The 72,089-nt window shown below is 43.5% G+C and overlaps 1 protein-coding gene across 1 annotated transcript; it reads left to right on the top strand.

The window, feature by feature from the left end:
- The first annotated feature begins 57,159 nt into the window (after positions 1–57,159).
- On the top strand, positions 57,160–64,134 carry LOC136543753 (4-hydroxyphenylpyruvate dioxygenase-like). The gene is made up of 4 exons (XM_066536119.1): positions 57,160–57,581; positions 60,097–60,147; positions 61,388–62,440; positions 63,957–64,134. The coding sequence occupies exons 1-4, from the start codon at positions 57,160–57,162 to the stop codon at positions 64,132–64,134; spliced, it is 1,704 nt and encodes a 567-aa protein (XP_066392216.1).
- The last annotated feature ends 7,955 nt before the right edge of the window (positions 64,135–72,089 follow it).

Raw genomic sequence — 72,089 nt, 5'->3', positions numbered from 1 at the left:
TAGGGTATCACTGAGTTGGATCTGGCCAGAGCACCTATGGAGCCATCCCCTGCAAGGTACATCAACCTTGGGGTAATCCATCTACGTATAGCCATAGCTGATTCAGTTACTCTATTATATGTAGAACAATCTTTATTGGGGTCATAACCCCAGGTTATCTCAAGGCACTGAGTAGTTAGTAGGCCACATGGCCCGCAATACACCAGCTGGCAAAGGCCCAAATGATTGAGGCCTAGCTAGGCCAAGCAAACTAGGCTAGATGCTAAGGCTGCGTCAATCGAAACCCCTTCCCCACTCTTTAGCCGCATGACGCTCGAAGGGCACATGACCTCCCCCTCATCATGACCCCTAGAAGGAACAGGGAGAGGATGAGCCCTGCCAAGAATGCTCATTTAGACAAGGACAAACATGCCACACTAACCTCACAAGGGCCGATGGGACGGCAGTCACCTCAGTCTAGTCAGACACCAAACCTACACCACATAGTTTGGACAAGACAATATTGCACTAGGGCAGTGACGATAGGCATGATGACCATCAGCTAGATATGGCCTGACAAGATGCATGTACAACCCCACCCACTATAGGATGGGATCCACGACAAAGGCTTTGACTTGAAGGCCATTTAGATCAATGGGGAACCACAACCCCAGCGATCAGGATCGTGGCCCTTAGCACCTTAAGACAATCAGGCGATTGATGACCTAGGGGTGGCTACCAACTCTCTTACAATGCCCTAGGAAACCAGGAGACAATGACGAAGACCATGGCGGAGATCATTTTGCATAGGACGGCTGGCGAACCACCACCGTGCCTATAGTGCTGCCATGGCCAGCATAGTAAGCACCATGCCACACCACACCATGATGTGGCCATAGGACCATGATGACAACCATGCCCGGATGTGCACATCAACATGGCATAGCTTGCATGCCAAGTTAGCTAGGCCCTCACTCAGGATCTCGACCCTTCGGTCGAGAGAACATCTTGCTTTGTATGATCCCTAGCCCCGAACTCTATATAAGGGCAGCTAGGGCACCCTTTCTAGACATTCTGAGTCCCCTACTCATTCACTCACTCTCCATTGTAGCAGGGCTCCTAAAGCTTCCCTTCGGGCTTCTCATCTCCTAGCTCTAGCCCTTCTTCATTTTCCACCATTCTTGCACCCCCATTGTAAGAACTTGAGATCATTCAAGCGAGGAACCTACACTTGATCATCTCTGAGATAAGACATGGGGCTCCAACCTAAACCAGTATAAATCCTCATGTCTTTTGGATGCTACCATCGTCTTCCTAGAGCAGCGCAGCAATCATATAAGTTTACTAGTCCAATTTATGAAACACCGATAGTTGGCGCACCAGGTAGGGGACAGTCGCGCACTCTCATTGTTGAAAAGGAAGCAATGGCTCCCTGCACTTATGTTAGACTTGCTATTGGCATGGGCCCTAGTGGCTGCATCCACTTTGAAAGCCTTGAGTTCACCGACATCGACAGGCTAGCTCCTGTTAATGGTCTTCTCCCTAGCCAAGCCCTACACTTTAGGGACCTAGACTTCATGGCTGACCGCCTATGTTAGCTGTGGCTCAGTGAAGAGAACATGGCTCCACCACACATCTCAACACCTGATCATAGATTGGCCCGAGATGGTCCCATGATCGTCAACTCTGATGCACTAGCATGCAGGATAAATGCCTATCTCGGGGTGAATCCTGAGCCAAAGCTAAGCTAATGTGTTTTGTACATGTTGGTGAACGCTTTCACCCAACTCACCGAAAGTGGGCCCCTACTACCAGAGGCTGAATTCTAGAATCCCAGCATTGCACTGCCCTTCGAAATGAGGGATGCGGTCACACTCCTTGAGCAGGAGCTCATCGGGCATAATGGCCATTCGATGTCACCAAAATCCTTTGGGTTTATGGGGATGATGGAGTGGGATCCAGAGTCCCTCTATGACCTCCTACTGGCAACCCCTAAGAACATGGACTCTGAGTTTAATTCCGAAGGGAGCTACCATCCACTAAGAGAATGCAACATGTTGCACCTCTTGAAGGATGGCGCAACACCAGTGGAGGATGCAGAAGATGACGCCTATCCGATTCCATGCACCCCCGGGGAATAGGCTAAGTACGACCAGTAGTGCCTAGAACGAGCTAGGGCCCATGAAGCTGATCAAGTCGACGAACACCATGACAATGGATGCCCTAGCCCACAACACCTTGGTGCTGAAGGGTCATAGGCGTGGGCACACCGTGTGTACGATCAAATCCAAAAGGGCTAGAGGGAGACACCCGTCTTCCCTCGAGCCAGCCAAAACATCACAGCGGTCACCAAGATCATGCGAACGGCCCCTGAACCCTTGATAGATGAGGGAAAGCACGTCCATTAGGAGCTACAAAACTTGCTGGAAACTACGGCGGTGCAGCAGGCTCAATGCTCCATGGAGAGGCAGCATCCCAAAGCTACCTTCATACACATCTCCTTGGCACGTGGTGCCCTCGAGGGGAACCATGCACCAAGCACACTCTGGCCAGGCGGTGGTGGCATGGCACATGGGCAGGAACCCTCCCTAGCATGCAACTGCTATGTCGAAAACCACAATGCCTAGCCAGCTCAAGGCACCAGGTGCCCTGGGCCAAACTAGGTGGCCAAAGATCAACTACACTATGGTGACAGCAATATAGACAGCCATGGCCAGCATCCTAGGGTTTGGGACACTCGACGTAGCCCTAGCCTAGATGCCTGTGGCCAGTAGGCGTTCACAAAAAGGATCTAGCAGACTCCATTCTCGGTGCGCTTCTGTGCACCACCGAACATCATCAAGTACTCTGGGGACACCAACCCTATTGTGTGGTTGGAACACTTCCACCTCACCTGTCGAGTAGGTGGGGTGGACAATGATCTCTTTATCATCCAATACTTGCTGCTCTACCTTACTAAAAGCACCTGAGTGTGGCTCGAGCATCTCCCTGCTAACAGCATCCACTCATGGGCAGACTTCAAGTGCATCTTGATGGGGAACTTTCAGGGCACATACGTGCGCCCTAGAAATTTCTGGGATCTTAAGGCCTGCAAACATAAAGTGGGAGAGACTCTACGTGAGTACATCTGTCACTTTTCCAAGTAGTGCAATGAGCTTCCCGATATCGTGGATGTAGACATGATGAGAGCCTTCATCTTTGGCATGACCAATGAAGCACTCATCCATGAGCTCAAACGCTACAAATCATGGACGACGTGGGAGTGGCTCGACCTCACAACAAGCCACGCATCCAGCAAGGAGGCCATCCATGCAATCTTTTGCAAATACAATGGTAAGACTCAAGCTGAACCCATGGATGAGGCCAAGGACTATAGTTGATTAGTAAAGGGCAAGAATGACTGCTAGAGGCGCCATGACAGCAAGTTCATCATGGTGGTCAACCGGGTCCACATGCAGAAGACTGGCAAGCTCAACTATGTCAGCTTCGACAAGATAGTCATGATGCCATGCCGCAACCACAACTACCTAGTCAAGCACACCCTCGAGGAATGCAACCTCATCAAGCACTACTTCAGTGGAAGCTACAAAACAACCAGCACGGACATGCCACTCGGGCCACCAACAACGAAGAGAATGGGGATGCGTATCCCATCCTAAGAGGGTGCCTTATGATCTTTGGCAGACCGATGGTGTATGAGTCCAAACGTCAGTAAAAGCTCAAAGCTAAGGAGGTCAATGTTGCCACCCTAAGCTAAGTCATCTCGGTCTTCCTAAAAGGGTCAGAAACCATGATCACTTTTGATAGAAAGGATTACCCCAACCACATTCTACAATTGGGGCGCTTCCCCCTCATCGTTGACCCAATCATCGACAACATCCACCTGTCTTGAGTCCTCATGGACGGTGAGAGAAGCCTCAGCCTTCTCTTTGCCAGGTGTCAATGTTTCAAGTAAACACCAATGACTAAATTTGTATTATTGAGCGTTTGCCTAGGATGGTGTGCTAAAAAGATACAAGGTTTATACTAGTTTGGGCAGAATGTCCCTATGTCTAGTTCATGGCTGTTGCTCATGTTATTAGCACTAAAAACTTCATTGTAGGGTTTACAAAGGGGCAAGAGAGGGATAGGTCCCAAGTCTCTAATGGAAAGATCAAATGGGTGTCGAGAGCTCGGTCACTTCTTAGCTATGTGCTCGAGGTTCGATGCTAGTGGTTCTGCTGTGATGCGGTGTGATGTGCGATGCCATGAATCGATGCCCCTTAGTGGGGTGCCCTACTTTCCCTTTTATAGGCCAAGGGAGAGCATGGGTTACAGATGGGAGAAAAAAATGAGAGGCCAAGGAAGTCCTTTAGGGTCGCCGGGTCTTCCTTTTCTTCCATGCGGGACCCGCTGACATGGCAGGCGGTGATAGGGATAGCCCCACACCGAGTGCCTGTCTGCTAACCATGACAGGGCCATGCCGGTCGCCTGTCCACTGACAATGCCATGCCCTGGCATTGTCAGTGGGTCGTCACATCCCAGTCCTACCCGGCGAGCGGTGCGGTGAACCAGCGTGTAGATCAGCGGCCATATAGAGAGTACGCAGCATAGTGACCACACGTCTGTCACTATTGGTGATGTGAGTTCACTAGAATGACATGTCATGGGGATGGGCCGTGCTAAGATGTGACCACTCCCTACATGATTCTAGAAGTTTGACCTTGGATCACACCTTCTAGACCCTAGTGGTTGTGAGCTAGCCCTCGGACATCGGGTGAGGTAGAGCCAGCCCTCAGGAGTTGGCCCAAGTGGAGCTAGCCCTCAGACGTTGGGTGAGGCAAAGCCATCCCTCAGGCATCGGGCGAGGTGGAGCCATCCCTCAAAAGTTGGGTGAGGCAGAACCAACCCTTAGGAGTCAGCCGATGCAGAGCCAACCCTCAGGGGTTGGGCGAGGTGGAGCCCATGGCTACAGCGCCCATCGAGGTGGAGCCAACCTTTGAGGGTCAGACAAGGTAGGGCCCATGGCCTTGGTTGCCGAATGAGGTGGAGCCTAGCAAGAGGCGTAGTCACGCTTGTGATCGCATGGACAAATCAATGTTGATGGTCATTAGCTCTCTCTCTTTGGGTACCCTAGTATTGGTCCCCAACAGTAGCCCCTGAGCCCCCAGGCAATTCGAGTAGAATCACCTAGGGGATTATTCGACTTCCTAGCGAGTGCGCGTGAGCGCACCTGGTGGGTGTTGCCCTCGAGCCTATGGAGGAGTAGAATATTCCTTTGGAGGTTTTTTTGAAAGAGAGGACTCTAAGGGCCCTGTCCTTCTATCATTGCCCATGGCGTGTCCTGAAGATAGTGATTCCTTCTTGTCGAGGTCGGACCCTTCGCGGGTATGGTTGTGAGATTTGGTGGTTTGTTAGCTGGATAGTTTGATTAGGGTCTTGGCATCCCATTCATGGGGATCTAGCCAGGGTTAGCATGGCTGAGACTCAATCATGGGTTGAGATGCCCATGGTGCTCGTGCGCCTGGGTACTAGCCGCTTGCGGGGCCCATCCTTTATTGTAGGGGTGCTTGGAGCAGCTGTCGGACCCATTGATGGGCCAACCATCAAACTCCTAGGCCCAAACAGGCCATAGAGATATTTTTTGATCCGTATTCCTCTTACTCATAATGAGTCCTGGTCCACCCAGGGAGGCGAAATATCCAGCAAGTCTTCCAAAGGAAAGGATAGGGATTGCATGCGCATATCCTATGGTGTGACATTGTGGCAGATCATGGTAGGCGTGGAGATCTAGGTGGATGGTTGGTTTCCTCACATCCATCGTTCATATAAAACCAAAGGGTTTGCCCTAGGGTTTCATACTTTGCCTCCTTGCCTTCGCATCTGCAAACCTCCATCGCCAACCGCCTAGGCTTCCCACGTCTATGTCCTAGCCGCCATCGAGCTCGCATCGTCCCACCCCCATCTTCTAATGGATCTGTGGTGCTGCTCTGACATCACCTTCCAGCGCTTGGAGCGACTTGTCTGCCGTGGACTTCTCTGTGCGTGGACTGATGAGTCCATGGCTTGTTGAGTTATTCAATTTGGCTCATTTTCTATTGATCCAAAACAAATCAAGATGACACACGAAAGAGAGTTGGATTCTACTCTTGCATTGTCAAGTAGAATATTTGTTGGAAATAATTTGGTCAAGTATTGGAAGGCAAGGAAGGCGACAAATATATCTGTGCAAATTGTCTCTATGCGTGAGGGGCCAACTTGATTTGCATTGTGGCCGGAGAATATTTTACTATATATTTGGATATTTGCCGGCATTAGTATTAATTAGCTATATTTTAATTCATAGGTTGGGCTGAGTCATGTACGTGTTAGGCACTGGTTGCGTTGTGGTCTGAGTCCAAGTTGCATCATGTGCCTGCGTGCACTTATATGGCCTAGGCTGGCCGTGTAAAGGACATACTAGATTTTATTTGTGGTGTTATTCCTCGTCGAGCCACCGCTCAGAAAACCCTAGATGGTGTTCCCATCAGGTTCTTCGTCTTGAAGATTATCTTCCAGATTCTTGTGGATCTGCTAGAGTGCATGATCAAGCTGCTACAGCTTGAGTGCGTCGCTTGGATTTCTGTGGAATCCCCCTCTCTAGATCATGCCCTAATTGGTTTTAGAGCATGGGTTGGAGAACTTCTACTGCTTGGAATGCATCTACGTTGAGTACTTGTAAGCCGAGTATATTATCCTTCAATTGATTTTGTTTATCTGCACGACTTGGATTTTCTTGTACAGATTGGTTGGAACCTATGATCAGTTTGTCTACGTGATATTTATTCAAGCTATCCAATACTTTATTTTGAATATTGCCTTGCGTGAGGATTATATGTTGTGCTATCCTGCTGTTGCCTCACGTATATTGAGTTTGGTTCAAATATTATTGCCGTCAGTTTCACCCAATCAAGTTACTACTTCTACTGTGTTGGGCCGCTTAAATTAATCAGAGCTATTTTTAGTTGATCGAGTGAAGTCATTATTGTTTGGATTTTTTAGTGCCAAATTATCTGATAATTATTGCCGTTGTTTTGGTTGATTTGTACCATGAAAGATTGGGAAAAATTTTGGACATCGTAGGCGTGTCTTCATCAGTTGGTATCAGCTTCTGGGTTGCTCATGGTGCATTTGGATATTTTTTTTTCAATGGCTGATTTGAAATTGCTCAAGAAAGTTCATCTTTTGCCAAAGTTATCTCTAGCAACACGTCTCAAGGAGTACTATGATTGGGAAGAACACATGAAAGATTTCTTCTGGGGTCGTGGACTTGCATCGGCCCTAAAGATGTATTATGCAGAAGAGACAATGGCTATAGATATTTCACATTGGTGGGATTACTAGGACAAAAAAATTCCTTGTTGGACGTGGAGCGATATGAAAGCTGTGCTTCGGCGCCGATTTCATTCTCTTGAGTCCAAGAAGGTAGCTACTGCACGTGCACAAAATCCCCAAGGCACTACGACAACTGAACCTAAAGAGGAGTTAATTGTGCAAGAGAGAGATGTAAGCGTGAGTGCTGAATTTTTTTCCACACCAGAACAGCAAGCTATGGACTCTTCCTTTTATTCTCCTATAGAGCCATCCATTGATATTGTTGATGATGCAGCAAGTGGCTTGTCTATGCTGGCTCAAGAAGTCAAGCAGGATGGTACTGCTAGTAATGTGAAGGGGCAACGCTCAAATATATTTCAGTCAGAATGCACAATCCATGATAAGGTATGCAAGCTAATTATTGATGGTGCTAGTTTCATAAATGCTATTAGTTCAGATCTTGTGCATGCTTTGTCTCTATCAACGCGGAGGCTTCCAATGCCATGTTATATCCAATAGATGAACCAAAGTGGTACACTCAAAATTACTGACAAGGTGCGAGTTAAATTTTCTATTAGAAATTATGTGGATACAGTTGACTATGATGTTGTAAAGATGAGTGTTTGTCATTTATTATTAGGTCGGCCATGGCAGTTTGATCTTGATGCTACTCATACCGGTCGTTCTAATAATTATTCATTTGTGCACAAGAGAGTTTGTCATGTTCTCAAACCAATGCTTGAGAGTGCTATTAAGGCTAAGGTTTTTCTCAAGGTGCAAGTGAAGAAAAGGGCTGCTGAAATTACCCCAAAGCCGAGGACGGCTTTGCTTCAAGAGGGAGAGAATGATGTGAATATTCCTACTCTTATTGCTGCTAGTGATGCTGCTAGTGAGTCTGTAATTAACTGCCCAGAGCCAATTAAACTAGCAATTCCGTTTGGTTCTCTCTCTGACAATATTGAGAAGAATGTTGCAGGTAGTAATCCTGACATCCCTGTTGCTGGAGATGATATTATGGTGATGGTTAATTATTTGAGTAATAAAGGTTGTTAAAGTTACCACAATGAGTCAAATAATTCTTCTGAAATTATAATAAAGCCGATGGTGGTTTTAGCTCTGGAGGGAGAAAATGATATAGTTTCTGAAGCAACTTGCAACGGGTCTGAAATTGCAAAGGCATCTCTAAATAAATCTTCTACGCAGTTTATGGAGCATGATGTGGTTGTTGCTTCAACTAATAATGAATCATTCCAAGAAATCTCAAGGTCAGGAACTATTTTATTTGATGGTTCTAATGATGTGACTACTGTTGCTTTAGTAGCTACTAGTAATGGCAGTCAAGATGTTTCAGTTATGACTCCTGATGTTTGTGAAATTAAGTGCAAGATGCAGGAATCACTTGAGGATACACCAAAGCCAAGGGCAGCTTTGTTTCAAGAAGGGAACAATGATGAACCCATGGCTTCTCAAAATGTATTTGATGCACAAGATACACATAAGAATATATCAAAGACGAGGACAGCTTTGTTTCAAGGGAGGGAGGATGATGAGTCCATGGCTTGTTGAGTTATTCAATTTGGCTCATTTTCTATTGATCCAAAACAAATCAATATGACACACGAAAGAGAGTTGGATTCTACTCTTGCACTGTCAAGTAGAATATTTGTTGGAAATAATTTGGTCAAGAAGTATTGGAAGGCAAGGAAGGCGACAAATATATCTATGCAGATTGTCTCTATGTGTGAGGGGACAACTTGATTTGCATTGTGGCCGGAGAATATTTTACTATATATTTGGATATTTGCCGGCATTAGTATTAATTAGCTATATTTTAATTCATAGGTTGGGCTGAGTCACGTACGTGTTAGGCACTGGTTGCGTCGTGGTCTGAGTCCAAGTTTCATCATGTGCCTGCGTGCACTTATATGGCCTAGGCTGGCCGTGTAAAGGACATACTGGATTTTATTTGTGGTGTTATTCCTCGTCGAGCCACCGCTCGGAAAACCCTAGATGGTGTTCCCATCAGGTTCTTCGTCTTGAAGATTATCTTCCAGATTCTTGTGAATCTGCTGGAGTACATGATCAAGCTGCTATGGCTTGAGTGCGTCGCTTGGATTTCTATGGAATCCCCCTCTCTAGATCGTGCCCTAATTGGTTTTAGAGCACGGGTTGGAGAACTTCTACTGCTTGGATTGCATCTACGTTGAGTACTTGTAAGCCGAGTATATTATCCTTCAATTGATTTTGTTTATCTGCACGACTTGAATTTGCTTGTATGGATTGGTTGGAACCTACGATCAGTTTGTCTATGTGATATTTATTCAAGCTATCCAATACTTTATTCTGAATATTGCCTGGGTGAGGATTATCTGTTGTGCTATCCTGCTATTGCCTCACGTATATTGAGTTTGGTTCAAATATTATTGCCATCAGTTTCACCCAATCCAGTTACTACTTCTACTGTGCTGGTCCGCTTAAATTAATCATAGCTATTTTTAGTTGACCGAGTGAAGTCATTATTGTTTGGATTTTTAGTGCCAAATTATCTGATAATTATTGCCGTTGTTTTGGTTTATTTGTACCATGAAAGATTGGGAAAAATTTTGGACATCGTAGGCGTGTCTTCATCATAGACCATGGCCAAGGAGTGGCTGCTGCTTGGTGAGGAGGACATGCCATCACCGTCCGATGGCTATGTTGTCTCGTTCGTGCACTTCCATGAGCAGGGGTTTTCTACCCCTGCTCACATATTTCTTCGGGGGCTGCTACAGTACTACCATATCGAGTTGTAGCACCTCAATCCCAATGGAATCTAGCAGGTGGTGGCATTCATCACCCTGTGTGAGGGATTCCTAGGGATTAGTCCCCACTTTGATCTATGGTGGAACTTCTTCGCCATCACCCTCCAGAAGAAGAGGGAGAAAAAGCAGGAGCTAAACACGCCGATGGGATGCGTTGGCATCCACCTCCAGAACAACTAGGTCGGCGAGTACCTATCGATGCGTCTGTCGACCTCCAACAAGGGGTGGCATTCACATTGGGTTTATCTCAAGAACGACATCGCCTCCCCCTTGCTAGAGTTCACCGGGCGCCTAATCGAAGAGGCCCTAGATTCATGGAGGAAGTGGGTGTCCTAGAGAAGGAGAAGAAGAAAATCCTAGACCACCTCGCCGCCATCCGCATCCTAAAGGAGAAGAGCCTAAAGGGGTTGGGCATCATCAGCGCCTACCACATGAGGAGGGTGGCGCTACTGATGAAGCGCGCGCTTCCCCTATACGCGATGGCGCCCGGGGCATCATTCTATGGGACGACACTTGTTGAGGGGGCGCTCTCCCCCTCTGAAGTCCCACAACGCATTAAGGTGGCGGTGGAGCTTTTTTGGGACGACGTGGGCTCCCCCTTGATTTTGTGTACCTGGTGCTAGGGCATCCCCTCATGCAGCTGGAATCGGGATACATCGTCTTTGTAAGTTTTCCCTTCCTCATGCCTCTTCTTCAATTGAATTCCTGACCCCTTGATACTGACATTCAGATTGCGGGACTAGCTAAGGGACCTCGTCCTCATGGATCACCCGGCTCCATTGCTGAGGGATCCATCCATGAGGGTGGTGAATCACACCAAGGTCGAGTGGTAGACGAAGGCGAAGGAGGACGAAAGGAAGAAGAGGCAGTAGAAATTGCGGGCGTGGGAGCGAGGGGAGTACACTGACGGCGATGACGACGACGATGAGGAAGATGATGACGAGGTAGTCGATGACACCGAGCATAATGACCTAGATAGCAAGGATGTGCTGATAGTTATCTGCTCATCCTTGTAGGGGTTGGGGCCCTTCCCGTTCCATGGAGGGGAGGGCATGTCCGAAAGGCCGGTGGAGATGGGCTACACCGTCGGCCTACCCCAAGGGCCAACATGGGCGATCAGGCCTGCCACCATGCCCGAGGTGCCAGTGGAGGAGGGTGGCTCTGTTGTCACGCCCTAAGATGCAAGGGGGCGAGCCCCTCTGACTGGGAGTAGGGGGCGGTCTTGAAACGGCCCCGCCCCAATGAGGTGGAGCAAGGATCTAGGGGTTCGCCCAACAAACGTATCTGCCATCCAACAGTGCCAATGTAAGTCACCAACTCCTCTATTTTTCTCTATTTTCTCTAGTTTCATCGTGACTCATGCTTTTCTTTCTCGCAGCATCTTGAGGTGGCATAATCTTTTGGCGCTAGTGCCAAAGAAGAGCATCACCCTCTGATAGGGGCGGCAACCATCAGTTGGCATTGCACCCGTTTTAGGCGAGAGCGACGCCAGTGCAACTGCCTCGCCGGCCGGTCATGCACCACCCATGGTGGTGCCTGTGCGCTCAGTAGGACAAGCAGGTGCTAGGGCTCGAGGGATGTTCTCAGAGGTCACTGAGTAGCTAGCAATGTAGGTGATACCGCTGCCAACGATGGGGCGGACGAAGCTGCCAGCCGCGCTTATGGCACCGACCGTGGCGGGCACGATGCCACCAATCGAGGCCCCACTGATGTAGGTGGAGGTGGCAGCAGCTATGATAGGTGGGACATAGTTGGATGCAGCCATGGTGGTGCTTGAGGTAGCGGCGTGACCCATGCCACCGACGGCACAAGTGATGGCACCCGACATGAACCGGATGGAGGGGGATGTGGCAATGATAGAGAGGACCGGTGGGGAGTCGTCCCTAGCCCTGATGTCGGGGGTAGCCACTTGCTCGCACAGGATGAGCCCGTCTCCAATGGATGAATCCATAGGACCCAACGTCGACACTCTTCACCCTCAATGATGCCGCTGAGAACATGGAGCAGGAGAGTCTCGATGAGGGGATTGCAGCCATGCTGGAACCATTGAACCATGCCAGGGGCGCCCTATGCAAAGTCGTCGTTCCCATGAGCTGGGTATTCACTAGATCTTGCCTCTTGCCATCTTCTTTCTTCATGTATTTTTGTGTTCTGACGATCATGTTTTTTCAGTCTCTTATCGCTCGTGACCAGGAGAATTCTGGTTCCTTCATGAGTAGAAGGAGAATTAGGACCACCTCATCGAAGAGGCGTGGCTGCATGGGGATGAGACCGCCTAGCTTGTTGCCACCTAGTAGAGGGTGGCCGAGCTGACTCCCCTTGCCGAGGAGGTAGACAATCTTTGACCATGGGAGACCGAGGCCCTGTCAGTGAGGTTGCAGCAGGATGATGAGGAGGCTGCCAAAGTCAGAAGGGAGTGGGATGAGCTGCTCCAGAAGGACACCAAGACTCACCGGTGGATCCTCGACCTTTTGGCTGAGGCTGAGAGGGAGCAGGAGCTAAGGCTAGGAGCTAAGGAGAAGCTCATGGCCCTTGAGCAGAGGGTGAGTTAGGATGCCAAGGCGGTCGCCCGACTGCGCAAGGAGCAGGATGAGCTGCTCCAAACTATGGAGGGGCTCTGTTCAGAGCGTGGCATGGCCCACAAGGAGCATGACTAGGACATCCGAGAGCACAACAATGCACAGCAAAAGATTGGCTCCCTCCAGGCCGAGCTTGGAATCATAACAACCCAGAGGCTGGAGGCCGAGGGTGTCTCTGTAGGGCTAGCCATGGAGCTTGCCGAGGCGACGAGGAACCTTCAGGCGGAGAGCGACGAGCTCGGTATCCTAAGCGCTGCCCTCTAAGTGGTGTACGATGACCTAGTGGTGGTGCGATCGGAGGGGACCAGTTCGCTCATGGCCCATACCATTGAGATCATGGCATGGGTGTGCCAGCTTGAAAGGAATGCCCTTCACGCTAGGGTCAACCAAGCCTTTGCAATTGCTCATTCTCATTACATGGAGAACATTAACTTGGAGATGATGAGCCTTGTCTTTGCTCCTAGATACGAAGCCCATGAGCTGGATGAGATAGAGATGGTGGTGGCTCCTCTTACGTGGGACCTAGCGGACAAAATCGAAGACATAGTTCTCCCCCAGAGGGGCTAGTTATTCAAATAGGTCGGATGATTATTATTGTAATTAGTGGACAAGTGCCGACCCTTATGTATCACAAAAAACAAACTTGTTATTTCATTTTGTTTGATTGAACTTGTTTTCTTCCCTTTTTGTATGCGAAAAAGGGGCTCACGTATTCTGACCCTTCTATTTGTTAAGACCATAGGGCCCGAGGTGTAGGAGGGAAACTCTGTTTACACTGGTGAGCAAAGATACCATAGCCACCGAGGCGTAGATTTTTTGTAGTCTGACCAAGCCTGTTTAGTTATTTGTTTCCACAATCCTTGCCACTAGGTTTAACGTGAGGAAGAGGCTGGGCGCAGTGACTATTTCAAAAAAGGTTGTATTTATACCCTTATCAGCCCCCGAGTGAGATCTAACCCCTTGCCATTGCTAGGGTCAGATGTCACTAAAGATCGAGGAGAGGATAGCGACACTAGTAGGAGAAAGCATCTCTTGTATTCGCGTGTACCCCCTCCCCAGGATTTGAGCTATTGTTCTGCAACTGTGCATTCAGTCTCATTGTGAGTCCAACTTTCCTTGACCCCCCACACATAGCAAGGGTTTGGTCGAGGGTTAGCTTGTCTTTGTGATTGTCGCCCCATCCGTGGTTTACGCAACTAGAGGGGTTGAGTTAATCATCACTCGTCTTGATGGCTCGAGAGACGCGCTCAGTGAGCTCGGTAATGGACATGTTGGTGATGGGGTTAGGAAAGCCCTTGTGTGTCATTCCACTGCTACTTAACCTGCCTTCCAATAGATGCCCCCTCAATGGGATTCTATGGGCTCAACTAGAGGCTAGGATCAAACGAGAAGGTTGAGATGAGGCCATAGGGGCTCATCTGCATTTTCTCCCCTAGCTCTTGTTTGACGTGAGGTAGCCTTGGGCCCTCCGTGGGCTAGCCTTTGAACCTTGATCTCCTGATGTAGGGTCGGGTGGCTTGAGCCCCCGAGCCCAGTGGGTCTTGGTAGGGGTCGGCCCTGTTTCATGCATCACCCAATCCTCGATTTCCACAACTAGAGGGCCTAAGCTAATGACCCTTGCCTCGATGGCTCAAGTGTCGTGCTCAGTGAGCTAGCTAACGGGCATGTTCGAGTGGAATCTGGGTCCATCATCTGCTAACAGGTTCGGTAGAGCCCTCATGTGGCTTTCCAATAGTTCTTAACCCACCTCCTAGCTGATGCATGGCCTTGGTGCCGGACGAGGTGGAGCTCAGCAAGAGGCGTAGTCACATTCTTTATCGCATGGATGAATCAATGTTGATGGTCATTAGCTCCCCCTCTTTGGGTACCCTAGTATTGGTCTCCAACACCAAGACTTACGATGCCATGGGGCTCTTGTGGGCAGTGATATGACCATCTGGTGCCCCATTCCATGGAGTCATACCTGAGCTTTAGGCCATGAACTTAACCATGACGTTCAGAGGTCAAACCAATTTCCGCATGCAAACACTCACCTTCAAAATAGCAAATTTTCTCGGTGCCTGCCACACCATCCTAGGCCGACCATGCTACGCCAAGTTCATGGCCATCCCGAACTACACCTACCTAAAGCTTAAGATGCCCAGCCCTCATGGGATCATCACTATAGGAGGTGCCTCTAGCAGGCCCACCTATGTGAATAGGAGAAATACAACATCGAGATAGCCACGTGCCAGCCTCTAGGAGCTAAACCCGAACATGACTTCCTTACGTGGTAGGGGAGCACATGGAGGTAACACTCTATGACCTCAGGTGCGGCAGTGATGAGGCAGGCGACGACATGGTGCGAGGATGATGCGATCGACGAGCACTAGGGCTCATGACACAGAGCATTCCTCGATTTGATGAGCCATGTGCTCTAGGCCTCGCCGCATCAAGCATTGCGGATGATGAAAGCCACGACTAGTGGCACAAACACTTAGCATTTGCATTAATGCTATTCTAAGCCAACTAAGGAAACTTGTACATAATGACCAAGGAATCCTTCCTATGCCTAGAATCGCAACACGCCTCAATGAGTGCATGATGAAGTGCATGATGAAGTGACACTTTGACGATGCATGCAACCCCAAGCAACCCATGTCAGTTGGCATGTGCTGGTCGACATGGCTCACTCGCGGGGGCTACAACGCAGCATACTGCTCACCGATGCTCATTAGAAGAAAGATTGTCACAACCTAAAAGAGAGAGGACGTTAAAAGGTGTGCTACCGCCAAATCTATCCTACAACACTCTAGTCACAAAAATGGAGTTGCACTAAACTAAGCTCCATGGTTCAATCCCCAGGCAAGGTCACACGACTATGACATTCAAACGATCAGGTCATTGGCAAGCACACAAGAGTAAAAGAGGCGTGAGATACAAACTAAGAAAATTTCATTTATAAAAAGACCCTAGGTACAACCTAAGGTCCTTGGCCACCACTACAGAGGATGTCCTCCATGTTTATGGCATCCATGACAGCGGCTGCGGCCGTAGCAAAGCCACCAACTAGCTCCGCTCGCTCCACCTACCGAGCATGGTCTAGGAACCCAGGCTCCACCTAATGGAAGTCCTGGCTAGTGCGGAGCTGTAGGGCAGAGAGGGCGACGCTAGCTCCTCGCCGAATCCTGGCCACCACCACATGTTCATGGTCCTCCATCAGGAGAACCTCCCAGAGGTGAGCCTCCTTTGTCTCATGGTGGGAAGCCGCTAGCTGCTCCTCCAACGCTGACGATAAGAAAATAGGAGATTTAGGAATGGCAAACAACAAATAGGATGACAATGCGAAGAAGCACCCTCACCCATGATGTGGACCTAGGCGTCATAGGGCGCTACCAATGCGGCAATAGTCTCCATCTCTGAGGCCTCAAGGGCCACCCTGACAGCTTCAAGATAACGCTCCAACCGGCTCACTTCGCAGGTGGCATCGGAGTAGAGCAGGCGGGCCTCGTCCACCCCATGGAGAACCTCACGAAACTTGCGCCAATCATTCAAGGAGGACGATGATGAGCTCGGCCCTCCTATAGGTGGGGTCAAGGCACGAGCGCCAGCAGCAGCTCCTTCGAGCATAGCATTGCAAACACGCGTAGTCAACATAGGTTGAAACCTCCAAACTTAAACATCATCCAAATGAACTTACCCCTGATCGCGTAGGCAAGGACGAAGAGGTGGCAGCACCCTACCACTACCCAGCGGCTCCTCCAATGGCTGCTTACCATGGTCCATCCTAGCCAGTGAGGAAGGAACTTCGGCTGCTCAAAAGCAAAGACGGGGAAGTAGTGGAACAGATGACCCAAAGCGAATGCCACCCCGACGTACCACTCCAGGAATATTTATAGCTACTAAGGGCACTTGAGGTAAATGTGTGTTCATTCACATTTACTAACTGCTTGGAGAACCCTATAGAGTAGGTGAAGCGATCAAAGGGAAGGAGGAACAAAGGTTGCCCATGCGGTGGTGCGAGACAAGTAAGCTGCACACACGCACCCACTCTTTTTATATCATCTCAATTTGTGCACCCACATTCCATGGTGCATGACTGCTCATGAGTGGGCACCATTATGTGATTGGGGAGGCCAACCGCCCCTCGAGATCATGCGCAAAGCGACCCGCCATGAACATGACACCACATCGAGCTTAGGAAACCCACTCTTTGGCTAGTCCTTAGAAGGGCTCGAGGCCACAAAAGGGATAGGGGCTGGGAGGAGACGGGCCCATGTTGCTCTAATTAGTGGTATAGAGCCACACGACCATCTCTCTCTGTGTCCAAGTCATCTTCTTTGAAGTCTCTCGGGTTAACCCCCTCTAGGGGGAGGCATCTTGGCCCCTGGCCGCTGTGGAGGCAGTTGGGGACCAATGGGATTGACAGTCGATGATTTATGGGACATCTCTCAATAAGGCACAGCCGAACTCCACGTCGATTGGGGAGGATATCAGGTCCTACTCAGATTACCCATCGACCCCAATAAGGCGCACCACTCCGACCGTGTGGTTACGATGGACATGCATCTCCCTGCGTGGGGCAAAAACAAACCTGCTTGTAACAGGGCATCACAACCTCTCAGGGTTAGCAGGAGCACTAGGAAGATAGGAGTCAAGTCTATGTGAGCCCATAAAAGGGTTGAAACCAAGAACGAGACCCCTCCTGGCACCTCTAGGTCTAAAGACCATGGGCTAGCTTTCAATACTCACAAACCGTCAGAGGTCCACAACCTCTCTGAGAGGGGTCGGTGAAGCATACGGCCCAGGCAATGCAGCAGTGACTTCCATATGAAGCGATGCGGAACCCAAAACATGATCATAGCTCAGTCACATGGTAAAAGAAAAAAGTCCAAGACCTACGAGCTAATGCACGATCACAGAAAACCTTGCGACCGTGCAAATAGAGGTCGAGGAGACACATCCTCACATCGCTAAGGCACGAAATGCCTCTAGGTGACCCTAAAACGAAGGCGCTGTTGACGGTCATTAATGTCAATTATAAACCATCAACATTAACCTACTTATACACTCAATTCCATCACCAAACTTAGGTCTAGGGTTTAAATAGATAAATTCTATGAGTTTTGGTGAATCTGTGTTTCTAGCAGGGTTTGATCAGAAAATCATCAAGGAGGACCTATTCATCAAAGCCAATCATACTTATCTACGATGAAACCAGCACTAGAAGACTCTAAAAAACTCCAAAGGATGAACCACCAAAGATGGGGCCCACCTATCACTAAGACATGCCAGCTGGCCCCACCTATAGACCTCCTAGATTGCATCTACACTGTCCTTTTGAGTTAGTTTGATTTGAGTGTCCAAAATTGATGCTACCCCTATATATAGAGCCTTGTACCCCCTCCAATAGAGCCATCCTAAAACCCTAATTCATATCCTCGTCATTAGGATCAAAGCCAACTATTAAGAGAAGATTAGTTCTCCATAGGATCTAGTCTTATAAATAGAAATAGTGAGATAGAGAGTGAGGGAAGAGTTTGGAGGAGGTGATGGCCTATCGGTGCTCTCTATACGGCATGTACCTTGGTGGATCCAAGTTCTATCTGAGCTTGTCTCTGAGATTTCTCTGGTAATCAACTTTTGATTCAAGTAAACATCTTGTTTATATTGTTCATTAGGTTCACAACTTGTTTGAGTGCTTTATTCTTTATCCGAGAAGAGTAAAGTAGTAATTGTAGTGTAAGCGTGGTGCTTAGACTCTGGTTACTTGGGGATGCACCCTACATTCCAGATCATTAGTAGATCGCGATGGTGACTATATAGCTCATTGAGTCCTTTGTAGTCCATGTCCCATTTGTAGGCCAAGTAGGACCTGGTTACTACGGAAAGCATCCTCTGCTGGTGTCTTTCCCTAAGTAATATTCATAGTTGAATAGTAGAAGACATAGCTTACCAAAGCAAGAATAAGAGAACCTTAGTTATCCTCTCTACGCTCCTGTTTATCCTAACCTTGTTGCTACCCTTAGTTAAGTTAGACTGTAGTTAATCTCACACGTTTCCCTGTGGATATGATACTTGGAATACTTCTAGGTGAAAGCTATAGTGGTATCTGTGCGTTTGCGGATTTATCTATGTGCGTTAAATATACCAACAAGCTTTCTGGCGCCATTACTAGGGAAACGGTTGCTGAATTAACTATGAGCCTAGCTTAACCTTTTATCTTTTATTCTTTCTTTAGTTTTAATATTCCTTTTAGCATGGATAACACACCCATATATCAATATGCTAAACCTACGAGCGCAAGCCTAAAGCCACCAAAATTTTTAGAGCCTATCCTAACCCCTGGCTATGAGTTGCACCCATGTTTAATAAAATTAATTCAGGAACAATCCTTCTTGGAAGAAGGCAACAAAAACCCATAGTCACACCTATGGGGGTTTTGGTAGACCTGTGCATGCTTGCATATCGCTGGCATGTCTAATGAGACTGTAAGATAGAAGTTGTTTCCATTCTCTTTGACAGGAAGAGCTAAACAATGGTATAGTCAAACTAGACACCTCGTCTAATTTAATTTAGGAAAACAATTTAAACTAAGCAACATGCCTAATTTAAAAGGTGTATGAAAATACTTCAAAACCTATGCATACTATAGTAGACAAAGGTAGCATGAAAGTATTGTAGAGATTTATTTAGATAGAGATGAAAGAGCATGATTGTTGTTTAGCAAACTGAGCATGGCTAGATGGTAGAGACAACCAAAATTATTAGCAACATGGCATAAGATTTTTTAGAGAAGTCCATCCCCCATACTTGAATTTTGCAAACGCAAAAACAAGTTTGGATGGATGTGATTAAATGTTGCTTGATAATTGGTTGGACATACCTTGCATCGTCATCCTTCATCCTTTTACGAACAAGAAGAAGAAGTTTTGATAGCCAAATCACAACCACTCCAATCCCAAGATTTACCTATCAATCCCGAACCATCAATACTCCAAGGGAAGAAGAAATTCCACCTTTGGAAATCCCTGTTACAATTAAGAATGATCTTTTTTATGCTAATTTTGGGGAAAGCTTAAACTTCTAGTTCTACAATAGACCTTCGAGCGAATATAATTCAAATCCTCTCAAGAAGGGATCTCTTAAAAAGCATCCTTATTCCCATGTAGGACATTGGGAAGAATTCAAGGATGGCATGTCTAGTGAACCCATAGAAGGAGAGCTAAGCCACCTAGAAGTTATTCCTATCCTCTCCCCTCCTATGCCCACATTAGATGTCTCATTCAAACCCATCCTTGACCCCGATGATTCCCCTTATGTTCTCTCTCTAGAAACTCATGATGATCCTAGAAATCCACCAAGACACCTAAAGCATAGGAGTCATGAAGACCACAAGGATGACCAAGAAGAGCAACGACAATGGCTAGAGAATATAAAGAACTCATATGTCGTTGAATGGATGGATGATGCCGAATCCCTAAGGATAGAACCCAGACCTAATCCAAACGGTGAGCTTAAGTTGATCTCCTTAATAAACATGACTCATCCAAGTTTGGAGGAGGCCTTAGACAAGATCAACCCAAAAGTCACCAATCCAAGGGAAATCCTGGTCAATAAAACATCCAATGAATGTCATAAGCATGGAATGATGGAGTCAAAGTTTTCGCCTATGGACATTCAAGAAGGATCACCCTTGGAACTTGAAATGGAAGATGACATAGATCAATTGGTCTCTCCAACTTTGCCACACACAAGATCTTCAACCCCCTCATACTCCTTGTTCATAAAGACTTTGAAAGGGTGGTTGTAGATGCATATGTTTATCATAAATATTGCAAATCTTGTTGGCAAGAATCTTGAGATAGGCACCCAAAGGTTGGTGTTGGAGGGGAAACCACTTCACCAATTAGAAACATAATTCAAAGGTTTCCCAAGGACGAGCTTCTATCCTAAAAGCACTTTTGGGAAATAATATGAGTTTTCACCTTTTGCTAAAATGCCCTTGTGAAATGAGAATAGAAATATAACTGTGAAAATATTCCTTTGGGTATTTTTGTCACTAACCATTCTAGGTTTGAAGCAAAAAGGATGAAGGATGACGACGCAAGGTATGTCCAACCAATTATCAAGCAACATTTAATCACATCCATCCAAACTTGTTTTTGCGTTTGCAAAATTCAAGTATGGGGGATGGACTTCTCTAAAAAATCTTATGCCATGTTGCTAATAATTTTGGTTGTCTCTACCATCTAGCCATGCTCAGTTTGCTAAACAACAATCATGCTCTTTCATCTCTATCTAAATAAATCTCTACAATACTTTCATGCTACCTTTGTCTACTATAGTATGCATAGGTTTTGAAGTATTTTCATACACCTTTTAAATTAGGCATGGTGCTTAGTTTAAATTGTTTTCCTAAATTAAATTAGATGAGGTGTCTAGTTTGTTTCTTGAACCAAAAGGTGTGCTAATTTTACTTCCAAAGGCTTTTAAAGTAAGCGTGGTGCTTAGGTTAAAATGCCTTCCTAAATCAAATTAGATATGGTGTCTAGGTTGTTTTTTGAGCTAATAGTCTACTTTAGTAGACCCTGAATATTTTGTTGGACTAACCCCTATAGGAAACTCTCAATTCAATTTGGGTAAGTCACAAGATGAATTCAAATTAGAGATGAAGCAAGGCACATGATGAACTCCAATAACATTACACAAAAAAGGCAGATGAAAGCACTACATGAACAATGAGTGAAGCAAAAGATCTAACAAAGTGTCAAAGATCGAAGAGCAAAAAGATGGCATGACAAAAGGATGAGAAAGAAAGGGTGCAATCTAGGAGACAAGAAGCTAATGAATAGTTCAAACTGCGAGGCAAGTTGAACAAGGAAAATTTCAAGCAAAAGGGAAGGACTATCATGAGTCATTTACCCTTCGTCATATGGTGTCATCACACTCCAATGAGAAAGGTAACATCCTAAGGTAAATGGTCATTATTTAGAAAAAAAAGAGAAGAGAGTTTTTCCTTAGCTCTAGTAGGCACATAAATAAGAAATAAACATGTTTGAGTTACAACTTACTTGATCTAACCTGATTAACTCAATATATTTAGTTCTTTAAGCTTGTTCCTAGCACCACTTTTGTGATCTCATAGTCTTAACCAAATGAGCTAAAAGGCGCACATCTTATCTCTGGAAGATGATAGTCACAATCATGTAAAGTTTGATACATTATGTAAAGATAGACAATCCTTCCATGGGTTAAGCAATTCAATCCTTTTGGCAAAATATCTTAAAATGCTACATTCATGCTTAATCTTCTGATCTTATCACCCATGTTATAAATGAACAAACCACATAAACATCCAGTTCATCCTATTCAATGTGCCTAATGATAGAGAAGAATAAATAATGTTTTGGTTATGTTGGCGTTTCCCCACCAATAGAGCCCATGCAATTGATCTCTACCTTTGTCTTATGAGCAGGACACACTTCAAGCAAAGTGTGGGGAAAATCAAATCCCTAATTTCTATAAGTGAAAGTTCTAAACCTATCAAACCAAAAATCCAAACTCAAAACCAAGATGAGATTGGTGGAAGCAGGTAACATCACCATTAGAGGCGTCATCACAAGAATCCTCATCTTCAGAGCAAACTGAGGTATTTGATCAATGAACTTCACAAGGAGATGATCGTTTTGAAGGACTTATAACACCGAACCCTCATCGAAAGAGCTAGCTTGGGGAGAAATACTCCCATGTATCCAGTAAGTATTCTTTCCCCTTTTTGTTTTTGTTTTAGTTTCTTTTAATTAGTTAACAAATGATGAATCAAAAACAAAATAAAAAATTATTTTTGCTTTAGTCATAATGTGTGATCTAGTAAAATTGAAAATAAAATAAAAAGGTGTCTAGTTTGCTTTAATTTGTTTTTAAGAGATGAATAAAATAAAGGGGACTCGGAATAATCTCTTAAATAGAAATGATGAATAGTTGCTCTGTTGTAATTCCTTTCAACTACCTAGTTTTTAGCCTTGAATTCTCTTGAGTTTTGGATAAAATTGTTTTGATATAAGGATTTACTCTGAACTTGAAACTCATGGGTAGCATATGCTTGATCTAAGTCTAGGTAATTGATGGATATGATATGAAAAGGTCTAAGCTACTGTTTATCTTGTTCCAAGTGATACTAAAGTTTTGGAGATTTATCTTTTGAAAAACACAAAAATGCTACATGATGAGTTCCTGTATGACAAAGCTTGAATTCCCATCAGAGCCATACATGTTATTTAGAGTAGGAAAACTTCCACTTATATGCTGCTTGTAATCGCATTGAGTTATAGAGCCAAATTTATCCTGAAATTCCTTACTTTGGCTTTAACCCAACCTTATCAGATCCAAACTTAGCTTACTTGGCTATATTGCTTGTGAGACAGAGGGATTCTACCACCTACGGCCTAATATAATAATAAATTGAATAATTTGACCAAGATATTTGGATGTGGCTCGCACTAATCTTATCTGAGACAAAGGCTTAAATAAATAAACTCCTAAAACTGGACTAAAAGAGTTAATTGGTGCTCTACAAGATAGGGTTTTTTTGAAAGCTAGAACGAAAGTAACTTACAAATGTTGTTAAATGCAGTCACGGTGGAATAAAAAATGTCATGGTTTGTTATGATAAGCTCATAGCTTTATGTGTCATTTCGTGGTAAGTAGAGTAGGTAAAGTAGTAATATAGGCTATCTAACTATGGAAAGTGCAGTCACAAGGGCTTGGGCAAGTAGCCAAGGTAGGCATAATATGCGTGATCAGTAAATTATTATGGGTGATTGATAAAATGATTCTTTAACAATTACATGATTTTTGTGGGACATCGATTGAATATATACTAAGTTTGATAAATCATATGTATGATATCTCGAAATGGGAGTAGAGCAGGTTTGAAAAAGGATCTTAGAGTGTCTAGGGTAGTCTAATTCCTGGCCCGCATTGTCAACTTTGATTCTCGTAGCCCTTTTTCCAGATTGGATCCTCACTTTACTTTGGTCATAGATAAAGAAGAGAAGGAAATCAAGTTAAGAATTGATAGCGATTCTCATAATAAAGCCTTCGTCAGCAGAGATGAGAGTAGGGATGGATGTCTGTGCAGTTGAAAGAGTCGGCCTTGAAAACTGACGGATGGCCTGGGTCACTCATGATGTTGGTAGTTCAAGTGAATTGTCGTAGTGTAAGGAAATTGATTGATTTTTAGATTGCTACTTGGCTGGCATAAGAAAGAAGGCGCACCGGCAGGAATTCTGTAAGCTTGACTTGCACACAGGCTACCACTAGATACGAATGGAAGCTCACTACTAGTTCTGGGTCTAGGTGCTGTCTAGTGAAATATTTCCTTATTGCTCAGTCAACTGGGAAAGTGGGTGGAAAAACCCTTCGGGCAAGATAAGAGTTGATTCTCAATTTCTCACCCCAAGATTTTTTCGGAAGAAAATAAAGTGAATTCAATTATAAGGGGTGTCCCTTCCGTCAACTTTAGAATCATGTCCGATCTTGTTTCTTGATTGAGTAGAAAAGGGATATATGAAGTTCGTGCTCTTCCTCTATGCATCTCCCTTATGGGTAAATCCCCATAATAAAGGGACAACTTTCGTGTACTTTGTGATTTGATGTTACTATTTAGATTTTCTCTCTGAGAAAGATTTCTTTTAATGGATCTCCTCTTGTTCCTCAATCTTCAGAGAATGTGGCATTGGATTAGAGAAAGTTCTTTGTTCCAAACATTTCCTGGGGCATTTCTATCAAATGAGTCAACATCATGCTTATCCTAAACAACCAAGCTCCCCCTTGCCCCTACTTAAAATTAGGCTCTTCCTGACTCCTTTGCAGATTGGACAAAGGCTTTGCGGAATTGTTCTTGTCTTGCCTTGAGCTCACGACTAATAGATGTATAAGCCTAGTCATTGCTAGACTTTCTCTTTCTCCATCTATAGATGCCTCATCTTGGTACAAAATTTTTGTCTTCTTAAGTCTGAATGCTGATAGGTGGTTTTACCTAATTCTCTCTTTTTCTATCTTTGATGGACCAAGCGAGTCTTGTTCTAGAACGAAAGGAATACTCCTACTGCTAGTAGGTGGAAAACAACAAAAGTGAACTACATATGGTCTGAGACTTTCTTCCTAGAAGCGAGGAAGGGGGAAGTACACCCTACCGACCGCATGCCAAAAATGCATTTATCCTTTGAATTACTCATTGAATGGAATTTCGTAGGGAAGAGTCAAGGAATCCATCCTCATAACCACCTAGTCCGTAGAAGGAAGGCTTTCTTTGAGGAAGTAGTCGGGAATTGGTCGGATCTAATCTAAGGAACTGCGGGTACTATGGATCCTCTAACTTCCAATCGGGTTACCTTCCCGGGTGTCGTCGGTGTTGCCTGTAGGTCATGATGTGCCTTGAGATGGCTGTGTCAAGCTTTGTTGACCCTTATGAGAGGTTTGTCATGCTCTTAAAATCAAGATCACATACACACCACCCAAATATGCGCTACTCCTACACTAGGGGTAGGTGCAAAAACATGCCTTCCATCTAGATCCACCCAAAAATGTTCTACTCCTACACTGGAGTAAACACAAAAAATGCTTGATAGGATTTCCATCCACCAAATAAATGCTCCAAGTTCTTGTTGTTATCTCTCAAAAGTTTTGTTGTAGAAAAGAGACATGGGGCTATGCAAAAGTTATTCATAAAAAAGAGAAGAACAAAAAAAGGGGAAAAATGGACACAAAAGTGTTCGAGATATTCAAAATAATGGGTACAAAGATGCCCACCTAAAAAAAGAGAAGCGATGAATAAGATAGCCCCTACTCTCCAGCAAAGGTTTACAAAGTTTCAAATGAGAGATATGTTTTCAAGGAGCATAGTAGAATTAGGTTAGCCACAATATATCCACCATATACATCCACACACATGCACATCTTGATTTGATTATATGACTCAACTCTCTTTGGATCCATTGTTTGACTTTACAATATATGCATTGCAAGTATGCTCTAGCTTTCTCCCTACCTATGAACTCCACATAAAGCCTTAAGTGGTAGGAAGAAAAAGGCATAACATCTTTATTGCCTTGGTGAGGATCCACAAATACCACATATATTGAGAGACTTGAGAGTGTTGTACAATGGAATCTCTGAGTTTTATTTTGAAAATTTATAAAAACTCTAGAATAAAGGTGGGACAAAGAACTTGAGACATAGTGCTTGACTTGATCGTTCTATCTTTCAATTGGTCAAGACCTAATTGAAGGCCAAGAAGCCCCATGGTTGAAGGTAATATGGGTAAGTTTGGAAGTCAGATTAGTTTATTTTAATCCGGAGGACAATTCTTGATTGAACGCCTATGTACTTTTGAGGCGTGAAAGCATAATAGCAACTCCTAATCCATTACTGAGTTTAGCTTTGCTCATGGACCGGCAAAGGTTAAGCTTGGTGGAGCTTGTTGATGGTCGTTAATGTTAATTATAAACCATCAACATAACCTGCTTATATACTTAATTCCATCACCAAACTTAGGTCTAGGGGTTTAAACTGACAAATTCCATGGGTTTTGGAGAATTTGTGTTTTCAGCAAGGTTTAATCAAAAAACTGTCAAGAAGGACCTATTCATCAAAGCAAATCATACTTATCCATGACAAAACCTGCACTAGAAGACTCTAGAAGACTCTAGAGGGCAAACTGCCAAAGATGGGGCCCACCTATCACTAAGACTAGCTAGTTGGCCCCACCTATAGGTCGGTCGGCCTATGGGGCCCACCAGTCAGCCTCCACTTCGAATGTCGGTTTTCCACCGCCTCCTAGATTGCATCTACGTCATCCTTTTGAGTCAGTTTGATCCGATGGTCTAGAATTGATGTTACCCCCTATATATATAGCCCTGTACCCCCTCTAGTAGAGCCATCCTAAAACCCTAATTCATATCCTCCTCATTAGGATCAGAGCCAGCTATCAAGAGAAGATTCATCCTCCATAGGATCTAGTCTCATAAATTGAAATAGTGAGATAGAGAGTGAGGGAAGTGTTTGAAGGAGGTGCTGGCTTGTTGGTGCTCTCTCTACGGCTTGTACCTTGGTGGATCAAAGTTCTATCTAAGCTTGCCTCTGAGATTTCTCTGGTAATCAACTTCTGATTCAAGTAAGCATCTTGTTTATATTGTTCATCAGGTTCACAACTTGTTTGAGTGCTTTATTCTTTATCAGGGAAGAGTAAAGTAGTAATTGTAGTGTAAGCATGGTGCTTAGACTCTTGTTACTTGTGGATGCACCCTACATTCTAGATCGTTGGTAGATCGCGATGGTGACTATATAGCTCATTGAGTCCATTGTAGCCCACCTCCTGTTTGTAGGCCAAGTAGGACTTGGTTACTATGGAAAGCATCCTCTGCAGGTGTCTTTCCCTAAGTAATGTTCCCAGTTGAATAGTAGAAGACATAGCTTACCAAAGTCAGAATAAGAGAACCTTAGTTATCCTCTCTATGCTCCTGTTTATCCTAACCTTGTTGCTACCCTTAGTTAAGTTAGAATGTAGTTAATCTCACATGTTTCCCTATGGATACGATACTTAGAATACTTCCGCGTGAAAGCTATAGCGGTATCCATGTGCTTGCGGATTTATCTATGTGCATTAAATATACCAACACGCGTGACCCCGACCAAACGGCTCGTTGGCTCGTTAGGGGAACCAAAAACACATAGAAAAGAACACTTTTTCACCCAACTCCGAGCAGTACAAGAGCAGTCGAGCTGCTTGAAACGTGCTGAACCATGATGCTGCTGCCTAAGCAACATCATTGGGGACCTCGAAGGCGCCTGCTACAAGTGCGGGTGGGAAGAGGCGAGAAATCACCTCCCATTCCTCCTCATAGCACCCTAGCCTCACAGGTAGGGGCATTTAGGGAAGGAACAATGAGGCAGGGTCAAGCCCACAGGCCACCACCATCATGCTCCAAGAGGCATGAAGGGAACACCACGGGACGGCAACGCCTCCCCTAAACCTAAGGTACCTTTCCAAAGCCATCTACAAGTATGGGGAGAAACTAGAAGTTGTCCTTGGTGCTCGTGCTTCAATAACCTAAAGCCTATGGGTTCGGGGAAGCGCTTGAATCATGAGACCCTATGGTTGGCCTGAACATCACCCCAATCCTTCCCTACTCGCAAAATCCCTTCTAGGACTAGCTGTTGGAAGGAGTGAAGCCGGCTCCCTGCCACCGTAGATGACTCCTAGCAAGTTGCATGATCACGACCACATCCTCCTCTCTTCCTCCTTCAAAGTTTAGTCTCTTGAAGAGGGGCTAGGAAGGTCGCTAACAACAACATGGCTGCAAGCAGTTCAAATGGGAGGAGGGCCTTTATAGGCCTAGGGGTGGACCAAATAGCCTAGGGCCCCATGCGCCACATGGCAAACCAAGGAAGATCACAATGAATGTTAGGTGCCCACGTGAGGTTGAGGAAATAGAGACCCTCCAAATGGCAAGGCCAGTATAGCATCGACGAGACTGCTCGGCCCTGCCTAGGTCGCAAACCCTGATAAATAGCATATAGACATGGCAGGGCTCAGCAGTCATGTACCACATCGTAAGGGCGACCTAATAGGACAAAAGCACAATGGCCACCCACCATAATAAACACGCTAGGCCACAAGGGATTGAGCAACAAAGCTCAGATGGGCTAAGGCCACAAGGGATTGAGCAACAAAGCTCAGATGGGCTAAGATTATGAACCCACACTCAACACACATGCATCTTACTGCTTTCATGACCACTTCGTGATGTAAAAATGAACAGAGGCTACTCCCAGGGTCATAACCCCGGGGTGTCTCAAGGCACCGATTAGTTAGCAGGCCATACGGCCCGCAATACGCTAGCTAGCAAAGGCTCAAACAATCAAGGCCTAGCAAAGCTGAGCAAACTAGGCCAAATGCTAAGGCCAGGGTCAGCCGCAACCCTTTCCTCATGCTTTAGCCGCACGGCGCTCGAAGGGTGCACGACCTCCCCCTCATCATGACCCTAGAAGGAACAAGGAGAGGTCGAGCCCCATCAAGTATGCCCATTCAGACAAGGATAGGCATGTTGCAGTGACCTCGCAAGGGTCAAGGGGATGACAGTCACCTTGGTCTAGTCAGACACCAACCGTGCACAACATAGTTTAGACAAGACAATACTGCCCCAAGGCGGTGATGACAAGCACAATGACCACCGGCCAGATACGGCCTAATAAGACACATGTATGACCCCACCCACTATGGGTTGGGATCCATGATGAAGGCTTTAACTTGAAGACCATCTAGATCATCGGGGAACCACGACCCTAGCGATTAGGATCGTGGCCCTCGGTTCCTCAAGATAATTAGGCGATCAATGACCTGGGGGCGGCTACCAACTCTTGTATGACGCCCTAGGAAACTAGGAGACGATGACGAAGACCACAACGGAGATCTTATTGCATAGGATGGCTGGCGAACCACCACTGTTCCTACAGTGATGCCATGGCCGACATAGTAAGCACCATGCCACGACATGGTGTGGCAGAACCTCCTAAATTATAGGATCCACATGCACTTGTCACTATCCAACGACCTTTGACAACTATGCATATGTTCCTGGTAACTTAAGAAGTCTATCGGGTGTCCTTAGGGAACCCCAAATCATCCGCGATTTCCGAGCAAGATCACATTACAGAGTCATTGCAGTATTACAACATTTATTCAAATATATACATCAGGGTAAAATAGCAGAAGTCTTACGATAAATTAGTTTACAAACCAGTTGTTTCAAACCTTACAAACTAAGTTTGATAATTATTACAAACCATAGTAGTAGTGGAGTGGCATAATTAATATAAACATAACACACAAAATAAGCATCCTGCCCAAGGATCACACATTCACTTATCGTCATCGACAGGAACAACATTCATGCAGCAAGGTCCAAAATAGACCTGCTCATGAGGCTCACCTACAACAAGGGTCAACGAACCCTGAGTACAAAAGTACTCAACAAGACTTAACCAAAATGAAAACTGAGAAGACTCAGGAATGTAGGCTCAGGGGTTCAAGGTATGGCTTTAGCAATACTCAAAGTTCTTTTGTGTAAAAGCTCTTTACAAAATTTTAGTATTTCAACATTTAAACTTCATAAGAACCTTATATGAATCTGCCATGATCTGTAATGAGATCATGAACTTCATATCAAACTCTTTCTCAAACCTTACTCAAGTTTTAGTTATTAACTACGATGATGAACAGTGAGTTGAGTCTCCATAACCAAGGAGCAACGACGATTCGAACTGATTATTAACCTAGCTGGGGATTCCAGACCACACGACATATGCAGGTCCCTGACTTACATATATCAACCTACCCTTGGATCTTCTAAAATAAGAATGGGTCCGCGCCACTCGAGAATATAGTACTCCACCAATCTAGCCCATTGCCACATGGGTACATGCTATTCCCACTATCTCTCCACTCCTAGTGCATGAGTAGCCATTCTCGTAATAGAATAGCCGAGTTAAGGCTTACCAGAGTATGTGGTTAGTACTACAAAGTCTCATCTCTTGCAATTCAACAACGGACGGACCTTAATCGACATAGGCGGAAAGAAGCCGCTCACAAGACCTCCATGTCTTGTGGCTCTCACACCAAGTCCGCCCAGTCTAGATTTATTACTTCCCATGCTCATATCTCATGATAACATAAGTAACCAAAGATCCATTTAAAATTCTCAGGTGACAGGTAATCACCCGACTAAGCATGACTAAGCATAACTAGACATTTACGAATAAAACAGGTAATCACGGTAGATATGGGAAAACAAGGTTGGTGATGCACCAATTAGGTTTCCACTTGACTCGTAATCACTTAATGCAGTATAGAAAAGCAAAAGCAATAAAATTTGTAAAACACAAGGTAGGGTTAAATGCATCCGAGGCTTGCCTTCATTGATGGAAAAGTTAGGTTCCTGTGACGTTCCACAAGTATTAGATCCAACCTCAATAGACGGATTAACCTCCTCCGCATCTTGATTAACTACCACATATTCACCTTCATTCACTACACGTAGTAATAATGCCATGTTTAACATGATGCGGAATATGAAACATGATGCTTGATGATGGATGTAAAATTAACAATTCGAATACAACTTTCCTTCACGGTACAGTTGCAAGTCAAACGAACTAAATCTTTTTCGTAACACATACATCAATTGCCAAGGATCATTATCAACTATTGACCAAAGGTCATCACTCAATCCAAAATTTCAAACAAAACCTAAATCATTAAAGGTTACTATTTGCTTTTATGAATTATTTATTTAATTCAAAATTATGAAATAAATCAACTTATTCCAATTGAGCTCAAAATTTTTGTAAATGTTCATGACATGATAGCTCAGTGGCAAAACAATTTTCATAATTTTTGGATAATTAATTAAGCCTAGAAAATTCATGGAAACCCATTTATTAATTAATTGAGCAATTTTTATCACATTCAAAAAGTGCTAAAAATCAACATTTCATATTTTTTTAAATAATATACATCATAGAGAGGTCTCACAAAAATTTTCATAATTTTTGGGACTCTAAATAATTCTACACAAAAATAACAAAAACTATCACTATTCATTCAAATCTGAAAAACAGAAAATTCATTTTGAACGCTGAGTCACTAACAAGGTGACCCCACCTGTCATCTTCAACCTCTCGCACTGACCACAGTGATGATGATGCTGATCGGCAATTTCTCGCCGACGATGAGGTCACCAAAGACGGCTAAGGCACCAACACACTCCCCTCGTCACCGCGCATCGATTGAGCGCACTATCGAGACTAATTACAGCGGTGCACGAGCTTGCCAACGGCCATGGCGGGCATGGTGGCACGGCTATGCTATGCTAGCAATAAGAGACTGGTAGCAGTTAAACAAAGGGTCCAGGAAGTATCAGTAGCTCACCCCAAACACGTTGGAGCAAAGAGCGAGACCGGAGAAGCAACGGTGACGCGGGTCGACGTTCATAGCAGCCACGGCGGAGCAAACTTCGGCGACGGCGGTGCTCAGGCGACTGTGATGGACAAAATGAGCAATCCACTAGTCATAGAGCATCTCGAGAACAAGGTGGAGCTAGAGGTGCACTAAGCAAGAGCAAAGGCTCACCGAAGAGTGCTGGCCACGATGGCGCAAGCACGACGGAGAGGTTGCCGACAGCGAGGAAGAAAGGCGGCTAGTGACGATTCCCGGTGAAATCAAGTGACCATAGTTGGATGGCTAGGCGCACATGGAGTAGGCGAAGCTATTGAGCACTTTGCTACGATGACACAGATGCTAGTTCAACGCGGGGGCTCGACAGAGATGATCGGCGACGTCCGGAAAAGCAGAGCAAAGAAAGGAAGAACGGCGACGGTGTCTGAGCTTTATAGAGCAGCCAAGGGATCAAGGAGACGACACGTAGTGGCCTTCTCCATGCCAGCGCGAAGCCCAGAGCAGCCATAGGCGCGTCTGCAACCGAGCAGAAGGACGCCGGCGGTGGGGCGGTGGTCATGGCATTGTTCCACTTAATTACAGAATTGCCATTCATTTTAAAATCCAAATTACTCCCAAATTTGTATAACAACTCAAAAATCTCCAAAAATAAAAGTTGTTCAAGATTCAAAGTTCTACAACTTTGCTTTTATAACCACCCCCTAATTCGGTCTACATTTTGAAATGAAATTTTGAATTCAAATAGGGGACATTTAAAGAATTTTGCCTTTTCAAATTACTTCAAATTTTTCATAACAACTTTGAAAACTCCAAAAACAAACTTTGTATAACTTGCCAAGCTCTACACTTTTGCTTTTAGGCTCAACCCCAAAATGTGCTTAGATTTTGAAATGAGTTTTCAGGGTAGGATTTAAATACTGAAAATCAGGGTTTTCTTGAAAATTCAAATCCAAACCAAATTTTGAACTTGATTTAAACAATACAATTCAACACATACCATATAAAGGTAAACTTGTTTTAGTGTATGCATATCAAAATTTTCACTAAATGCCAAATGCTTTGCAATGCGTATGATGACATGGCAGGTTTTAGTATTTAAACACCCGAGGTGTTACAATCCTTCCCCCTAAAAGAAATCTCATCCCGAGATTCAAAGCCAAAGGGTAAGTAATGGAAAAGGAAATGTGTCAGTCCAAAAACATCCAAAACTTGTCCATAAAACAGCTGAGGTTCCTTTACAAACATGATTCTTATCAACAAAGTAGACTAACATTATTCTATATCGACGCAAGAAACTCTGGAAATTTTTCTAGCAAGTAATCTTTGGATTCCCAAGTAGCTTCTTCTTCGGAATGTTGATTCCATTGTATCTGGTAGAACTTGACTATCCTTCTTTGTGTGACATGATCTTTCTGATCCAGAACTCGGATAGGATATTCGGAATAAGTCAAATTAGGTTCAAGTTCCACTCCTTCAACCTCAACATTCTGCTTAGGCACTCGGAGACACTTCTTTAATTGAGAAACATGGAACACATCATGCATAGCTGAAAGATGTTCGGGTAGCTTCAAGCGATATGCCACTTTTCCATACCTCTCTAAAATTTGAAATGGCCCAATATATCGAGGTGCCAACGCCAACTTGCCTTTAACACCAAAATGGGTAACTACCTTCATTGGTGATACCTTCAGATATACAAAATCTCCCTTGTTAAACACCAATGGTCTACGTTGTTTATCTACATAACTCTTTTATCGAGACTGAGCTATCTTTAAATTACTTTGTATTTGCCTAACCTTGTCTTCTATTTCTTTCATGAGGTCAACTCCAAAGAATCTTCTTTCTCTAAGCTCAGACCAACTCAGTGATGTTCTGCATCTACGACCATAGAGTGCTTCAAATGGAGCCATTCTAAAGCTCTCCTGATAACTATTATTGTATGAGAACTCAGCCAAAGGCAAACATTCATCCCACTTCTTAGAATAGTTAAGGACACAACACCTTAACATATCTTCAAGTACTTCATTGACCCTTTCAGTCTAACCATCAATCTGGGGATGATAAGCTGTACTATATAGGAGTTTGGTACCTAACAAAGTATGCAAGTGTTTCCAAAAGCTGGAGACAAACTATGTACCCCAATCTGACACTATGGTCTTTGGTACCCCATGTAGACTCATGATTCTTGCTAGATACATCTTGGCATACTGGATAGTAGGATATATACTCTTGACTGGAAGAAAATGTGCTGACTTAGTTAGTCGATCTACAATGACCCATATTGAGTCAAAACCTTTCGATGTCTTGGGTAGACCAACAATAAAGTCCATACTAATATCCTCCCACTTCCAAGCTGGGATAGGTAATGGCTGTAACTCTCCAGTAGACCTCAAATGTATAGCTTTCACCATTTGACAAGTATCACACTTGGCTATATACCGGGCAATTTCTATCTTCATTTTGGTCCACCAAAGCCTTTGTTTCAAGTTATGGTACATCTTATTACTTCTCAGATGAATAGATAGCCTAGTAGCATGTGCTTCTTCAAGAATTGACTGTTGCAACTCTGGAACCTTTGGTACCACTAAGCGATCCTTGAACCATAACACACCTTCATCATCTACTTTAAAGCATTATGCTTTCCCATTCTTGATTCTTTCTTTGATATGGGCTGTACCCTTGTTTTCTTTCTGAGCAGCAATAATTTGATCTCGAATAGTGGCTTCAACAATTATATTGGCCAAACTACCTTGTTGAATTACCTCTATACTCAACTTTTCCATCTCTTGGCATAAAGTTAAACCCATTGTTCTTACTGTCAAACAATTGCAATGGCTCTTTCGACTAAGGGCATCTGCAACTACATTTGCTTTACTAGGATGGCAAAGTACTTCCAAGTCATAATCTTTAATCAATTCTAACCATCTTCTTTGTCGCATGTTTAAATCTGATTAAGTAAAGATATACTTTAAACTCTTGTGATCTGTGTAAATATGGCACGTATTACCAAGCAGATAATGCCGCCAAATCTTTAGAGCATGGACAACTGCTGCTAACTCTAGATCATGAGTGGGATAGTGCTCTTCATGTTGCTTGAGTTGCCTAGAAGCATAGGCAATAACTTAGCCTTCTTGCATCAATACACATCCAATGCCAATACCCAAAGCATCACAATAAATGTCAAATGACTTCTTGATATCATGTTGGGCTAATACTGGTGTAGTGGTTAACAATATCTTCAAAGTCTAGAAAGCTTCTTCACACTCAGATGACCAGACAAACTTGGCTTGATTCTTCAACAACCCAGTGATGGACTTGGATACTCTAGAGAAATCTAGAATAAAATGATGGTAATACCCCGCCATTCCTAGAAAACTCCAAACCTGATGAACAGTGGTTGGCGGTTTCCAATCAAGCATGTCCTTAACTTTGCTCGGATCAACAGTAACTCCTTTAGCTGATAAGACATGTCCAAGAAACTATACTTCCTTAAGCCAGAAGTCACACTTACTGAATTTGGCATATAGTTGATGTTCTCTTAAGCGGGTCAGGACAATTCTGAGATGTTCCGCGTGTTCCTTCTTGTTCTTAGAATAAACTAGGATATCGTTAATAAACACCACCACAAACTTGTCTAGCTTAGGCATGAACACTAAATTCATCAGATACATGAAATGAGCTGAGGCATTTGTCAAACCAAAAGACATTACCAAGTATTCATATAACCCATATCTTGTGGTAAATGCCGTTTTGGGAATATCTTTAGGCTTAATCTTGATTTGGTGATAGCCTGACCTTAAATCAATCTTGGAGAAAACTTTGGCTCTGGCCAGTTGATCAAAAAGCAAGTCTATCCGAGGTTATGGATACTTATTCTTAATGGTCACTTCATTCAACGGATGATAGTCAACACATAACCTTAGGGTCTCATCTTTCTTTTTCACAAAAATTGTAGGGCATCCCCAAGGTGATGAACTAGGTTGAATAAATCCTTTCTCAATCAACTCTCGTAACTGCATCTTCAACTCAGCTAATTCCTTGGGAGGCATCCTATAAGCTCTCTAAGAGATCAGAGCTATTCTAGGCTTTAACTCTGTTAAACTGAACATCCCTATCTGGTGGTAAACCGGGTAAATCCTCAGGAAAACATCAGGGAATTCACAAACTACTGGGATATCTCTAATCTCCTTGACAAAAGTTGCACAAACTCTTTCCACTGATCTTCTTAAGGTAGGATGTTGGATAAGGAGCTGAGAATTACTATCAGGCAAACTCACCCTTATTGTCCTATTCAAAGCATCTATAACAGCTTTATGCTGATACATCCAATTCATTCCCAAGATCACATCTATATCTTGATCCTTGAGAATAATCATGGTAGTGGGAAAAATATGCCCACCCAGGTTTATGGGTACCTGATATACCATTTCCTTAGTACACAGACATCCCCCGGGCGACTGTATAAAGAAATTTTCCTTTGTTTCCCTAATTGGAATTGCATGCTTTATGACAAAGGTTCTATTGATGAATGAATGAGATGCACCAAAATCAAAAAGCATAACAGCAGGATGATCGGCGACAGGAAACATACCCATCATCACTGGCTCCCCTTTCGAAATTTCCCTAGCTTGAATATAGAACACCTGTCCTGTCTTCCTTTCATCTTTGCCCTTCTAAGTATTCTGATGGTTGTTCTTGTTCTATGCTTGACCCTATTGTTGATTAGCAGGGGCCTTCTGATAATTCTGATTAGCCTGCTTGGGATACGTACATTCCCTGAAGAAATGACCGAACCTTCCATAATTGTAACATGGATAATTATGACCCTGGGACATTGGAGCATTGCCACCAGGAGCATTTGTCTGCTGTGAATTCGGGTAGGTTATAGCAGGACAGACATTTGACTGTTGCCTAGCTTGGAACTACGGTGGACGATAAGGAGGACAATAATGGTTGACTGGATGATAGATTATCTTTTGCCTCTTTTGATTTCCACCAAAAGATCCAGACGGCACACTCTTCTTTTTCTTGATCTCCTTATGCTACCGATACTTTTCCTCAGAAGCAATTGCAATATTCACTGCCTCATGATAAGTAACATTGGCACATGCAGTCATCATTGTCTATAATTTGGTATTCAGTCCTCTCATGAACCATTTCTTTTTCTTGGCATCTGTATTGACATGTTCAGATGCACACTGTGACAGGTGATTGAATCTACCCACATATTGCATAACCGTTTGATCCCCTTGCTTCAAAGCAAGGAAATCATCTAGCTTCATGGCCATCACTCCTTCTGGAATATAATGAGCTCTAAAGGCAGTACGGAACTCAGCCCAAGTTATTGGAATGCTAGCTGGTTGCATAGCCACTAGATTTGCCCACCAGGCACCTGCTGCACCTCTAAGTTGCTAGGTAGCAAACACATGTTTCTACATCTCCGTGCATGGAATAAGATCAAATTTCTGCTCCATGGTCCGAAGCCAATCATCAGCCTCCAATGGTTCATCTGCCTTAGTGAACACTGGGGGTCTTGTATCTGTAAAATCAACATACATAGCCTCCTGCATGTTATGATTGCGGCCATGGTTTCCTTGCACCATATTCTGATTACTCTAAGCTATCTCACGAAGCAATCGAGCATTTTCTACGGTCACATGGACCAGTGCTACTATAGCATCAGCTAAAGTTGGCGGAACTAGTGGTGGATCAGGAACACCACCCTCTTCATGCGAAGAACTAGGAATATCCGAAGCACGAGTATGAGGCATCTGTTCATAACAAACCAAACTTTACTCACAAGCTTTTATTGAGATATAAAAGAGCTCACTGCAAACACATTACATAGGGTTTACTTAATTAAGCATAAGCCTGCACCTAAACAAGACTACTTAACTTAACTAGATCTCCTATTTTACAACTCTACTCTTCTCCTCGACCACATCAAACCTCGTGATCGGTATCCATTCCGGAAACATTTCCGCCTTCATTATCACTTTCATCAACCATCACAAATTCTTCTGAATCTTCTTCTTCCTCCTCCTCTTCAAGTTCATCATCATCAGCAATGATGACTCCATGGTCCATTGCATCAGCTTGAGGTTCATGATTTGGATCTAGGAGGTTGCTCAACCTATGGACTTCTTCATGCAAAGTAGTATTATGTTCTTATAAATCTTCTACATAAAATTCTAGCTTATGCGCTCTAGCTCTAGCTACATCTTCCCTATGCCAAGCCTCATTTCTCCCTTCCACCATACGAACTAACAAACGCTCATAGTTCTTATGAGCAGTGGTGTGGCACTTCAATTGATCTTTTAACTTGCCCATCTAGATGGTATCCAAGGCCCTATCTCTAGTAGCCTGTGCTAACTCTGCTGAAAGCCTCTGTATCTCTGCCTAGGGATCAGGCCTAGAGCTGCTACTGCTAGCACCGTCATTTCTAGGGGCAAGCTGGTGACGAGGAACTCCTTTAGGTCCAATGGACTTATGGGGCATTACCTTGGTACAAGTCATACTATAGGAAGCAAGATTAATCCAATTAAGACAATCTGATCAAAATCTAAAGAGCAGCCAGGATGGATTACATAACTCAACCCAAACTCACTATCCAACCCAGACTCAGGGTGAAGGAAGTAACAAGTGAATTAATCATGATGCATGAATTGTTCTTACGAACAAAAACATCAAAGCTTATAAGGTACATAACCACAGATATTTTTATATAGGGCATAATAAGATTACTACTCCACCACACAAAGCCTTTTTAATCAATTAAGGAATGGTGAGAATGAAATAAGATAAGCTAGAAGCAATTTGGACCAAATTACAAGTTATATTTATTTGTCCCAAATCATTTTGAAGTTTTTGTAAAACAATACAACAAAGACTTTGTAATGATCGCTCTGATACCATTCTGTGGTAGAACCTCCTAAATTATAGGATCCACATGCACTTGTCATTGTCCAACGACCTTTGACAACTATGCATATGTTCCTAGTAACTTAATAAGTCTGTCGGGTGTCCTCGGGGAACCCCGAATCATCCATGATTTCCAAGCAGGATCACATTACAGAGTCATTGTAGTATTACAACATTTATTCAAATATATACATCAGAGTAAAATAGCGGAAGTCTTACGATAACTTAGTTTACAAACCAGTTGTTTCAAACCTTACAAACTAAGTTCGATAATTATTACAAACCATAGTAGTAGTGGAGTCGCATAATTAATATAAACATAACACACAAAATAAGCATCCTACCCAAGGATCACACATTCACTAATCGTCATCGACAGAAATAATAGTCATGCAGCAAGGCCCAAAATAGACCTGCTCATGAGGCTCACCTACAACAAGGGTCAACGAACCCTGAGTACAAAAGTACTCAACAAGACTTAACTAAAATGAAAACTGAGAAGACTCAGGAATGCAGGCTCAAGGGTTCAAGGTATGGCTTTAGCAGTACTCAAAGTTCTTTTGCGTAAAAGCTCTTTACAAAATTTTAGTATTTCAACATTTAAACTTCATAAGAACCATATATGAATCTGCCATGATCTGTAATCAGATCATGAACTTCATATCAAACTCTTTCTCAAACCTTACTCAAGTTTCAGTTATTAACTATGATGATGAACAGTGAGTTGAGTCTCCATAACCGAGGAGCAATGACGATTCGAACCAATTATTAACCCAGCTAGGGATTCTAGACCACACGACATATGCAGGTCCCTGACTTACATATATCAACCTACCCTTGGATCTTCTAAAATAAGAACGGGTCTGCGCCACCTGAGAATACAGTACTCCACCAATCCAGCCCATTGCCACGTGGGTACATGCTATTCCCGCTATCTCTCCACTCCTAGTGCGTGAGTAGCCATTCTTGTAATAGAATAGCTGAGTTAAGGCTTACCGGAGTATGTGGTTAGTACTACAAAGTCTTATCTCTTGCAATTCAACAACGGACGGACCTTAATCGACACAGGCGGAAAGAAGCCGCTCACAAGACCTCCATGTCTTGTGGCTCTCACACACCGAGTCCGCTCGGTCTAGATTTATTACTTCCCATGCTCATATCTCATGATAACATAAGTAACCAAAGATCCATTTAAAATTCTCAGGTGACAGGTAATCACCCGACTAAGCGTGACTAAGCATAACTAGACATTTACGAATAAAATAGGTAATCAAGGTAGATATGGGAAAACAAGGTTGGTGATGCACCAATTAGGTTTCCACTTGACTCGTAATCACTTAATGTAGTATAGAAAAGCAAAAGTGATAAAATTTGTAAAACACAAGGTAGGGTTAAATGCATCCGGGGCTTGCCTTCGTTGCTGGAAAATTTAGGTTCCTGCAACATTCCACAAGTATCAGATCTGACCTCAACAGACGGATTAACCTCCTCCACAACTTGATTAACTACCACTTGTTCACCTTTGTTCACTACACGTAGTAATAATGCCATGTTTAACATGATGCGGAATATAAAACATGATGCTTGATGATGGATGTAAAATTAACAATTTGAATACAACTTTCCTTCGCGGTACAGTTGCAAGTCAAACGAACTAAATCTTTTTCGCAACACATACATCAATTGCCAAGGATCATTATCAACTAATGACCCAAGGTCATCACTCAATCCAAAATTTCAAACAAAACCTAAATCATTAAAGGTTACTATTTGCTTTTATGAATTATTTATTTAATTCAAAATTATGAAATAAATCAACTTATTCCAATTGAGGTCAAAATTTTTGTAAATGTTCATCACATGATAACTAAGTAGCAAAACAATTTTCACAATTTTTCGATAATTAATTAAGCCTAGAAAAATCATGAAATCCCATTTATTAATTAATTGAGCTATTTTTATCACATTCAAAAAGTGCTGAAAATCAACATTTCATATTTTTCTTAAATAATATACATCACAGAGAGGTCACACAAAACTTTTCATAATTTTTGGAACTCTAAATAATTCTACACAAAAATAACAAAAACTATCACTATTCATTCAAATCTGAAAAACAGAAAATTCATTTTGAACGCTGAGTCACTGACAAGGTGACCCCACCTGTCATCTTCAACCACTCGCGCTGACCATGGTGATGATGACGCTGACCGGCGATTTCTCGTCGACGACGAGGTCACCAGAGACGGCCAAGGCACCAACACACTCCCCTCGTCACCCCGCATCGATTGAGCGCACTATCGAGACTAATTCCAGCAGCGCACGAGCTTGCCGACGGCCATGGCGGGCACAGTGGCATGGCTATGCTACGCCGGCAACAAGAGACCGGTAGCAGTTAAACAAAGGGTCCAGGAAGCATCAGTAGCTCACCCCAAACACGTTGGAGCAAAGAGCGAGACCGGAGAAGCAACGATGATGCGGGTCGACGTTCACAGCGGCCACGACGGAGCAAACTTCAGCGACAGCGGTGCTCAGGCGACTATGACGGACAAAATGAGCAATCAACCGGTCATAGAGTATCTTGGGAACAAGGTGGAGCTAGAGGTGCACTAAGTAAGAGCAAAGGCTCACCGGAGAGCGTGGGCCACGACGGCGCAAGCACGACGGAGAGGATGCTGGCCGTGAGGAAGAAAGGCGGCTAGCGACGATTCCCGGTGAAATCAAGTGACCACAGTTGGATGGCTAGGCATGCAAGGAGTAGGCGAAGCTATTGAGCACTTTGCTGTGACATTGCAGACACTGGTTCGACGGCGAGGGCTCGACGGAGATGATCGGTGACGTCGAGAAAAGCAGAGCAAAGAAAGGAAGAACGGCGACGGTGTCTGAGCTTTATAGAGCGGCCAAGGGATCAAGGAGACAACACGCAGTGGCCTTCTCCATGCCAGCGCGAAGCCAAGAGCGTCCACAGGTGCGTCTGCAACCAAGCAGAAGGACGCCGGCGGTGGGGCGGTGGTCGTGGCACTGTTCCACTTAATTACAGAATTGCCATTCGTTTTAAAATCCAAATTACTCCCAAATTTGTATAACAACTCAAAAATCTCCAAAATAAAAGTTGTTTAAAATTCAAAGTTCTACAACTTTGCTTTTATAACCATCCCCTAATTCAGTCTACATTTTGAAATGAAATTTTGAATTCAAATAGGGGACATTTAAAGAATTTCACCTTTTCAAATTACTTCAATTTTTTAATAACAACTTTGAAAACTCCAAAAACAAACTTTGTATAACTTACCAAGCTCTACACTTTTGCTTTTAGGCTCAACCCCAAAATGTGCTTAGATTTTGAAATGAGTTTTCAGGGTAGGATTTAAATACTGAAAATTAGGGTTTTCTTGAAAATTCAAATCCAAACCAAATTTTGAACTTGATTCAAACAATACAATTCAACACATACCATATAAAGGTAAACTTGTTTTAGTGTATGCATATCAAAATTTTTACTAAATGCCAAATGCTTTGCAATGCATATGATGACATGGCAGGTTTTAGTATTTAAACACCCGAGGTGTTACACATGGCCACATGACCATGACAACAACCATGCCCAGACATGCACCTCAAGACAGCATACCTTACAAGCCAAGTTAGCTAGGCCCTCCCTTAGGCTCTCGACCCTTTGGTCGAGAGAACCTCCTGCTTTGTATGAGCCCTGGCCCTGAACTCTATATAAGGGTAGCCAGGGAACCCTTTCCAGATATTCTAAGTCCCCAACTCATTCACTCACTCTCCATTGTAGCAAGGCTCCTAAAGCTTCCCTTCGAGCTGCTTGTCTCCTAGCTCTAGCTCTGTTTCCTCCACCATTCTTGCACCCCTGTTGTAAGAACTTTAGAGCATTTAAGCGAGGAACATGCACTCGATCATCTCTAAGACTCGACATAGGGCTCTGGTCTGAACTAGTATAAATCCTAGTGTCATTTGGATGCTACCATCGTCTTTCTAAAGCAGCACGACAATCGTATAAGTTTACTAGCCTGGTTTATTAAACACCAACAATCATACAAGTTTACTAGCCTAGTTTATTAAACACCAACAATCTTACAGCCTGAGTATTTGATCAATATGTGTAGGAGCAAGCTCCCACCAAGAGTAACACAACCACATTAGATAGGCCTCCTAGGCGCTAGGCTTGGTGAGGGCAGAGCAAGTTGCACACTAGTAAATAGTTTATCACCGAGTTAGATCCGGCCAGAGAACCCGTGTTGCCATTTGGTGTCATGGGGCCTTATAAGACAGCCATCAGGGTGTTAGTGAAGGACAACATACCCATCAAGTACAAGTATAGGAAACAAAAGTGCAGTGAATGGGCGGATCCATCCAATGTGAAGAATCTTTGCTGGGAGAAGCTGAAGGACCTGTTTGTTTTTCCTGATGGGTTTGATGAAGAGGTGGTAAAGGATTAGGTATTCTTTATCATGGGCAACTCATTCAAGTATTTTAGGTACTACCTGAACACCCAATATATATGGTAGGGCATCGAGCTAGAATTGAGTGAATAATGTTGGTATTTATTAACGCACATAGATAAATATGTAAGCGCACAGATACCACTATAGCTTTCACCCAGAAGTATTCCAAGTATCGTATCCATAGGAAAACATGTGAGACTAACTACGGTCTAACTTAACTAAGGGTAGCAACAAGGTTAGGATAAACAGGAGCATAGAGATGATAACAAAGGTTCTCTAGTTCTGACTTCGATAAGCTTTGTCTTCTACTACTCAACTAGAGACATTACTAAGGGAAAGAGACTAGTAGAGGATGCTTTTCTTTGTAACCGGGTCCGACTTGGCCTACAAATGGGAGGTGGACTACAAAGGATTCAATGAGGCTATAAGAGTCACCCTTGTGAGCTACCACCGATCTAGAATGTAGGGTGCATCCACGATTAACCTAAGTCTAAGCACCATGCTTACACTTATGATTAATACTTTACTCCCCCTAGAAAGAGAATACAACACTCAAAACAGTCGTCATCCTAATGAACAATATAAACAAGATGCTTACTTGAATCAGAAGTTGATTACCAAAGAAGTCTCAGAAGCAAACTCAAATAGAACTTGGATTCGCCATGGTACAAGCCGTAGAGAGAGCACAGATAGGCCAGCACCTCCTCCAAACTCTTTCCTCACTCTCTATCTCATTCTTATTTATAAGACTAGATCCTAAGGAGGTTTTATCTTCTCTTGATTGCTGGCTCTATCCTGAAGATGTGAATTAGGGTTTTAGAGATGGCTCTCTAGAGGGGGGTGCAGGGCCGTATATATAGGGGGTAGCTTTAATTCTAGACCCTCAGATCAAACCGACTTAAAAGAACGACGTAGATGCAATCTAGGAGGCGGTGGAGAACTAACATTCGAATGGGAGGCTGATAGGTGGGGCCCATAGGCCGACCAGCCCCACCTAGCAGCCACCTGCCCTCCACTTTGGTGGTTTGCCTCCTAGAGTCTTCTTGAAACTTCTGGAGTTCTTTTCATTGCGGATAATTATAATTAATTCTGATGTTTGGGTCCACCTTGACGGTTTTCTAGATAAACCCTCCTGCAAACATAGATTCACCAAAACTCATGGAATTCATTAGTTTAAACCCCTATACCTATGTTTGATGATGGAATTAAGTATATATGTAGGTTATGTGACAGTTTATATTTGATGTTAATAATGGTCAACAAGCTCCCCCAAGCTTAACCTTTGTTAGTCCCTGAGCAAAGCTAAACTCAGCAATGGATTAGGAGTTGCTACAATGTTTTCACACCTCAAAAGTACACATTCAGTCAATTATACATTTGTTCGCTATATTTTTGTTCACTATATTTTTGCAGGGGCCGTTATGGGCTATCACTTATCCAGGGACCATGTATGTTAGCAAGGATGAGTACTTGGATCGGTAGTTCCTCACCCCCATACCATCCCGGTCTTTGCATGGCCATACTCAAAGTCCTTATAAGCTGTTAGATAGAGTACGCATTGTCCTCCACACTGGTAGTCATTCTGCATTCTTCCTCAGGAAATCCAATATGAGATTTGCCAATCCCTTCAGGAAGGACAATGTGGGTATCCTCAGAGGTGAGGGAGTGATTGTTTTTAAGAGTCTAGAATAGTTCTGTGGACCATAGGATGTGTACAAGGCATATATCTTTTACCTCAAGTAGCTAGTTGTAAAGTACCATGGTGTGAGGTCACTGCATTTACTACCCCTTGATCTATTAAGATACTTTACAGACATCAGTGCTCTGAGTGTCCTGCTAGAAACAATTATGTATCATGTGTCCACAATGTCCACTGATACATTTGCAAATGTTTGCATTGAGATTCATCGTCTGGTCTTGTAGCAGCTACCACTTTGGTTTGACTAGACTTACCGCAATATCTTGGAGAACATCAGGCAGGAAAACAGGGCCTCCTGCAAACATAGATTCACCAAAACTCATGGAATTCATTAGTTTAAACCCCTACACCTATGTTTGGTGATGGAATTAAGTATATATGTAGGTTATGTTGATGGTTTATATTTGATGTTAATAACAGTCAACAAGCTACCCCAAGCTTAACCTTTGGTAGTCCCTAAGCAAAGCTAAACTCAGGAATGGATCAGGAGTTGCTACAATGTTTTCATGCCTCAAAAGTATGCATTCAATAAAAAATTCTCCTCCTGATTAGAATAAACTGATCTGACTTTCAAACTTACCCATATTACCTTCAACCAAGGGGCTTCTTATCCTTCACATAGGTCTTGAGCAATTGAAGGATAGAATGATCAAGTCCAGCACTATGTCTCAAGTTCTTTGTTCAACCATTGTTCAGAGTTTTTATAAGTTTTCAAAATAAAACTCAGAGATTCCATTGTATGACACTCTCAAGTCTCTCAATATATATGGTATTTGTGGATCCTCACCAAGGCAATAAATATGTTATGCCTTTTTCTCTTCCTACTACTAAAGCTTATGTGGAGTTCATAGGTAGGAAGAAAGCTTGAGCATACTTGCAATGCATATATTGTAAAGTCAAACAACGAATCCAAAGAGAGTTGAGTCATACAAACAAATCAAGATGTGCATGCGTGTGGATGTGTGGTGGATATATATGGTGGCTAACATAATTCTGCTTTTCTCCTTGAAAACGTATCTCTCTTTTGAAACTCGGAAATATTTTTATGAGAGAACATGGGCTATCTTATTCATCTCTTTTTTTAGGCGGGCATCTAAGTACCCATGTTTTCAATATCTTGAACACTTTTGTGTCCATTTTTTAACTATTTTTTTCTTTTATTTCTTTTTTTATGAATAACTTTTGTATAGCCACATGTCTCTTTTCTGCAACAAAACTTTAGAGAGATAGCAACAAGAACATGGAGCATTTATTTTGAGTGGAAACCTAACAAGCATGTTTTTGTGTTCACCCTCAGTGTAGGAGTAGAACATTTTTGGGTGTATCTAGATAAAAGGCATGTTTTTGCACCTAACCCTAGTATAGGAGCAGTGCATATTTGGGTGGTTGTTTGTGATCTTGATTTTAAGAGCATGACAAATCTCTCATACGGATCAATAAAGCTTGAAAAACTCAATGCAAAAACAAGCAACATATATGAGTGGAAGTTTTCCTAGCGTAAATAACATGTATGGCTTTGGTGGGAATTCAAGCTTTGTCATACAGGAACTCATCATGTAGCATTTTTGTGTTTTTCAAAAGATAAATCTCCAGAACTTTAGTGTCACTTGGAATAAGGTAAATAGCAGCTCAGACCTTCTCATATCATATCCGTTAATTACCTAGATTTAGATCAAGCATATGCTACCCACGAGTTTCAAGTTCAAAGTAAATCATTATATTAAGACAGTCGTATCCAAAACTCAAGAGAATTCACAGCTAAAAACTAGGTACTTGAAAGGAATTACAACAGAGCAACTATTCATTATTTCCATTCAAGAGATTATTTTGAGTCCTCTTTATTTTATTCAGCTCTTAAAAACAAATTAAAGTAAACTAGGCACACTTTTTTATTTTGTTTTCAATTTTACTAGATCACTCTTTATTACTATAAATGCATAGATAAATTTTTATTTTGTTTTTCATTCATCATTTTTAACTAATTAAAAGAAGCTAAAAATAAAAGGGAAAAGAATACTTACCTGGATACACGGGAGTGCTTCTCCCCCAAGCTAGCTCTCTCGGTGAGGGTTCAGTGTTGTAAGTTCTTCGAACCGGACTTCTCTTTGTGAAGTTCATTGATCAAGTGCCTTGATTTGCTCCTGAAGATGAAGATTCTTGCAGTGGCGCCTCTAATGGTGATGTCACCATCTTCTGCCAAACCTATCTTGGTTTTGAGTTTAGATTTTGGTTTGGCGGGTTAAGAATTTTTAGTTGTAGAGATTGGGGAATCAATTTTCCCCACACTTTGCTTGAAGTGTGTCCTGCTCATAAGACAAGGTAGAGATCAAGTGCATGGGCTCTGTTGGTGGGAAAACACCAACAAAACCAAAACTTTATTTATCCTTCTCTATCCTTAGGCACATTGAACAAGATAAAGTTGATGTTATGTGCTTTGGTCAAGTATAACATGAGTGATAATAATAAGATCAGAAGATTGAGCATGAATGTAGCATTTGAAGACATTTGGCCTAAAGGGTTGAATTGCTTAACCCATGGAAGGATTGCCTATCTCTTTACATAATTATGACCATCATCTTCTAGAGATAAGATATGCACTTTTTAGCTTATTTGATTAAGACTATGAGATCAAGAAAGTGGTGCTAGGAACAAGCTTAAAGAACTAAACATGTTGAGTGAATCAGGTTGGATCAAGCAAGTTGTGATTCAAACATGTTTATTTCTTATTTATGTGCATACCAGAATCAAGGAAAAATTCTTTTTTTTTAAAATAATGATCATTTACCTTAGGATGGTACCTTTGTCATTGGAGTGTAACGACACCATGTGACTAAGGGTAGATGATTCATGATGGTTCATCCCTTTTACTTGAAGTTTCCTTGTTCGACTAGCCTCGTAGTTTAAACTTTTCATGAGCTTCTTGTTTCATAGATTGCACCCTTTCTTTCTCATCCTTTTGTCATGTCATCTTTTTGCTCTTCAATCTTGACATCTTGGTCCTTGTTGCCGATGCATGAGCTGGTCCTTTTGAAGATAATGAAAGCTGGCATATTCTGTCTAATATGAGGTTGGTTGCATCTTGCTTCTCATCAGCATCTTCGCTTGAGTCTAAGGAAGACTCCATGCTATGTTGTCTTTGATGTTGCTCATAGCCTGTCGATTTATTCGTCCACTTCCTCAGCATGATTCATCTCCGATATGAATTCATCTAGTGACTTACCCAAATTGAATTGAGAGTTTCCCACAGGGGTTAGTCCAACAAAATATCCAGTGTCTACACAAGCAATTTTTAGTTCAATAACCAAACTAGACTCCATGTCTAATTTGACTAAGGGAGGCTATTTAACCAAAGCTACATGCTTAATTTAAATGCCTATGGAAGTATGTGCAGTACTTCCAAACCAAAACTTACTATGGCAGGCAAAGGTAGCATGAAAGCATTATAGAGATTTATTCAATTGGAGATGAAAGAGCATGATTGATATTGAGCATGACTTAGAAGTAGAGACAACCAGGATGAATTAGCAACATGGCATAGGATTTTTTAGAGAAGTCCATCCCCAGTTTGAATTTTGTAGCAAAATCAAGTTTGGATGATAGAACTCTCATGTATGAATGAGATTCAATGTTGCATGATAATTGGTTGGACATACCTTGCATCAACATCCTTCATTCTTTTTGCTTCATACCTGGAATGGTTAGTGATAAAAATACTTGAAGGAATATTTTTACAATTATATTTCTATGCCCATTTCACAAAGGCATCACAGCAAAAGGTGAAAGCTCGTGTTATCTCCCAAAAGTGCTTGTTTTGGGACAAAAGCTCGTCCTTGGGAAACCTTCAAATTTTGTTTCTAATTGGTGAAGTGGTTTCCCCTCTAACACCAACCTTTGTGTGCCTATCTCAAGATTCATGACAATGAGATTTGAAATATTTATGATAAACATATGCATCTACAACCTCCTTTTCAAAGTCTTTGTGAACAGGAAGTATGAGGGGGTTGAAGATCTCGTGTGTGGCAATGTTGGAGAGACCAATTGATTCAGGAGATTTCTCATGTGAGCATGGAATTGATGAGGTGTTCATGAAATAACTTCCATGCTCATCTATGTCATCTTCCTTTTCAAGCTCCAGGGTTGATTCTTCATGAATGTCCATAGGCGAAAACATTGTCTCCATCGTTCCATGCCTATAACATTCATTGGACATTTTATTATCCAAGATTTCCCTTGGATTGGTGACTCTCGGGTTGATCTTGTCCAAGGCCTAATCCATCCATTCAATGTCAACATCACATAAGTTCTTAATATCCTCCAGCCATTGTTGTTGCTCTTCTTGGTCTTTCTTGTGGCCTTCATGACTCCTATGCTTTGGGTGTCTTGGTGGATTTCTAGGATCATTATGAGTTTTAGGAGAAAGAGCATAAGAGGAATCATCGGGGTCAAGGATGGGTTTGAATGAGACATCTAATGTGGGCATAGAAGGGGGAAGATAGGAATTGCTTCTAAATGACTTGGCTCTCCTTCTATGGGTTCACTAGACATGCCATCCTTGAATTCTTCCCAATGTCCTACATGGGAATAAGGACACTTTCTAAGAGATCCCTTCTTAAGAGGATTTGAGTTATATTCACACGAATGTCTCTTATGTAGCTGAAAGTTTAAGATTTTCCCAAAATTAGCATAAAAAGATCATCCTCACAAGAAATTTTAAAAGGTTAGATTTCTTCTTCCCTTGGAGGATTTTGGGGTATTGATGGTTCGGGATTGACAGCTAAATCTTGGGATTGGAGTGGTTGTGATTTGGCTATCAAAACTTCTTCCTCCTCATTAGGAGATGATTCCTTCTCTTCCTCAGGGAGTTCATTATTAAAGCTAGTACAGGGAATCTTTCCACTAATTCTATCAAGCATAAACTTTGCTTCACTAGCAGACAAATGAAGGAAAGCTCCTCTCGAGGCTTGATCAAGGGATTACATGGAATCTTGCAAAGACCCATTGAATCAGAAGTTGATTACCAAAGAAGTCTCAGAACCAAGGTCAAATAGAACTTGGATCTACCAAGGTACAAGCCGTAGAGAGAGCACTGACAGGCCAGCACCTCCTCCAAACTCTTCCCTCACTCTCTATCTCACTATTATTTATAAGACTAGATCCTAAGGAGGACAAATCTTCTCTTGATTACTAACTCGATCCTTAAGATATGAATTAGGGTTTCAGGGATGGCTCTCAAGAGGGGGGTATAGGGCTATATATATAGGGAGCAGCATCAATTCTGGACCCTCAAATCAAACTGACTTGAAAGAATGGCGTAGATTCCCACAAGCCAGTTGGCCAAGTGGTGGGGCCAGCTAACCCTGCCTGGTAGCCACCTGCCCACTGCTTCGGTAGTTTGCCTCCTAGAATCTTCTAGAACCTCCTGTTTTGTTTTTGTCATGGATAATTACGATTAATTTTGATGTTTGGGTCCACCTTGATGATTTTCTGGATAAACCCTCCTACAAACACAGATTCACCAAAACTCATGGAATTCAATAGTTTAAACCCCTATACATATGTTTGGTGATGGAATTAAGTATATATGTAGGTTATGTTGATGGTTTATAATTGATGTTAATGACCGTCAACAAATACCCACATCAGCATGAGTATTGGAGTGATTTCATGAGTGGGAAGGGATTAAAAGAGGCAAAGGAACAGAGTGAGGCAAATATAATCAACTCCCACAAAAATATGAGGCCGCATTACACCAGCTCGCGTGGCTACATGAGGAAAAACCAAGATTGGGAATGGGATGAGTAGCAGCTAACCTAGAGCAGTGTTATGGTCTATACATCTGACTAGGTCCTCGCTCTGTAAGGTTCCTTCTTGCAAGGGGGGTTACCTTCAACCTAGATGGCTCCCTAAGTTACCGGGATGCTATAACCGAGGAATTCACACAAAGGATGAAGGCGGTCAACAAGGAAGTTGTTGATGGTACTTTCAAGCCTAATAGGGAGAATGATCAGCTTACCTGGGCACTGTGAAACAAATAACCATTCAATGCTCTCTCCGGCTCACAAGTTTGGCCCCTCGACCCCTTTAGAAAATTTGGACAACCTCGCGACATACTTAGAGTGTTTAGCAAAGCTTTTCTTAACTGTGTTTCACCTTTTTCTTGTGTTCTAGATTGAAGTGTCATCTACACCAGAGCTTACCGATTTGGAGACATCTAGGTTCGGAGAAGATCTTCCCCGGTTTCATTATAGACCAAGTCATGAGCACCAAGGGAGTCCATCACCTTCTCTAATCAAGGTACTAGTGTTTTGAAAACTATATATTCTCTATTGTTGGATTTTGACGTTATGTCAAGGTAGATTGAAAACTATGTTTGTCGCTATTGTTTTATTTGTATGGATATTTGTGTCTTGGTGGTGATGTCTGCTTGGATACAATACATTGTCTATCTATATATATGTTGCTAGCGATGCATAAGCCATGGAATGTCTGTATTATTATTGGTGTTATAATGTATTGTGAACAATAATGATGCACAGTGGTAACACCGATGGTAATGGACAAAACATTACTGCTGGAACAAACACAATGGTGGCAGTGAAGCTACCCCTCATTACCACTAGAGGGTGGCCCAACCGCGTGCGCTGGCACCTAAATTACCACTGGATGGTAAGCCAATCCGGCATTGATGCTCTCCTCATCATAGCTGGATGGTACACCAGACTAGCGTTGATAGGTCTATAGTCACCACCGGTTGGTACGCTGGCCCAGCGATGATAGGTGCACCATCATCACTGGATGGTACGTTGGGTCGGCGTCGACGGAGGCATCATCATCGCCAGATGGTACATCGGACCTCCGTCGTTGGACACATCATCACCGCCAGATGGTACGCTAAGCCGGTGTCATTGGACGCATCATCACCACCTATCGAAATGTCAGGCCAACATCAATGGATGCAAGATTATCACTAGATGGTACACTAGGATGGCATCGATGGGCTCAACATCACCGTCGGCCTATATGGCGGGCCGGCATCGATGGACGCATCATCACCGCTGGATGGTATGCCAGGCCAGCATCGAAGGACACATCATCACTATCGGATGATATGATGATCTAGCGATGGTAATGTTCCATCACTGTCATATGATACGCCAGACCGATGGTGGTAAATTACCATCACCGCCGGCCCTCCATCGGTGGAGATAATGGCCGTCAATCACTGCCGACTTACACCAACGGGGGCCAAAATCGTCGGTAATGGGGGTTATGGATCCAGTAGTGATTAGCTTTCTATAGTAGTGACTATTAGTTTGTGAGACCATTGACAATGGTTTAGGGCCAATAGGAAAACTGGCCAAGCCGCGTCTAAGGCCATGTAAGCCGGCTTCGCTGTTGGCCGTCTAAAAACCTGAAACCTCGCTAAGCTAGGCTAAGCCTAATAGATTCTGAGTTGATGGCTTCTAGTCTTGGCCCAGGATGCTTGTTCACCCTAAGCCAATAGTTTGGGATGCCCACTAGGGCTAAGGCTTGGTAGGGGCTCCCCTTCGGTCGGTAATCCCCGCATCCTAGCTGATTCCCCAAGCTCCGAGTGGTGGTAGCTCTCACCTCCTCAGGCTTGCATCTCTAATATCGAGGACTTCCTCAGGGAAGGGCCATCTACAGGCTACTAAGCCACCCCTTTCCTTTTAGTGGGCATGCGAGCACACTCAATAGGTGTATCCCTTGGCTAATTCAGAGAGTCATCTAGGGCATTAGTTGGACTATCACATCCTTAACCTAGGGACTTAACATTGTCCTAAATTAGACTCTCATCAGGAGCCCTCGATGTAATGAACGACCACCACAAGGGTTTTTGACGGTGAAAATGTCATACTTTCACATACTCAAAACACTATCAACATCCTCAGAATAAAAATAAGATAAGCATATCATAAGCATATTTGTATCAAATAACAAACTCCACATGTCCATGAAGTACTTGCAGCAATACTATAAGAAATGGAGAAATGTGAGTAGGTGGGACCACCATAGAAGGGTTGGTCGAGCACCCTATGGGCCCACCAGCCATCCCAAGCTTCCATCATCCATGTGAAAGGCTACAAAGTGATTCTCCACCCTTGGATGAAAGTTGTGTTTCTTCTCAAGGGTGGAATATCAACTCACATGGATTGGATGGCCCACAAGTGATTAAACCAATGTGCCAACATGTCAACCTCAGTACATACCCACTCTACATCAAGCTAGGACCCACCACACCAGAGTGGGAGGGCCCACATGATAGAGAGGGGGTCGGCTGACCCCCTTCTTTGTCGGCCAACCACCCTGGTGCACCCACTGACTTCCTGCATGCCGCCATGAAAACAAGCACAACTTTGGTGCATCTCAACCATTGATTCAATGACGGTTTGATCAAGTGGCTATGGTGTGAAGCACATGGATCCATGGGTCCACCTCTATCCATCTATAAATAAGGGCTCACACCCCCTCTCCATTCATGCCTCCAAGCTCCAAGTGAAGAGTAGCATAGCTCCACTCTATCTTAGTAGTGTAGGATAGTTTAGTGTGGGAGTTAGAGTTGAGTATTGAGCTTGCTCGGTTTCTAGATTTGTCTTCTGGAGTGGCTGGTATAGCTCTTGTACCTTTCATTTTTTGTAAGACATTACTCTATTCAATATATTTATATTCTTTCTCTACTTTACTTAGTTGTTACTTAGTGCAACTTGATACTTGTTATATTGTTGTTGTGGTATATCTTAGCGTCTAGTTGTTGCATATTAGATTGATGATCTAGGACCCACACTTGTATAAGATCATTGCCTTTCATTAGGTGCTCTAATTGATCTTTGCATTCACAATTAGAGTAGTGAGAAAAGGTGTAAGCATGGTGCTTATACTCTACCATGTCTTTCGTTACTACTTATTGCACGTATAGATTGTGGATGCTAGCAGGTGGTGACAACCTTGTCTAGTCTTTGTATTCCACCATGTTTTGAGACAAGTTATTAAAAGGTAAGGTTAGCGTCGACTGTATAGCCACTTTTGGTAGGAACTATTGTTCCTACTGTCTTGCCTAGCGCCTAGTATACCCATTGTGTGGACTCAATTTGTGAGTTGTAATTGTGTGATTAAGGTAGAACCATAGAAGTAGAGTTTGAATCATAGGAACCTTAAACTATTACATTGTCCTCCCACCTAGCTATACCTTACTACTTATCCTTGAGTTATCTTTATCTTGGCTTGTTGCATCAACCCTTTCTATCATATTTCAATTACACCCTTACACTAGTTGATACTAAGTTGTGGTAAACATAAAGATCTCTCATTTATTATCGTTCCTAGTTAACACTTTCCCTTGGGATTAAATAAATAATGATACCTTGGAATACTCCTTGGTGAAGTGCTACAACAATATTTTGTTTGAATTCTAGTCCTGCTATGCGCTTTGTTTGCTTTCCTATTAGATGAATAAAGTTTTGGTTCACTAGTATATGGGTACTAGTAGAACCCTATTGCTTTCACTCTTTGTATCTTTTAGTAAACACAGATACCAAAGGAACAGGTGTGGGGGTTGGACAACCCAACCCTAGCTAACGCAACTTCTCCTCTGATGGAAAACACCAAGATTGCACACACATGCACTTCACACATCAACTTCAGCCTTCTAGAGAAAAACCAACACAAGAGGATATCAGGGGGTTCGGCTGAACCCATGTGGGCTCAGGCGACCTAGCCCTGAGCTCTATGGACTTCATCTCAATATGAGACACTAGTTTGTATATTGGTACCCCTCTCATATATTTATTTCCTTGCAAATGAATGCCTAAAATCCAATTATTCCATGTTGTTAAAACTTGATGAACTCTAAAACATGATCCCAAAGATTTGATCATGGCTTATCTTATGAGATTGGCTTGCATAATCTTTATTCCTTGTCTTTCACTTGATGCTAGTGGGAACATTACTAATTAGGATGACGTTACCTAAGTTGTTGTGAAGTGTGATATAGTGATGACAAGAAAAGTCTTTCTTTCTAATCAAGTGTGTTGGAGACCTTTTGTTTTGAGCAAAATCTAAAACCATGGCTTCATAACTCATCTATGGTATCGCTGTCCTACCAGAGCCATATGCAATATCTTTACAAACCCATAGGTTCTTGCTGCATAGATTTTTTTTTAGTTTTGTCCAATCACATGACCCGAGTGGGGGATGCATAGTGCTTACATGATCAAGATCACGTACATCCACTCCACACAAATATCCTATACTCTTACACTGAGAGTGAGCAAAAACATGTCTTTCCATATATATGTTATACTCTTATACCGAGAGTAAGCAAAAACATGCCTTTCCACCTCTCGACAAAATAAAGACTCCATGTATGATTTGTGCATGCGTATGGATCACACATGAGTGAACTTGTAGCCTGATCTTCTCAAAGGATCCAACTTGATAACTATCATTGCATGACCTAGTGAAGAGGCAGCGCACTGTGAGTCTACACACATGATGAACTACCGAGATAATCAGCGTTCCATCTACCGACGAAGCAACCCACGCAATCACACTTTGTAGACATGAAGGCACGGACTGGGTAAACCATAGTTTGGTGTTCTACAACTCCCTCGGGAATTGAAAGAACAAGTTTGCAAGCCTCTCAAGACTCATGTGGAAAGAAGAACTCAACGAGTTTGTATTTCTTAGTTGGTAGCCAAAAAGTCCCTCCTGTAATCTATTACATGGATATATATATAACACTAGTGGAGTTTTCAGTTCAGATTAAAACATAAATGAGAACATGCAGTTGGAAGTTGCAGCACTCCTCGTATTGATAGTCTGGCCTAATGAAGCTCTTTGGATGGTTGGTATTCATTTGCATGCTTCTACGTGTGTGTGAAATAGCCTTGCTAACTCTCGAATTAATTGTTTTGCACATCCACAGCTGATCTGCTTGGTAGCTAAATGGTCCTTCCTCTCTATGCACGCCCAAGCTCCTAATTCCATAGATTTGGAGGGCAGAAACCATCATCATCCCATGCACGTTCACGCACTCCATCATTCCTAAGAACATTAAAACAAGTACTCAAAAGCATAGGATGATCTAAAATAATCTAATTAGTTAAGACAGGGTTAGCGTTCACTTGAGAATGCATTTTCTTCTCCAGTTGTTTGGCTCTGCTCCTTGTAACTATATCAGATGCACTTTTGTTAGGAGGTGGAGAAGAGTGGATGCTAGGGATGTCCTCATTAGCCTCCCCCTCTTGACAAGGAGTCATCCTCGACTCAGACTCACCAACAAATGGAAGCATATCTTTGACATTGAATGTTGTACTCACATTAATTGAAATATTCAGGGGGAAGCCCACTTTTGTAAGCATTATCATTTATGTTTTCTAGGGAATGAACCGTCACCCTGAGGAGATAACTTTCTCTTGCGTTGTTGAGGAAATCGATCCTTGCATAGATGTAACCACACTAGGTCACTGGGCTAGAATATAACTTTCTTCTTACCCTTGTTTGCTTGCTTTGCATACTGTGCAGATTTCTTCTCCATATATTCTCCATGTGTTATCATGTAGTTGCTTAATAAATTCTGATCTCTTTGCAGCATCTATGTTAACTTGTTCCTGTAATGGTAAATATGTGGTTTAAAACCATAAACAATTTTGAAGGGACAAAAATTTGTTGTTTGATGTACTGCCCCGTAATAAGCAAATTCGACATGTGGAAGGCATTCTTCCCACATCTTCATATTCTTTTTTTAGTAGAACCCTCATCATTTTAGATAGCGTACGATTGACAACCTTAGTTTGTCTATCAGTTTGTGGGTGACAAGTGGTAGAAAATAACAACTTGGTGCCGCGTTTTCCCCATAATGTCTTCCAAAAATAGCACAAAAGTTTCGTATCTTGATCTGAAACAATAGTCTTTGGCACTCCATGTAAACGAACTATCTCCCTGAAAAACAATTCAGCAACGTGTGAAGCATCATCGCTCTTATGACATGGAATAAAATGTGCCATCTTTGAGAAGCGATCTACAACAACAAAAATGGAATCCCTCACCCTAGGAGAGACCAAGGTAACCCCAAAATAAAATCCATGGACATATCTTCCCAAGGTACATTTGGAATTGGTAATGGAATATATTGACCATGGGGATTAAGGTGGGACTTAGCTTTCAAGCAAGTTATGAACCTCTTAACATGTCGCTAGACATCATGTCTCATATGTGGCCAAAAGAAATGATCGAAAAGCATGTCCAATGTCTTTTTTACACCAAAATGACCAGCTAACCCACCAACATGTGCTTCGAGCAAAATAACATTGCGAATCGAGCAAGTTGGAATGCATAGTTTGTTAGTCTGAAATAAGAAGCTAGCATGCACATAGAATTTGTCCCATCCTTTGCCAACAATGCACTTGGAGAAATGTTCTTTAAAATCATAATCATTAGCATAATCCTGGCCGACGGAGCAGCAGCAGCGGGTGGCGGCGCAGATCCGCCCTCCTCCCCTCCCTCCATCACTCCACTGGTGGGTGGTGTCGTGGATCCAATGGGATGGAGCCACCACGGCGCGGATCCGGTGGAAAGGTGGCCTTCAATGGCAGATTCGGCGGGTTGCAGCCCGCTGGCGGCGGATCTGGCAATTAGGAGCCCTCCAGCAGCGGGCTCCACGATGAGCAACGCGGCGGCGGCGGGCTCCATGGTGGGGCTCCTCCCAAATCCAGCGTCAGGCGAGGATGCTGTCACCGGCGAGCAGCTACAGCAGCCCATGGATGGGCCCGACGGGCTTATCCACGGGTTTTCCCTTTTTATTTTTTTAATTGATTTATCGAGGCGGGCATCCAACTGCCTTGGAAAATACCCCATTTACCGTGATCTTTGTGTCAAGGTGGTTGTGATGCCCGCCTCGGTTAATCGTTTTTGTCCGTCTCGGTAAAAATTGTTGTAGTATTGTTTGTATCTATAGGTGTGTAACCAAAGCACATCTTCTCAACAAAGTATCTACAACAATGTTATCTTCACCACGCTTATGTTTGATAGCATAGGGGAATGTTTCAATGAACTAAATCCATTTCGCATGGCGACGGTTCAGTTTACCTCTTGGCTTTTGAGATATTTCAAAGCTTCATGATCAGAATGGATTATAAATTCTTTAGGTAATAAGTAATGTCGCCATACTTCCAAAACTAAGCTCCTTGTCATATGCAATGAACATAAGGTGAGAAAAAGCTAGATCATTATGAAAGCTGGAACATGGAAAGGCGTGCAAAGGGTATGTTTAGCACGACTCTGGCTCCAGCTTTTAGAGAGGAGACGAAGGAGTTGTACCGAACACTTTAAGAGAAGTTATTTTTTTATTAACAGTAGAGGAACCGAAGCTCTTCTGAGGTAAGCACTTGAGGAGGAGCCGTGCCAAATGGGCCCAAAAGCGAGCTCGGGTGGCAAAGTAGAATATGAAGCGGCACAGTCACATAGGATGTTCCAGTGATCATTAGCTTGGGTGCATCTACGCTGGAGTTAGGGAAATGGCAGCTGGACGGACATGATCTAGCTATGAGATGTGAGCGGATGGTTGTAATGTAAGGATGACGTGGATGAACGTGGAAAGAGATTTTAAGAAATCAGTTACTCTAGTCGGTATGAACTATATAATATATATAAGAATAAGAATTTTGCTATTTATCTATTGACAATTTTTTTACTAAATCTGTCAGATTTTTATACGTTTGATTGTGCTTTAGGATTCACGTCTATATCTAATAATAAAAAGACAAAATTTCCGCTGTTTGTTTACCCTTTTTTTTTGTCCGTATCCCTCTAACTACCGGACAATGAAGAGTTTCTTCCGTCGAGACTTATATATATAACGCGTGCTCATACAAATTAGAATAGCTCTTTTCAAATGTGATACAGAGTCCAATTCCAAAACGGTCATGTAATATTTTTTTCCTAACCGGTTCCGTATTTTTTTATTACTCGGCGTGTCCGTGTTACCGTCCATTCTTCTTTTCGCATCCGCTGTCGTCTACGAGTCCACGATTCTGATTTTTTTGTTCCCTCTCCGTGTCCCTCTCCATGTGCACTTCCAATCCTTTTTTTTTGTTTTGTTTTTTTTCTATTGTTTCCGTTTTGTTATTGTTCACTTTTTCCGTAGCACGTAACATTTCAAGGTTTTGTTGTCCCGCTTGGTATTTCCGTTTCTATTTTTTTAGCTCGATTTTTTCTGCCATTTTGTTTTGGAGGGATGGTTTTTTAATTTCCTTATAAAGATAAAAAATAATTATAAATACGATATTATGGGTCTTTGAGCCATTGGTCTTATTCTAAGGAATAATTATTTCTACCAACAATTTCTTGATATAGTTTTGATTAGAAACAAAACTTATTCTTATTAAATTCAGCTAATGGTCAAACTAATCAAACCGCGAATTAAAATTTTATGCAGTTTGTTGACTAATCCAGTCTAAATAAATCTATTTATATAATCCCAAAAATAATACAGGTTTCTGGTCATAATTATCGGCAAACAAATCAATCCTTGACATGTCAACAATTAACATCTTGTCAATTTTAATCAAAGATTAGAATTATATATTTTATGGGTTCTCAAAGAAAGTCAGGGAGCTCTATATTTAAGTATAGCAACATTGGATAGTATGAAAATTAAAGTTATATTTACATTTAAATATTTTTGTACTTTGCGACGGGAGAAAAAAGTTCTGAAGGTGATATTTTAATTTGACCTAGGCTTAATAGGACATTATCATATTATTGCCAACATTGTGGGAGCTTCCGGTTAGGAAGAGAGGTGAACGTGAAGCAAGGCGAGGGTATAATCGCCCCGCTAGTCGTAATCACCTTGCTTTCCCTACGCGGCTAGGCCCACATAGCGCCCCTCCGCCCACATACGTCTACGGAGTCCGGAGTCCATAGTTCCTGTCGGATCCAACATACCTAGCCCGCGTAGGCGCGTACGTCCGTACCTCGCCTGATTGGCCCGGGGTCTCGATCCTATTGTTTTTTCTCGAATACGCAAAAGATTTACGTATCATTGTATTAAGGAGAAAAGTTTAAAGAAACATACATACAACAGGCTTCTATCGAGCACCGAAGGAGGTCGACCTAACACACCCGAAGCTTGATCATCCTAGCAAAAGACCTCATGTTTCGATATTACATAAAAGGAAACAATCAATATCAACGCAGCTTTGTGGTCTAGGTGGCCTTGCGTCTTCGCGGCTGCCTGGACGGTGCCTTTCCAACGGTCAGGAAGAGCTCGTCCAACGCCTCGGCTTCGGACGCACCGTTGAAGAGCCTGTCAAAGGCCTCCAACTCCGAAGCGGATGGCGCAGATGGATCCCTGGTGTAGTCCATATGCTGCCATAGCGCAGATCGATCACATTGTTGACACAGTAAACGTTTGTTAACCAAACGAGATATCCGGAAGAGATGTCTTTCTCTGCATGCTCTCTACGCCTGGCCATGTCCATGCAAACTTGCAGTTCCACGTCCACTAACGAATCCTGTTAAACAGAGAGACAAGCACAACCACCCAGATGAAAAATAACTAAAAAATGTAGGAAATAAATAGAAAGAGAATACAGTTACTCTTCAAATAACTAGAGAGAAAAAATAGACGAGGCCTAAATGGATTTGAAAATAGATTTAGGCTTCCCAATAATGTGAAATTGTTTATTAGCTTTCTATTATTTTTTTATAAAATGATCAAATATGTCGCCATAGGTGTTGGTAAAAATTCGTGACACAGGTGCAACACGTACGACAACTGTGGGGACTGACGTCCTGCCGGTGGTTGGGTTGGGCTATGAAGGCCGGGCAAGGGTACGGCTCCCCGAGCGAAAGGTGTTTTGGAAGAAAGCGGTTGAGGGTCACTTGGCAAGGCAGAGGCAGGGTGTCGTGTCGAGGGTGGTTCCCCTAACAAACATTAACTTATATTATATATGTCGTTCATTTTAAAAAAATTATATATAGATTTGAAATTTTATTAAAAAATGAATAGATATTGATCATTACTGTCGTTGTTTTCCATTAAGATATGACAGGTTGTTTCTCCCGTTGCAATATACGGACAAATTTGCTAGTTTATAAAAAAAATGTGACAGATTTGATCACGTAAAATCCGTCGATAGATAACTAGACACTCCTTATATATAATAATACAGTAGATAACATATATACAACGGAGAGCAGGCACAACACACGATATAGTAGATAATGTGAAAGCATGCGATACGAGGCCGAGGCCCCATATACTTGTTGCCTATATATACGAGCCACGACACTGCACTAGATACACAGCTAAGCCATAATAAGCACATAAGTACATAAAGCTCAACTGCTGAAACCAGACATGATGAATGGCCATGCCCACCTACTTCTGCCCTCCTCGTCTTTAGGCCAGCATGCCCTCCCGCCAAACTCTAAACTCCCCAGCATACGATCATTATGCACCCCGGCCACGCCGCCCAATGTTTGCAGTGCCAGCGCTTCGACAACTCGATCCCGACGACTCTCCAAGCAACCAAGACGCTGCACCCAACGACGCCCGTCCTCACCGCGGACCATGCCGCCGGATTCGCCAGCACCGACCGCTTCCACGTGATGGACTTCCACCACGTCGAGTTTTGGTGCGCCGACGCTACCTCCGCTGCCGGACGTTTCTCCTTCGCGCTTGGGGTGCCACACGCCGCGCAGTCCGACCTCACGACGGGGAACAGCGCGCACGCCTCCCGCCTACTACGCTCGCGCTCGGGACCTCTCGCGTTCCTCTTCACCGCCCCTTACGCGCAGCGCAGCGGCGACGACGAAGCGTGGGCCGCCGCGTCCAACTCCCCCGTGGTCCCCTCCTTCTCCGCCGACGCAGCGCGCCGCTTCACCGCCGATTACGGCCTCGCGGTGCGCGCCGTCGCGGTCCGTGTCTCCGACGCCGCCGAGGCGTTCCGCGCCAGCGTCGCCGCGGGTGCGCGCCCGGCCTTCGCCCCAGCTGAGCTTGGCCACGGCTTCGTGTTCGCGGAGGTCGAGCTCTACGGAGACGTCGTCCTCCGCTTCGTGAGCTACCCAGACGACACGGACGTGGCCTTCCTGCCCGGGTTCGACAACGTCGCGAGCTCAGAGTCAGAGTGTCCGGACTACGGACTCAGCCGGTTCTACCACATCGTCGGCGGCGTGCCGGACCTGGATCCGGTCGCCGCGTACATCGCCGGGTTCACAGGCTTCCACGAATTCGACAGGGTCAACGCGAAGGAAGTGGGCACGCTCAACGGCTTGGTGCTCGCCAACAGCTCGGAGAACGTGTTCCTCACGCTCCTGGAGCCGGTGCACGGCACGAAGGGCCGGAGCCAGATACAGACGTTCCTGGACCACCATGGCGGCCCAGGCGTGCAGCACCTGGCGATGATCAGCGACGACCTTATAGGCACGCTGAGGGAGATACGGGCGCGGTCCTCCATGGGCGGCTTCGAGCTCCTGCCACCGCCGGCGCCCAGCTACTATGACGGCGTAAGGCGGCTCGCCGGGGACGTGCTGTCGGAGGCACAGATTAGGGAGTGCCAGGAGCTCGGCGTGCGGGTGGACAGGGCAGCTGACAATAATGGCGGAGTTGTGCTCCAAACCTTCACCAAAGCTGCAGGAGACAGGTAAATAATCGCGTCTTTTCTCCTTTGCATCATGTTTGTTGAAATAACTTACATCCCTGTTCTCCTACTATAAAAAAAACCTAGCACAGTATTACGTACAGAAGAATCTATCGTTTATTATTTTTATTTTTCTTAAAGAAAAAACTGAAACGTGTTATGTACGCATGTTGACTTAAAACCTTCAACTAATTACTTCAATATCTTGTATCTATATACCTAATATTGAAGAGCTAAAATTCCTGCCACTAAAATTTTACTCCAGCTCTAACCTCCTTTCGCGTTCCGATCTTTTGTCTGCCTGCTGATCCTCCTTTCCATGTCCGTGTCAGTTCAGTTTTGGTTCGATTTTCCTTTACTCTATTCATCCGTGTGGGCTTCAGTTCCATCAGAGTTTTTTGTTTGCACCATCCATCTGCTTGCTTTTTGTTTTAGATCAGGTGATCTTTTTCCGCAAAAGTAAACAAATAATAAATACAATATTCTATAGGCCTTTTAACCATTTATTAGAAATAAAGATTCCTATTGCTAAAGTGTTGATGTAATTAATTCTAATTAGAAATAAAACTTGTTTTTTTATCAAAACCTAGATCGGATTAGCCAATGGTCCAACTGATTAATCAAAATGTGAACTGAAATTTCAAGCATTTTATTGACTCATCCAGTTTCATAATTAAATATAAATATGTCTTTGCAATCTCATCATAAGAGCTATCATGTGAAAAATCCATAGAGGTCTCTCGAGATTAGAGCTGAACAAAAAATTTATTTGCAGAAATTCTGACTTTGTAATGTTGGGTATAGATACAGGCTCAACATCGTCATATTGCCACCAACATTAACTTATATTAAGGACGTTATGGTCATCACAAAATAAATTATATATAGCCTTTAAATTTTATAAAAGGTGAAACATAAATAATAAGTACCATTCCTATTGTCATTCTCCATAAATATTTGATAGTTTTCTTTCAACCGTATCAACTTACGGCATATTTGCTAGTCAATTTTAAATTATAAATCGTTCTAACTTTTGTAAATACATAACTTTTATTAAGTACCTAATAAAAATAGGTTATATCTAAATGCATAGCAAACACAATATGCCTAGAAAATATAGAAAAAAACTTACAATTTGAAATAGAGAAATACTATTTTTTATTTTTCTTAAAAACTAACAATAAAAGTGTTATATATATATATATATATATATATATATATACACACACACACACACACACATATATATATATATATATATATATATATATATATATACACACACACACACATACATATAGGGAGAGTATATTCAGTAGTCAGCTACAAAATAAATTATTCTATAGCCGCTTCCATTTACGATAATTTTATGTACTAATTTACGATAATGTCAATACATATTTATGATAGTTGGGTTACTATAACATATGGAGATATTTACCGTAATGTTATAGTAAACTAGTAAACCACTTAGTAAGGAGTTACTATAATTTCATAAACTAATATAGTAGATGTGCAGGCCAACCTTGCTCTTGGAGCTTATGCAAAGGATCGGGTGCACGGAGATAGATGAGAACGGGAAGGAATACCAGAGGCGTGGCTGCGGTGGGTTTGCCAAGGATAACGTCATTCATCTCGTGAAATCTATTGAGGACTATGACAAGACTCTTGATGCTCCTGTCCGTGTGGCTTCCTAAACAACACTATATTGTCATCTCTCTGCTTAACAAGGGAGTTACGAGTATACTACTTAAAAGCTCACTAACGATGACCAGCAGACGTTCGCTTGTCTTTAAAATGGCTTGTTCGGCTTCTTTTTTTTAATTGGAACAGTATTTTTCTTTCACAACAATTCAGCCAGAATAGTGTTTTTCAGCCAATTTCAGCCAAGTTTCAGACCAGCGAACGAGGCCCATTGTCATCTCTCTGTTTAACAAGGGAGTTACGAGTATACTACCTAAAAACTTGGTAATGATGAAATAACGAAATAATGCGCTCAATTAGTACATGGTAAATGTGGCGGTATAGTGTCATAAAATATGTGCATGTCTACGTACTATCCAAAGTCCTTATTTTCTGTTTTGATACTGTATTAATGTGTTACTACAATGGTATTGTACTCCTCTGTACCAAAAATATTGCAGTTCTAAACTATTTCCAAGGAAAGCCATACTAATGTTATACAAAAAAAAGTATCAATAATAATATTTACGATATTTGTTTGGAGTCATAAATATTATTGGTCCAGTATGTCTCTTCATGGAATGTATTAGTAAAGTTTGAAAAAAATACAGAAAAGAATGTCAATCACTACCGGAAACAATATATTTGCCGAGTGTAAAAATATTTGTCGAGTGTGTTCTATCGGGTACTCAACACAAAAGTTGTTTGCCGAGTGCTGAAAAAACCACACTCGGCAAAATAATGGCACTTGGTAAATAAATTCTTTACTGAGTGCTGAAAAAAAACCACTCGACAAACCATGAAAAAACACTCTGCAAAAGAGAGACACTCGGTAAAAAACCGCCACGTGGACATCCGTCAGTTAGTATGCGAGCCATTAGTAGTTTGTCGAGTGTCCGTTAGTGGCACTCGGCAAAGAAATAAGTTTGCCGAGTGTTTTTATTTAGCACTCGACAAAGAAATAAGTTTGGCGAGTGTTTTTTTGCACTTGGCAAATAAATAAGTTTTTTTTCTCTTCTGACCTTGAAACTTTTTCTACTCTCCACATACAACATGTAGTACTCCGTGTTAAGATTTGATACATTTCTAGATCTGTTTGCTATATTTAATTAATTTATTGCATTTCAAGGATTTTTTTGGTATAAGTCAAAGTTGAACTGCAAGTGATTCAAATAATAGAATAAAATGAGTAGAAAAATGATATTCATGTTATTGAGTCCAGTGTGAGACCTTACCCAGGAAATGAAAAGAAATTTCGAACATCTGGCCGAATGGTTTTTAAATTCTAAAAAAAGCAAACGAAGTCTGAAAATCATGAGATTTATCAAGATCTCATGATATCATACATGGAGTCCGTGGTACAAAATTGAGAAGGTTCCGCATAATCTATCACGTACGATGTTTACAAATCGAAGTATCAGTTGAACAACAAGAAAAAAAACAAATAAACAGTACGGAACTACAGTACACAATGATTATGAATAACATCAAACAGCGTCAAAGAACAACCAACAACCTGAGCCGGGACAATCCGTGCCTAAACAGTATGGGTGAACAGTAATGAATAGTGTCAGATGCTCTGGGAGTCCAGCAATTTATTCCCTGTTGAGGGAGTAATATGTATATGTGTGTGTATATATATATATATATATATATAGAGAGAGAGAAGTGTTTGGTTGCCTCACTCCTTGGCTCAGCGGGTGCAGCGGCTGCATCGGCAAAATCAGTTGTATCCGCTGACCCAGGCTACGTGGATGCAGCACCAGGGTCCACTCCTTAGAGACCTTCCTAGTATACTACTCGAGCTGTGCCTTTTTATCTGTCATTCTCGCGTTTCGAAGAGTCAAACATACTTAACTTTAACTAAATATATAAAATAAAATATTAATATTTATAGTACATAGTTAGTATTATTAAATAGATCGTCACAATAAACTTATTCAGAGATACAAATATTGCTAATATTTTTTTATAAAATTAGTTAAATTTGAGAAAGTTCGACTGACATGATTCCAACGAGAACAGTTAAATATGGACGGAGAGGGTATGTCCATTCACACAGCTAACTTGAGGAGACTCAAGATGACCATGGGCAGGCAAGCAATGGCAATCTTGCTCTTGAACCTCTGCGTCAGGAACAGGCACATCAAGGTGCTAAACGGACATTGGCAGGTTGTTTAGATTGGTCACCTGCAGTAGCATTGCAACCCCACCGAGCTTGACGGTTGAAAACGAACGAAAAAAAAATCCCGTCCCGACCTGATTCATTTTTCATATTCTATATTTTCGAAAAAATCTGGATGACGTGGGATGAGAACGGTCGGGACCGGAACTTGAAATGTCCTGTATTTGGCCCAAACACAAATGCACCGTGGCCCCATAAGGCCATAGCCAATACGCAGCTCAACTATCCCAGCCCAACAATCCCCCAGAAAGCTACTAGCAGTCTGTACGTGTGCCCCATGGCCGAATAATCAATACGCAGCCCATCTATCTTCCCTCACCGCCACGCGTGTCGAGGCTTCCAGCTTGATGAAACTAGTTTGCCTCATGGGCTTCATGGCCCTGCTGTTGTGTGCGTTTGGCTTGATGAATACGTGTATGTTGTGATTGTGGACTCCATATTGCTGCTGCTTGGTGCTTGCACGTCTGCCATCTGGTGATGCAGGTGCAAGTGCCCGTGCTGCTCGTGCTGTGCATGCAGCAACAAGCAGCAATGGGCCATGAGGAGTTGTGGACATGCCATACTATCGATCAATCAAAGTAAAAGTCCTGAAAATGCCGAGTAAGCATGCTGTGTTCCAACACTAGTTCCCGGTCTCTGTCCGGTTCCATTGAATTTCCACCCGCATTTGTTCGCTTCTGTATATCCGCATATCGTGATCCCGTTTCCGTTCTTGACATTTCCGAACCCGATTTCGTTTCCCCTAAAAAATATAGAAACGGAAACGGGAAAGAGGTTTCCCCACCTGTTTCTGTCCGTTTTCATCCTTTCACTGCAGAGGAAATTGAGATGCACGGCATGCCCCATATATAGGGCGACGCTCTAGCCAACGATGTTGCCGACGTTCGCTCCAATCGATTTTTATTGTGAGATCACGCAGAGCGCCATTGATTGAAGATGAGGCTGGATCTAACAAGCAAGGCCCTCCACCAGTCCTCGTTGCAACTTGCATGTCACTACCTTCCTCGTGGATCCAGTAGAGTCCAACCTGGGCTCCGCCACCTTCGTCATGTGATCTAGATGCACCCTTACCCCGGGGAAAGAATAAGGGACATGAATGGAAAGGGGGAGTGGCGAGAGAGGACACCACGCACGTAAATGGGAGTGTGGGCGATGCTGAGGAGATCAGCCGTTGCCACAAGGGATCCCGGTATGCAACGCTCGGCTCACGGTGCGAGTTTCATTTCGTTTCATTCGTATAGGTAACTGGGCCGGCTAGTAGGTTTCATCCCCATGAAAGTCTAATCCTCTCTCTCTTCTTAATTAAGCTATCAAGTCATCTAAACCGCTGAGATGGCACAATAATTAATGAGAATGAAACTCTGATGAAATCTACACTGAGACTAGCCTTAGTCGGCATCCACAGCTGTAGACAACCAAATACTCTCTTCTTCTTTTGAATAAAGCCATGATATATGATGCAGGCTCCATCGATACCATTGATTGCCTCGTTCATTGCTCATGCAGTGTTTTCTCTAGGCACTCAAAGGTTGCGTTGAGGAAGGGCAGCCAAGGCCGTGCCTTCGTATGCATAGCGATCGCATCGTGTAGGCCATTGAAAAGAATTGCTTCTGTTTTCGTAAACTAAATAAGTGCTTTTGTCAATTGTTTGGCGCTGCTAATTACGTTTTCTTTTCTTATCGTCATCATAGACCTGCTTTAGTACACTATAGATGTAAATTGGATCAGTATTCCAAACTGTCATAACCTTTGCTAGGTATGAAGTCATATCGCCGCATGTAATATATCATTTCGACAAAACCCTATATGATCTGCAATGACTGTGTACTCAAATAGACTGTCTCTATTATTTTGGGTCCAACGATACGATATAACCTAGTACTCCTTGTCTTCGATAACCTAGCTATATAAATGACTTTGCATTCTTTAATTAGCTCAGCTCTTATAATTGTTCAGACTTCATTTTCAACAATCTTTGATGGCACAAATACTATATTACAGTTTGGTGCGTAGGTGTCGGTGTTTCGAGTTACCACCAACAAGTAAATTTCTAATATTACGTGTATGACTCGGATGGTGTGCTAAGAGGACACAAGGTTTATACTGGTTCGAGCAGAATGTCCCTACGTCCAGTTCGTTGCTGCTGCTCGTGTTACTAGCACTGAAAGTTCGTAGTAGGGGTTACAAATGGTCGAGAGAGGGACAAGTCCCAAGTCTCTGGTGAGAGGAACTTATGGGTGCCGAGAGCTCGGTTGCCTCCCGGCTGAAGCGACCTGATGTCCGCGAAGGGAAATCCATAGAGTCGAAGTGTAATATGACCGTTGTAGATCATATTACCCAAATTCCAGTCGAATACCACATCCATACAATAATAATATCAGAGTACAAATAGTGCGGAATTACATAAATTATTACATCGCCGCATTGGCGGAATCAAAAGTAGCATTCATTCAGAAAAGCTTGAAGATGAGATCGCCAAACTCGAGCGTAGGAACGAACCCCTCAACCGTCAAACTCCTCAGAACTATACTCCTCAGCAGAACCTGTGTGCCAAAATTTATCAGTACGATTTGTACTGGCCACTCCCACCATATGAGTATTGCTTTATGGAAATTGGATGCAAGTTGGATATAATCAAAAGGAACCTATAAGGCTGGGGTTTCCTATGTATTAGCATATCAAGTATATAATAGTGTACTCAAGTTTTAACACCATTCCCACACACATTCCACCCCATTCCCGTCCAAAGCCAGGTTTCGATCTTGGGATCAATATACCATCATCTTCATATCATCACCATACCATCGCTCAGTTGATAGGTCAACTCCCTCTCGGCACTGTCTCATGGCCCGGAGCCCCTGGCTACGTCTGACACTCTCTCATGGGGGAAGAAGAGAAGGACTCATCTCACTATCTAGTTTAAGCAAAACCCAGAAAAGGTCCATAGCCGACAAGTTGGCATATGTATCGATCGATCAACCATACACTCTGCAGAGGTTTTACATAACCACAAGATCTGCCTTCTTCGCTGACCGTCGTCAACTAGGCTGATTCCGGCCGCTTGCTAGCCTAGGATAATGCCACTCTACCATTCAGCCCTGGTACACCCCAAGCCTAGTCTGGGGCGGCTGAAACTGTGAGTCATGAGTCGGGTCCACAAGGTCTCCATGAAGTCTCGGAAGTTTGTGGGGGAAATCCTCCGCGCCCCGTACCTCCTTACACTGTCTGCTATCAACCTAGCAGTAGTGGCAATATTCTACCAAAGTAGTCCGGCCGTCCCGCACCATATAGGGCAAGTGGTACGTAAGGCTTCCCGGTGAATCTGAGTACTAGTAAATCCTTAGGGATGACCAAGCCAGAATGTCTTTATCAGGTTTTCCATTTACCGTGCCACCACAGCACCTCCACCCGGGCTCCTCCCATCACAGGTTCACACCCAGAGCCACCTCATATCACCATTTACCCACCACAGGTATCCATTTTCTAGGGTGCCAGGTAGCATCCCACGGCAAGACTTGCCCCAGGCTCGTCGTATACTCCAACTAGGTCGACACAACCCTTACCCTCCACACACCCAAGTCACACACGCAGCACTCTCTCCATAGTCCAGATAACACCAGTTTCCACCACGCGTCAATATAGTACAAGCGTAGTAGAAGTATAAGCAATGAAATATAGCAGCAGGCGTGTGTCTAGCCTAATAGCAGGGTAAGCAGGGGTAAGGTTGCGTCAAGGTAAAGGCCATCAAGAAAGCATACTACCATGCAAGTCCTATCATAGTGTGATTATCACAATAAAGTAAAGCAATAGCAGCTCTATATTAGCTATGCGTAATAGGTGCTACGATGTTGGGTGGGATGTGGCACCTTCAGTGTAGTCATCTCCGTACTCATCACGGTACTCTCGGACCTCGTCCGTCTAGTTCTCCTCCGAGTCTGCAAACGATTGCATTATAGTCGCGTTAGCGACGTCTATAGAATAGCACAAAAAGTAATGAAAATTCAAAAGAGCCAAATGCACTCAAACATGGGTTCATTGCGTAGAGCTCGATTTTAGATGAATTTTGGTCCTAGTCTTGTATTTTTCTGAGTTCGTATGAATTAGTTATGAATTCCCGAAGTTTCAATCATTTCTGAAAATGGGAAAATGCTGAATTAATATCGTGTTGACACGTGTCACGCTCCTGTTGGTCCACGTGGCATGCTAACGACAGCATGATGCCATCGTCTTGGTTCTGGTACTAACAGGGGGGGTCCCGCATGGCGGTGTCACTGACATGTGGGCCCGGTCAACGATCAACGTTAAGTCAACGGGCGAGTCAACGGTCAACGGATCATAGTCACTGACAGGTGGCCCTGGTCAATGGTCAATGTTGACCGGTCAATGGTCAATACAGGCCGGGCCTCGACTGGGCTGGTTGGGCTTGGATTTGGGCTAGGCTTGGCCCGCCACGTGGTGCACGCTAGTGCGGCCACATCGTCTTACTGGGCACTAACGGGCCGTGATCCACGGGCGCTGGTGAGGCGCGGTTTCATGGTGAACCCGCCTGCGTTGGTCCATAGACCGTAGGGCCAGTCTATGAAGGACTTGGTCCACTTACTCCTTCCTAGGGTTCGGTTTACGTGCACGACATGGTCGTGGTCGGAGCTCGGCGGAGCTGCTCGGGATGTGGTCGACGTGGTCGTGGTTGGAGCTCGGCGGAGCTGCTCGGGACGTGGTCGACGTGGTCGTGGTCGAAGCTCGGCGGAGCTGCTCGAGACGTGGTCGATGTGGTCGTGGTCGGAGCTTGGCGTAGCTGCTCGGGACATGGTCGTGGTCGAAGCTCGACGGAGCTGCTCGGGACATGGTCGACGAGGTCGACGAGGGGAAAATTCCCTGCTTCTTCCCCGGCGTGCTCCCACCAGTGGTGAGGTCACCGGCAAGCCCCCGCGGTGGCGCTAGCATCCGATTAGGGTAGGCAATAGCTTCCCCATGCCATGGCAACTACGACGGTGGGGTCGGGGCGACGGCTAGGGCTTCCTAGGGTCACGGCCATGGTGAATGGCGGCGTGGGTTCGTCGGCATGCATGGACAGGGCTACAGTGGTAGCGAGAGCCCAGTTGGGGGAGCGTGTGAGCTCCACGTTGCTTCTACGGCCATGGTGGGCGTGTTGAATGAGCTCCTGGTGCTCCCAGTGGCTTCGGCCATGGTGGTGGGGGCAAAGCGGAGGCGGTGGCGCTCCGACGAGGTGCGGTGCGGCAATGCAGGGCTCCGGTGGGCTTCTTCTTCGGCTAAGGTGAGCGCGGTGTGTCTCTCATCATGGCGGAGCCAGTCAGGGTGTCAACGTTGCCTTTACTACAACGTAGAAGATGCGGTGGTCTCGCCATGGTTGTGCTCTCGGCCATGGTGAGCGTGCTCGTGCATGTGCGCTCCTGCTTCGATGTACAATGTCATGGCTTGGGTCCTCCATTTGGCTGAGGGTAGCGCGCACGGTGCGTCCTGGGTCTCGGCAAGCGTGGCCATGGCGGTCTCCCTAGCTAACTAGTTGGGCAAGGCCGGAGCTCGAAGCTTCAGCAAGGTTTCGATCATGGTGGTGCACGTTCCATTTGGCTAGGGAGGTGGTCTCAGCAAGATGGCTCACCGTGGAGAGCTTGAAGGCGATGGTGGTGGTGCGGTGGCGAGGTGAGGCCATGATGAGGCGATGCAGTGCTGTGTCGAGCAGCTTACGTCGCTGTAGCTGATCGGGGCGGCGCTCCTGGCTCTGGTGAGGTCCTCCCTGTAGTGGCTTCCTTCTCCTCCTTGCTT

The sequence above is a fragment of the Miscanthus floridulus genome, chromosome 3 (genome assembly GCF_019320115.1).
Source record: "Miscanthus floridulus cultivar M001 chromosome 3, ASM1932011v1, whole genome shotgun sequence".
NCBI classification, from domain to species: Eukaryota; Viridiplantae; Streptophyta; class Magnoliopsida; order Poales; family Poaceae; genus Miscanthus; species Miscanthus floridulus.
The sequence above is the reverse complement of the archived record's forward strand: the minus strand, read 5'-3'. Positions and strand labels throughout refer to the sequence as shown.

Excerpts from the sequence above, each read along its gene's own strand:
- LOC136543753 (XM_066536119.1), top strand. The coding sequence starts at position 57,160 with ATGCACATAGAATTTGTCCCATCCTTTGCCAACAATGCACTTGGAGAA. Across the intron at positions 57,582-60,096 it reads CCCGACGGGCTTATCCACGG|AGCCTGTCAAAGGCCTCCAA; the intron begins GTTTTCCCTTTT and ends GCACCGTTGAAG. Across the intron at positions 60,148-61,387 it reads ATGGCGCAGATGGATCCCTG|CACCGACCGCTTCCACGTGA; the intron begins GTGTAGTCCATA and ends CGGATTCGCCAG.